The 72089-nt window shown below is 40.9% G+C and overlaps 3 protein-coding genes and 2 pseudogenes across 3 annotated transcripts; 3 read left to right on the forward strand and 2 right to left on the reverse strand.

Annotated features, from left to right (window-relative positions):
* Positions 1 to 15496: 15496 nt before the first annotated feature.
* Positions 15497 to 16977, reverse strand: LOC117073548 (annotated as a pseudogene).
* A 7240-nt stretch (positions 16978 to 24217) lies between these two features.
* Positions 24218 to 25428, forward strand: LOC117073536 (annotated as a pseudogene).
* A 437-nt stretch (positions 25429 to 25865) lies between these two features.
* On the forward strand, positions 25866 to 26872 carry LOC117073544 (uracil-DNA glycosylase-like). The gene has a single exon (XM_033194582.1). It carries the CDS (start codon positions 25958 to 25960, stop codon positions 26222 to 26224), a length of 267 nt encoding a protein of 88 aa, XP_033050473.1. The 5' UTR covers positions 25866 to 25957; the 3' UTR covers positions 26225 to 26872.
* On the forward strand, positions 26251 to 27073 carry LOC117073539 (uracil-DNA glycosylase-like). The gene has a single exon (XM_033194579.1). The coding sequence runs from the start codon at positions 26273 to 26275 to the stop codon at positions 26870 to 26872; it is 600 nt and encodes a 199-aa protein (XP_033050470.1). The 5' UTR covers positions 26251 to 26272; the 3' UTR covers positions 26873 to 27073.
* Positions 27074 to 41281: 14208 nt separating this feature from the next.
* Positions 41282 to 43091, reverse strand: LOC117073530 (zinc finger protein 138-like). Its single transcript, XM_033194561.1, is given in 1 exon segment — positions 41282 to 43091. A coding segment is annotated over 1 exon segment (1368 nt). The 5' UTR covers positions 43013 to 43091; the 3' UTR covers positions 41282 to 41644.
* Positions 43092 to 72089: the final 28998 nt, after the last annotated feature.

Consider the following 72089-nt stretch of genomic DNA (forward strand, 5'->3'; position numbering starts at 1 on the left):
TTTAAGGAGACTTATCCCCACTGCGACTAGGCCTGCTTGAAGCTCCTGAGGATCTTTTTGGATACTTAGAGATTTCGTGATGTATCTCTTGGCCTTACCCTGACTCGTCTTCAGAATGGCCTGCCTCTATTGTATCCTGGATTGTGGGTGTGTCCCATGGATACCCAAAGTAGACACTTGAAATCGCAATGTGGACGCATGTCACAGAGTTTCCCTCTTCGCCAAGTGGCAGACACTTGTCGCCAAGCAACTAAAGCTTTCACTGTGACTCCAGCCGGGGCTCACTACTCGCTCCTGGTGGCCTCCCTCTGGCACGTGCGTGAAGCACGTTCAGTCTCCAGGCTGTCCGGGTTATCAGCCTACCTAAGCAAGGAAAATGGTGCAGGCAGAGCCTGCCTGGTCTCAGGAAATAGGCTGCCTGCCACAAGCACTGTGGGACCTTAGAGTTCCTCACTGTAGGGCTTCCTCCTTTTGTCTCCGTGGTCATGTTCTGCTGGAGGAGGACAGGCTTTGAGACTGTGAGTTGGGCCATGGAACCTGTGCTTCTGATTCCATTCCCGAAAGAGGCTGTGTGTAGGAATCGGGTCCCATTGGGCTGGGGATACAGTCTTGTGAGTTTTTAAGGGGTCTCTTTGAGGTAGAATTTTTAGTTAAAACTCTGGAGGATAGTGTTAGCAGAAGATTGCTGTGTCCTTAAGCTCACTGTCTTCCTTCATCCTGGGACTCGCAGGGGCTCCTGCTTCTTAGCACAGTCATCTGGGAAAGGCAGGAACCACGACAAAGTCAAGTCCAAGGTGGAGTAGAGGTCTGACACCTGGAGCTGGCATCCCACCGGGGCAAGTGAGGTTGAGAGAATGTCTCAGAGGCTGTCTAAGGGCAATTTCAAGCCTGAAAAAGGTGTCCAGGAGTGGTGTTGAAGAGCACTGTGAACTCTCCATGGAAGCAAAGGAAAATCAAGTATCACCTGGGAGAACAAGGAGGGCCCATGTTAGAGTCCAAGCCACTTTGAGGGATTCCTGTTAGTGCACTCAAGAACCTCCTGCAAAATGCAAACCACCTCAGTCCCCACAATGAGATCACTACCCACAGTCTGACCTGCAGCCAGCTGAACTGCAGTCTCTTTTGACTCTGAAATCCCTGGCAGCCAACCCTATCCATGGCGAGAGGAAGTACCACTCAGCAACAGCCCAATGAAAGACCCTCTCCACAATGACGAAGGTTGTGCAGATGAAATGAAACACAGCCTAGATTACCAGGCAAAAGCCAGACACGGCTGCCTGCTTCTTATACTATAGGAATAATGCAGCCTTTTGATGGAATAGAGAAAATAAGAGTTTCCATGTTGGTGGAAATAACTGGAATCCACAGTTCCAGCAGTATCACAGCTGCCCAGTCATTAAAATAGGACAGGGCTCAGAAGGAATGAGTTATGCAATGGATTTCAATGATGGTCATCCTCTGTGACCTGGAAATGTTTACTTGGAAGACTTTGAGCCAGAGCATGGAAACCCTAGGCCCAGGAGAAGCATAGAAGTCAGGAAAAGAGAAGGTCAGAGTGGAAGCTAAAGTTCATGCAGCATCAGTCATCCACCCCACTGCCATGTGGCTCCAGGAATGAAAGTCCAAAGAAAGAGCTGGCCAGAAAGGCCACAGTTTGGGCTTGAATGGTTTCCTGAACATTGGATTCCTCCTTCCTTGGAATTTGGCTATGGTGTGCAAAGCTTCTGCAATGAAGGGAATGCAGTACTAGGGTTGGAAGCATCTTCTGTGACATTTGTCTGCACCTCTCCTGAAGGGGAAAGTTCAGGATCCCATCCACACCTCACCAGATTGTATTCTCAACCGTATCCGACCTTATTGCTGATCACACTCTCCGACGGGGAATGAAATACCAAGACGATGGAGGAGTGCTCGCCTCACCACCTGAAGCTCCTGCTCTGCTGGGAACCCATTTCAAAGTCAATTCAATAGGCCCTGCGGACAGGACTCCTATGCTTTGGCCCAGGGTTGTCCTCAGTACAATGAGGCCTTGGGAGGTGTTCCTTCTTGGGTGTAGTGTTTCTAGAGGAATGGCTCCATTGCAGGGAAAGGTGATTTGAACCCCTGCATGTCTCAGCCAGTCCCCCCACTTCACCGCAGTTTCAAGAAACACAGGAAAAACAAACACACCGCCCCGCAGCCCAAGCAGAGCCACACAGAGAGGCGCACCAAAGGTCAGTGGACTCAAAAGAACAAGTGTTCCAGTGCATGAGCCACGTGAGCCACATCCTTTCAGCAGACGCCACTTAAACGCACACACATAAACACACAAACACCCACACTGACACACGCACATGCAGACATCCAACACTCACAACACTCCCACAGAAACACACTGCCCAGCAACTTCTGCGGCTGGGCGGTTCTGCTCCACCGGAAAGCCCCTCCGGGGAGAGAACAGCGCAGGAGAACACAAGCAAGCTGTACCTGTAAATCCCAGGGAGGCAAGTTTCAATGAGACTCACCCCAACACAGTCTAGGCAGGCCTGAAGCATCCTGCAGATCCTTTGGGATCCTTAGGAATTTCGTGCTGTATCCCTGGGGCTCCTCTTGACGTTTCTTCAGGCTGGGTCGCCCCTGCCCACTTCTAGGATCGTGGGACTATCCCATGGATCCTTCAGAGAAGGCAGGCGAGAGTCCACGGCGACGCATGTCCACGGAGGTCCCCTTCTCCGCCATGACGCAGGGACCCGTCGCCAGGCAACAGTGGAATTCACTGTGACTCAAGACATAGCTCACCTCTCACGCCTGGCGCCACGCTACTGGTGCATGCGCATTCGCGAGGCGCACTCTGGTGACTGATTGTCAGGGCTGTCAGCCTACCTAAGCAGAGGAAAACGGTGCAGGCAGAGCCGACCTGATCTCGGGATAAAGGCTGCCTGCGACAAACACTGCGGGACCCTAAAAATCTTGACCATAGGGCCTCTTCTGGCCATCTCTCTGGTAGTGTCTTGCTGGAGGAGGAGGTGATTTGAGACTGTGAGATGGGTGCTGGAAACTCCTCTTCTGATTCCGTTGCCAAAACAGGCTGTGAGCAAGAATTGGGTCTCATGGGGCTGGGAATACAGTCTTGTGAGTTGTTTGAGGAGTCTCGGGGAGATAGAATCCTAGTTAAAACTACGAGAGGATGGTGTCAGCAGAAGATTGCCGGGCCCTTGAGCTTACTGCCTCCCTGCATCATGGGCCTCTCTGGGGCTCCCAGAACCATGTCAAAGGCAAGTCCAAGGTGGAGCAGAGGTCTCACACCTGGAACTGGTATCCCGCAGGGGAATATGAAGTTGAATGTCTCAGAGGCTGTCTGGGGGCGATTGCAAGCCTGAAAAAGTTGTCCAGGAGTGCTGTTGAGAAGCACTGTGGACCCTCATGAAAGCAAAGAAAAATCAAGGCTTGCCTGGGAGTACGAGAGAACCCATGCTGGAGTCCAAGCCACCCTGATGGATTCCTGCCAGTGGACCAAAGAGCCTCCTGCAAAATGCAAACTTCCCCAGTCGTCACATCTAGATCACTACCCATAACTGGGCCTGTAGCCAGCCGAACCACAGTCCCTTTTCTTTCCTGAAATCTCTGGAAGCCAAGAAGATCCATGGCAAGAGGAAGTACCCAGTGAAATGAAAGACCCTCTCCACAATGACAAAGAATGTTCAGATGAAATGAAACGCAACCTCGATTACCGGGCAAAAGCCAGACATGGCTGGCTACTTCTCAGCCTATAAGAATCATGCAGCCCTCTGATGAAATAGGGAGAACAAGAGTTTTTTGTTGGTGGTGGTGGTGGAAATAACGGGAATCATGGACCCAAAAGTATCACAGCTGCCCAGTCCTTAAAACGTGACAGTGTTTAGAAGGAAACATTCATGCAATGGATTTCCATGAGGGTTGTCCTCCGTGAACTGGGAAACATTTACTGTGGAAGACTTTGAGCCAGCCCATGGAAACCCCAGGCCCAGGAGAAGCATGGAAATCAGGAAAAGAGAAGCCCAGAGTGGAAGCTAAAGCCCACGCAGCATCAATCATCCATCCCACTGCCATGTGACTCCAGGAATGCAAGTCCAAAGGGAGAGCGGGCCAGAAAGGCCACAGTTTGGGTTCCAACCATTCCCCAAACGTTGGATTCCTCCTTCCTCTGAAATGGGCTATCATATGCAAAGCTTCTGCAATGAAGAGAATGCGAAGATGGAGTTGGAAGCAACTTCGGTGACATCTGTCTGCACCTCTCCTGAAGGGGAAGGTTCTGGACTCTATCCACACCTCACCAGGTCGGCTCTGCCTCACCAGATTTTATCCTCACCCATATCTGACTTTATTGCTGCTCACACTCTCCGACCCAGAATGAAATACCAAGACGATGGCAGAGTGCCGGCCTCAGGACCTGAAGCTCCTGCTCTTTTGGGAATCGAATTCGAATTGGACTCAAGGGGCCCTGCAGACAGGACTCCTGTGCTTTGGCCCAGGCTTGGCCTCAGGTAAATGAGGTCCTAGGACTTGTCTGTTCTTGGGTGTGGTGTGCTTCTCTTATTTCTAGAAGAGTGGCTCCATTGCAGGGAAAGGTGATTTGGATTCCTGTGTGTCTCACCCAGCCCCCTCTTCACCGTGGTTTCAGGAACTGCGGAGACAACAAAAGACAGGCAGCCTTGCAGCCCAAGTGGTGCAACACAGAGGCCACAAAAGGTCGACCAACTCAAAAGAACAAGCGTCCCAGTGCGTGAGCCACCTCCTTTCAGCAGGTGACACTTACACACAAACACACACACAGAGACACACACATGCAGACATCTAACACTCGCAGCACTCCCACAGAAACACACAGTTCAGCAACTTCTGAGGCTGCACGGTTCTGCTCTGCCAGAAAGCCCCTCCAGAGAGAGAGCAGCCCTGGGGGGTTGCTACAGGCAGGCTGTACCTAGCAATCACAGCGGGGCAGCTTTCAAGGAGACTCACCACTGCACCGTTTAGGCAGGCCTGAAGCATCCTGCGGATACTTTGGGATCCTTAGGAATTTCGGGCTGTATACCTGGGGCTCTGCTTGACATTTCTTCAGGCTGGATAGGCCATGCCCACATCTAGAATCGCAGGACTATCCCATGGATCCCTCAGAGAAGACAGGTGAGAGTCCAACGCCAACTCACCTCCACAGAGGTTTCCTGTTCTGCCAAGCCGCAGAGACCCATCACCAGGGAACCGTGGCCTTCACTGTGATGCGAGAGACAGCTCATCTCTTGCGCCTGGTGCCTGGCGACTGGCTCTTGAGCATTTGCGAGGCAGGCTGGGGCACCTGAGTGTCAGGGCTGTCAGCCTGCCTAAGCAGAGGAAAATAGTACAGGCAGAGCCAGCCTGGTCTCGGGAAAAAGGCTGCCTGTGACAACCACTGCGGGACACTAAAAGTCTCTGCCATAGGGCCTCCTCGGGTCATCTCCGTGGTCGGTCCCACTGGAGGAAGAAGTACATCCAGACTGTGAGGTGGGCACTGGAAACTGCTCTTCTGATTCCATTCCTGAAAGAGGCATTGTGCTGGATTCGAGTCCCGCGGGGCCGGGAATACAGTCTGGTTAGTTATTGAAGGGTCTCTGAGTGATGTAGTCCTAGCTAAAATGCCTGAGGGAAGTGTCAGCGGGAAACTGCCAGACCCTTGAGGTCACTGTCTCCCTACACTCTGGGCCTCTCAGTGGCTCCTGCTTTTCAGCACAGCTCTCTGAGAAAGGCAGGAACCACGTCAAAGGCAAGTCCAATGTGGAGCAGAGGTCTCACACCTGAAGCTGGAAAACTATGGCGGCAGATGAGGTTTAGAGGCCATCTGGGGATGATTGCAAGCCTGAAAATGGTGTCTGGGAGTGCTGTTGAGGGGCACTGTAGATCCCCCATGAAAGCAAAGAAAAATTAAGTCTCACCTGGGAGCACAATCATCCCATGCTGGAGTCCAAGCCACGTTGAAGGATTGCTGCCAGTGGACTGAGGAGCCTCCTGCCAAGTGCAAACCACCCCAGTCCCCACAACGAAATCACTACCCACAACCTGGCCTGCAGCCAGCCGAAAGGTCTCTTTTGATCCCTGAAAACCTGGCAGCCAAGAAGATCTGGGGTGACAGGAAGTCCCACCCAGCAATGGCCCAATGAAAGACCCTTTTCTCAATGAAAAGGACATGCAGGTGAAATGAAACACAGCCTAGATTACCAGGCAAAATCCAGAAATGACTGGCTGCTTCTGATCCTATAGGAATCATGCAGCACTCTGCTGGAATAGAGAGAACAAGTTTTCTTGTTGGCGGAAATAAGAGAAATCCACAGTTCCAGCACTATCACAGCTGCCCAGTCTTTAAAATGTGACAGCATTTAGAAGAAAACACTCATGCAATGGACTCCCATGAGGGTTGTCCTCCATGAACTGGGAAACATTTTCTGTGGAAGACCTTGAGCAAGACCCAGGAAACCCCAGATCCACAAGGAGCATGGAAGTCAGGAAAAGACAAGGCCAGAGTGGAAGCCAATGCCCAGGCAGCATCAATCATCTATCCTACTGTCATGTGGCTCTAGGAATGAAAGTCCAAGGGTGGACCCAACCAGAAAGGCCACAGTTTGTGCTCCAACAGTTCAGGGCACATTGGAGTCCTCCTTCCTCTGAAGCTAGAGATGGTGTGGACAGCTTCTGCAATGAAGGGAATGCGGGGATGGAGTTAGAAGCACCTTCCATAACATCTGTCTGCACGTCTCCTGAAGGCGAAAGTTCAGGATCTCATCCAGTCGGATACACTAGATTGTATCCGCAAGCGCTCCAGTGGGTGAGACCCATCCTTTCACCAGACCCCACTTATGCGCCCACTCAGAAACACACACACACAGACACACTCACACGCAGACATTCAACGCTCACAACAGTCCCACAGAAACACACAGTCCAGCAACCGCTGAGGCTGCACGGTTCTGTTCCACCAAGACCCTCCCCGGAGAGAGCAGCCCCGGGAAACACAGGCAGGCTGTACCTAGAAATGACGGAAGGGAAACTTTGGAAGAGACTCACCCCCACGCCGTCTAGGCAGGCCTGTGGCAATCTGCGAATCCTTTGAAATCCATAGTGATTTCGCATTTCACGCTGCATCCCCCGGCTCCACTTGACATTTCTTTGGCTGGGGTTGGCCCTGACCACTTCGGGGAACGCGGAACTATCCTGTAGATTCCCCAATGAAGACAGGCTTGAGTCCAACACCAAGGCATGTTCACAGAGGTCTCCTGCTCCGCCAAGCCGCAGGGACTCATCACCAGGCAACGGTGGCGTTCACTGTGACGCGAGCCAGGGCTCACCGCTCCTGCCAGGTGCCCCGTGTCTGGTGCATGCGCTTTGGTGAGGCAGGCTCCATCGCCAGGCTGTCAGGGCTGTCAGCCTGCCTAAGCAGAGGAAAATGGTACAAGCAGAACCAGCCTGGTCTCGGGGAAAAGGCTGCCTGCAACAAACACTGAGGGACCCTAAAAGTCTAGACCATACAGCCTCTTTGGGGTGTCACTGTGGTCAATCTCGCTGGAGGAGGAGGCACTTTGAGACTGTAAGATGGGCCCTGGAAACTACTCTTCTGATTGAATTCCTGAAAGAGGCTGTGTGCTGGAATTGGATCCCATGGGGCTGGGGATACAGTCTGGTGAGTGGTTGAGAGGTCTCTGAGAGATGAAATTTTAGCTAAAATGCCAGAGGAGGGTGTCAGCAGAAAATTGGCAGGCCCTTAAGCTCACTGCCTCCCTTCATCCTGGGCCTCCCAGGAGCCCCTGCTTCTCAGCATGGCTGTCTGAGAAGGGCAGGTACCATGTCCAAGGCAAGTCCAAGGTGGAGCAGGGGCCTCAGGCCAGGAACTGGCATCCCACAGGGGCAAATGAGGTCAAGAGAGTGTCTCAGAAGCCGTCTGGGGGGGGCGATTGCAAGTCTGATAAGTGTATCCAGGAGTGCTGATGAGAGGCACTGCGGAACGTCCATGAAAGCAAATGAAAATCAAGGCTCACCTGGGAGCATGAGAGGGCCCATGCTGGAGTCCAACTCACATTGAGGGATTGCTGCCTGTGGAACTGAAAGCCACCTGCAAAGTGCAAACCAACTCAGCCCCCACAACTAGATCACTACCCACAACCTGGCCTGCAGCCAGCCAAACCGCAGGCCCTTTTGATCCCTGAAAACCATGGCTGCCAAGAAGATCCCTGAGAAGAGGAAGGCCCACGCAGCAACTGCCCAGGGAAAGATCCTGTCCACAATATAAAAGGACATGCAGATGAAATAAAACAGAGCCTCCATTACCAGGTAAAAGCCAGACACAGCTGGCTACTTCTCATCCTATAGGAATCATGCAGCCCTCCGATGGAATAGGGAGAGTAGAAGTTTCCTTGTTGGTGGATGTAATGGGAATTCACGGTTCCAAAACTATCACAGCTGCCCAGTCCTTAAAACCTGACAGTGTTTAGAAGGAAACATTCATGCAATGGATCCCCATAAGGGTCATCCTCCGTCAAGTGGGAAACGTTTACTGTGGAAGACTTTGAGCCAGAACCAGGAAACTGTAGGCCCACGAGGAGCATGGAAGTCAGGAAAAGAGAAGGCCAGAGTCGAATCGAAAGCCCAGGTAGCATCAGTCATCCATCCTACTGCCATGTGGCTCTGAGAACGAAGGTCCAAGGGAGGAGCTGGCCAGAAAAGCCACATTTTGGGCTCCAAGGGTTTCCCGCACTTTGGAGTCCTCCTTATTTGGAACTGGGCTATGTTACGGATAGGTTGTGCAATGAAGAGAATGTGGAGATGGAGTTGGAAACAGCTTTTATGCCATCTGTCTGCTTCCTTTCTGAAGGTGAAGGTTGAGGACCCCATCCATACCTCACCAGACTACATCCTCACCCCTATCCGACCTTATTGAGGCTCACACTCTCCCACCCAAAATGAAATACCAAGACGATGGAGGAATGTCCGTCTTAAGACCTGAAGCTCTTTCTCTGCTGGAAACCAAATTCGATTGGATTCAAGAAGCCTTGAAACAGGACTCCTATGGTCTGGCCCAGGGTTGGCCTCGGGACAATGAGTACCTGGGAGGTGTCTTTTCTCCGGTGTAGTATGCTTCTTTTATTTCTAGAAGAGTGGCTCCTTTGCAGGGAAAAGTGATTTGTACTCCTGCGAGTCTCAGTTAGCTCCCCACTTCACCGCGGTTTCAGGAACCAGGGGGAAAAGAAGAAACACAAAGCCCCACAGCCAAAGCGGAGGCACACAGAGAGGAGCACAAGAGGACTGACCGACTCAAAAGAACAAGCGCTCCAGTGCGTAAGTCACATCCTTTAACCAACCCCACTTCCAGGCACACACAGAAACACGCACACACAGACACACACACAGACATCAAACACTCGCAACACTCCCACAGAAATACACAACCCAGCACATTCTGAGGCTACCCGGTTCTACTCCACCAGGAAGTCGCTCCGGGGAGACAGCAACCCTGGGGAACACAGGCAGGGTTTACCTATAAATCACCAAGGGGCAACTACCAAACAGACTCACCCACACACCGCCTAGGCGTGCCTGACACATCCTGCAGATCCCCTGGGATCCTTAGGGATTTTTGATCTGCATCCCAGGGAGTCCGCTTGAAGTTTCTTCAGGCTGGGTCGGCCCTGCCTAATTCTAGGATTATGGGACTATCCCGTGGATCCTTCAGCGAAGACAGGTGAGAGTCCAATGGCAACGCACATCCACAGAGTTCTACTGGTTCGCCAAGCAGCAGGGATCCGTGGCCAGGCAACCATGGCGTTCACTGTGAAGAGAGCCGCAGCTCACCACTAGCGCCTGGTGCCCCGCGACTGGCCTATGTGCATTCGCTAGGCAGGCTCGGGTGTCCGGCTGTCAGGACTCTCAGCCTGCCTAAGCAGGGGAAAATAGTACAGGCATAGCCAGTCTGATCTCAAGAAAAAGGCTGCCTGCGACAACCCACTGTGGGGCCCTAAAAGTCTTGACCCTACGGCCTCTTTGGGGGCGTCTGCGTGGTTGATTCCGCTGGAGGAGGCATTTGGAGACTAAGGTGGGCGCTGGAAACTGCTCTTCTGACTTCTTTCTCCAAAGAGTCTGTGTGAGGAATAAGGTCCCAGAAGGATGGGTATACAGTCTGGTGAGGTGTTGAGGGGTATCCGGGTGATGGAATCATACCAGAGATCCCAGAGGAGGGTGTCAGCAGAACATTGCCAGGCCCTTGAGCTCACTGCCTCCCTTCATCCTGGGTCTCCCAGGGGCTTCTGCTTCTCAGCACTGCTTTCTGGAAAAGGCAGGAACCACAACAAAGGCAAATCCAAAGTGGAGCAGAGGTCTCACACCTGGAACTGGCATCCCATGGGGGCAGATGAGGTTGAGAGAGTGTCTCAGAGGCCATCTGGGGCGACTGCAATCCTCAAAACGGTGTCCAGGAATGCTGTTGAGGGGCATTGAGGACCCCCCATGAAAGCTAAGGAAAATCAAGGCTAGCCTGGGAGGACAAGAGGGACTGTGCTAGAGCCCAAGCCTTGTTCAAGGATTCCTGCCAGAAAACCAGAGAGCCTCCTCAAAGTGCAAACAACCCCAGCCCCCACAATGAGACCACTATCCACAACCTAGAGGGCGGCCAGCCTACTCCAAGTCCCTGTTGCTTCCTGAAATACCTGGCAGCCAAATACTGTATACAGAGGCTGTCTCACCCAGCAACAGCCCAATGAAAGACCTTCTCCACAGTTAGAAAGGACCTGCAGATGAAATGAAACAGGGCCTAGATTACCAGTCAAAAGCCAGACACAGCTGCCTGCTTCTCATCCTACAGGAATCATGCAGCCCTCTGATAGAAGCAGGAGAACAAGTTTCCTTGTTGGTAGATATAACAGGAATTTACAGCTCCAAAAGTATCACAGCTGCCCAGTCATTAAAACATGACAGTGTTTAGAAGGAAACACTCATGCAATGGATCCCCATGAGGGTCATCCTCCGTGAACCAGGAAACATTTACTGCTGAAGACTTTGAGCCAGATTCAGGAAACCCTAGGCCATGAGGAACATGGAAGTCAGGATAAGAGGATACCAGTGTGGAGACCACATCTCACCCAGCATCAATCTATCCCACTTTCATGTGGCTCTGGGAATGAAAGCCCAAATCATGAGCTGGCCAGAATGGCCCCGGTTTGCGCTCTAACTGTTCCCCAGCACATTGGAGTCCTTCCACCTGGGCACCGGGTCATGGTGTGGACAGCTTGTGCAATGAAGGGAATGTGGGAGTGGAGTTGGAAGTACCTCTTGTGTTATCTGTCTGCATCATTGTTGCAGTTGAAGATGCGGGACCCAATCCACATTTCACCAGACTGTATCCTCACCCCTATCTGACCTTATTGCTGCTCACACTCTCCATCCCGGAATGAAATCCCCAGAAGATGGAAGAGTGCCTGCCTCACGACCTGAAGCACCTACTCAGCTGGGAACCAAATTCGAGGTGGATTCAAGGGGCTCTGGGAATGAAAACCCAAATCGGGAGCTGGCCAGAAAGGCTGCAGTTTGCACTCTGTTTCCAACCGTTCCCCACATGTTGGCATCCTCCCACCTAGGCACCAGGCCATGGTGTGGACAGATTGTGTAATGAAGCAAATGTGAGAATGGAGTTGGAAGCACCTTCTGTGTCATCAGTCTGCACCTTTTTTGCAGGTGAAGGTGTGAGACCCCTTCCTTACGGATTTTGCAGTGTATCCCTGGGCCTCTGCTTGAGGTTTCTTCAGGCTGACTCACCACTGCACTCTACTAGGATCATGGGACTATCCTGTGGCTACCCCAGAGAAGAGAGACTAGAGTCCATCTCCGACATAGCTCCACAGAAGACTCCTTTTCTGCCAAACCACAGGGACTAGTCGCCAGGCAAAGGTGGTGTTCACTGTGATGTGAGCCGCGGCTCACTGCTCTCTCCTGGTGCCCTGAGACTGGTGCATGCACGTTCGCGAGGCAGGCTCAGGTGGCATCTTATGATGGCATTGTCCTAGATTAGGCCCCATAGAAACTGAGGAAGTTGTTATCAGCCATTTATACCCTGAAAACATTAGTTCACCAAACCCTTGGTGGGGGATGGGTAGAAACTCATTAAAGTAGTCCTGGATGGTGCACAGAGTGTGAAGAAAGCAGAGAAACCCAGAAAGGCTAAGCCTGAAGACAGCTCCAGTCCTAGGAGATACTATTATTAAGTCCATCTTACGGAGGAGGAAACTGAAACAAAGGAAGGGAACTTGATCAAGACCACATTGCCCCACAGTAGATGAGCCAAGATCCAAACCCAGGTAACCTGCTTCACCATCAGAGCCTGGACTCATAACCTCTTGCTGCAGTTAAGCAGGTTTGCACTGTGGCTAGATACACAGACTCTGTGTTCACATCTCAACTTCTCTGCTCTTTCCATTTCTGTGACTGTAGGCAAGTTACTTCTGTGTGCTCAGTTTCCTCTATACTGTAAGGACAGTAGCACCTGCCTTGAGGAGGGTATCTTAAATAAGTTAATAGCTGCAACATGTTTAGAACATTGCCATGGGCTGGGCACTGTGGCTCACGCCTGTAATCCCAACACTTTGGGAGGTCAAGGCAGGTGGATCACCTGAGGTCTGGACTTCGAGACCATCCTGACCAACATGGCGAAACTCCGTCTCTACTGAAAATACAAAAATTAGCCGAGTGTGGTGGCATGCACCTGTAATCCCAGCTACTCAGGAGGCTGAGGCAGGAGAACCACTTGAACCTGGGAGGTGGAGGTTGCAGTGACCCAAGATCGCACCATTGCACTCCAGCTTGGGTAACAAGAGTGAAACTCCGTCTCAAGAAAAAAAAAAAAAAAAGTGCCATGTGCATAGTCACCATCTAGTAATAGTATCATCAATTATGCCTGAACCCTGGAAGGTCATATGTCCTTGAAGAGTTTAAAATTCTGGACTTTGAAATGTCAGACTGTGGGATCCTGGAATCTGTGAGCAGCGTGCTAACATCTTCCGGCTGCAGAATTGTATGCTTCTTTGCCGGGTTGGAAGGTGCAGGGTAGTGCATTTACCTAGTTCTGCTTCACTGTAGTGTGATATCAAAGCCTTCCCTTCTCCTTCCCCTGCATGCTCTCTCACTCAGATTCATACAGGCATTCTAGTCCTGCTTGACCCAATGGGAAAACAAGAGGGTGAGGAGTGAAGGTGGGTGGGTGGGTGCACTTGTTCACTTAACCATTCTGCCTCCAACCATGATGAATGTGTGCGCTTAGGGACTGGGTCCAGAACTAAAGTGTTCTTGCTCTTCCTTTACAGTTAAGCCTCAATTTGCAGCAATCTTAGAGCTTCATCTTTCCCTGTGATCCTGTCTGGATATTTTTGCTGGATGGACATGCATTCCCTCTGCCAGGGGTGGATAATCTAAGGCCTGGCCAGGCAGCCATGGCAGATGAGAAGACCGTCCACATCAGCTTCACTGTGTTGGGTTATTTTTCTGCTGGCCCTTGGCACATTCCTAATGAGCGATTATTAGCCTCATATCTACAGCACCTTCTGCAGCAGTGTCATAGTGATCAGGGATGTCATATAGAGCATGTGCCACTGTTACCCAAGGCAGATGGTGGTAGGGCTTGGTGAGGACAAGAGGACTAGAGACTGTGCCTGTATTCCATCAATCCTGATCCTTCAATCATCTTTTCATTCTCGTGTGACTCCCTGTTTTCTTCTTTCTGCTCTTCTGAGCACACGTCCATGCATCCACACACCTGTCCATCCACCCATCTATACCTATTCATTCCCTCTATCACATAGCATTAGGATTGAGCAGAGGACCCCAGAATCTACAGTCATTAACCAGGCACCATGGAGAAGACACAATGAAACACAGCATATTATCCATGTACTTAAACCAAAAGTCAATGAGTACTTTACTCTCTCCAGGCACTCCCGTTTTAGGATGTTGTTTGGCCCTCATCCTGAGCTTTTTGGTGCCTTTTGTAGTGCCATTTTATAGCAGAGAAGGCTGAGGCTCAGAAAGTGTGGTTCTATAGCTGAGTGGCAGCGTTTGTATTGGAGCTCAGATATGCAGATGTAAGCATCACCCTCCACTTTGAATTCTCTACCACAGGGCCCTGGAGTTGCTTAGCATTTTGGGGTGGGTCTGGTCTCACCTTGGTTGAATGTATTAAGCAGTGCTCTATCTTTTGTTGTCTTAATGTATTCCCAGCCCTATGACTGCTTTAGTGATGAGAAGAGCACTACTTTTCAAGTCCTGGTTTCTAGTCCCAGTTCTGTCCCAAACTTTCTGTGTGACATTTGTCTGAGCCTCAGCTTTTTAAATTGCAAAATGGGACACAAGCCCCTATTTTGCAGAGCCTCACGGGATATAAAGATCAGAGAAAAGATAGGTAGAAAAATAGTTTTTAAACTCTAGAGTGTTGTATGAGAGCGAAAGACTGCTGGTTACCTAAAATCCTGAGGAAAGAACATGCTAATTTCCAAATCAATTTTTGTACTTTTTCATTTTCTCTTTAACTTTAGATACAAAAAATATTTTTGGGGTGGGGGGAGGCGGGAGGGGGGAGGGATAGCATTAGGAGATACACCTAATGTAAATAATGAGTTAATGGGTGCAGCACACCAACATGACACATGTATGCATATGCAACAAACCTGCACATTGTGCACATGTACCCTAGAACTTAAAGTATAATAATAATAATAAAAATTTATGAGGTATGCTTTTAAGAGATTCCTATTGAAAACCAAACCAGTGGGGTTTTTTTGAAAATATTTTAATTTACCCATTTGTGTTAAAAATATTGCAATGTAAGCAGGCATTTCTAACTTTAATGATGATTTCTCTCAGCTCCTTTAACATTTATTTCTCTGATTTTTGGTTCTACACAAGGTTTGAAAACTTTACTTTCATTTTTGTAAATTATCTTTATTCCTCTCACAGATTTGTAGTGTTTTTCTTCTCCTTGGTGTTATGCAGCCTGTTTTAAGTAATTTATTTTTTTAAGGAATTAATTTTGTTATTTTTCTCTTTTTGGCACACTGCATGTTTGAATTCAAGCACTTATATCTGGTTTTCACTTGATTTTAGCCAAAAGGCTGAGAAGCAATTATGTCTGCTTTTCAATTTTAGAAACTTATGAGTCACCAACTCCGAATATTGACTTTGATTTTGAAAATATGTTCTATAAAAATAATCGGACTTGTTTACTCCATCTCATTCTCCCTGTCATACATGTATATGTTAGATTTTATTAATATAATTTTTCTCCTTTTATTTGTCTTTACAGTAATTACTGCTTCATGTTCTAGTTCACTAATCTTCTCATCAGCTCAGACTAATTTAATGTTTAACACATATGCTGTATATTAAGTAGACTGATTATATTTTCAATTGTTTCCATCACATTTGGCTGTTTTTTTTTTTCTTTCTTTCTTTCTTTCTTTTTTTTTTTTTTTTTTGCTGGTCTCAGTTTTTAAACATGGCAGGGCCTCAAGCACATGCTCACGTGCGCATACACACACACACTAAGGCTTCAGATGTTTTTCAAAGCTGCAATGTCAACACTCTGCATGTGCTCTTCAAACTTGGTGATCTCCTCCCCCAGCAAGTCTGTCCCCACCTTGTCATCCTCCACCACACACTGAACCTGCAGCTTCTGGTTACCATAGCCCATGGACACCAGCTTAGAGTCCCCCTAGAGCAGCCGGTCCAGCTGGATGGAGCACACACAAGCTTCCGGCTGGGCCATGTTAGTCTCAGCATCCCAAGGCTTGACATCCAGCAGGATGGAGGGCTTGCCACCAGTGCAGGCTTCTTGGCGTTTTTCTCTGTGTACTGCCACAGTCGCTCCTCCCGCAGCAGTACTGCCTCCTTGTCCTCCTCCTCATTGTCACTGGCAAACAGGTCAATGCCAAGACCAGCACAGTCCCTAACCCAGTGGTGCTGGGGGAATTAAAGACACACATATAGAAATATAGCCTGGGGAGTGGGAAATCAGGGGACTCACAGCCTTCAGAGCTGAGAGCCTTGAACAGAGTTTTACCCACATATTTACTAACAGCAAGCCAGTGATAAGCATTGTTTCTACAGATCATAGATTAACTAAAACAAGAAACAAAGGGATGGGCTGAAACAAAGCGTTAGGCTCTGGCTAGTTATCTGCTGCAGGAACATGTCCTTAAGGCACAGATTGCTCATGCTATTGTTTGTGGTTCAGGAACACCTTTTAGCAGATTTCCCACCTTGGGTGGGCCAGGTGTTTCTTGTTCTCATTCCGGTAAACCCACAACCTTCAGGGTTTACCATGGCCATCACTAACGTGTCACAGTGCTGCAGAGATCTTGTTTACGGCCAGTTTGGGGGCCAATTTATGGCCAGATTTGGGGGCCTATCCCCAGGAAGTCAATGTCATCGTCCTCATCATCCTCTGCTGGTTTGGCTGGCTTCTTGGTCGGCGGCTCTACTTGGCTCATGAGAGACACATTCTGGGTCTGCGGGGCTGTGGTGCCCAGGCAAGCTCTTCTCCAGCACGTTCACCTGGGCCTCCAGCTTGGAAATGGCCTGCTGCAGCTCCTGCACCAACCTGCGCAGCTCTGGTTCTCCACTTCCAGACTGGGGATCCGGAAGACGAGCTCATTGTTGTCTCCGCTGGGTCCACTGGAGGCCCCGAGACATGAGCTTGGGGCCTGAGCTTCTGGCCAGGGATTCCTGGAAATTCTCCCTGGCTCTCGCAGTGTCATGGAGGATCATGCTGGTGTTGTTCTCCTGGTGGGAGGCACCGGCCACAGGCTTATTCATCTGCTCGAAGAATCTCCTTTCTGCATTGTCATATTTTAACTTGTCGAACCAGATCTTCTCATGTACTGGGAAGTTTGTAGCCATTTTTCTGATGCCAGCCAAGGATGCAGTGACCAGGAAGGAGGAATCGGAGGATGCGGGACACCTGAGGAAAGGCTGGCTGTTTTTCAAATATGGCTTGTTGCTGGGCACAGTGGCTCACGCCTGTAATCCCAGCACTTTGGGAGGCCAAGGGGGGTGGATCACCTGAGGTTGGGAGTTGGAGACCAGCCTGACCAACATGGAGAAACCCCATCTCTACTAAAAATACAAAATTAGCTGGGCATGGTGGTGGGTGCCTGTAATCCCAGCCACTTGGGAGACTGAGTCAGGAGAATCGCTTGAATCCAGGAGGCAGAGGTTGTGATGAGCCAAGATCATGCCATTGCACTCTAGCCTGGGCAACAAGAGCAAAACTCTGTCTCACAAAACAAAAAACAAAACAAAACAAAAACCCACACACACACAAAACAAACAAATGTGACTTGTCACCCTTATAACTTCTTGTACTTTTCACATTATTAGTATATTTTCTGTTTTCCCCATTGTCTTGGATTAAACATTTTAAACCTAAGTCCTGTAACTGTATAAGTTGTAATTTGGTTCTCACTTGTGAAAGATATCACATTTGCAATGTCTGCAGTTAGTTTATGTTGTTATTATTATTATTATTTTTTGTAGACAAGGACTTTTATTTTATGTTTTAGGGTGTTGTTTTAAATTATACTTTAAGTTCTAGGGTACATGTGCACTACGTTTCTTTATATTCTACTAAGGATTTTTTTTTTTTTTTGAGATGGAGTCTCGCTGTGTCACCCGGGCTGGAGTGCAGTGGCTCGATCTCGGCTCACTGCAAGCTCCACCTCCCGGGTTCCCGCCATTCTCCCGCCTCAGCCTCCGAGTAGCTGGGACTACAGGCACCCGCCACCTCGCCCGGCTAGTTTTTTGTATTTTTTAGTAGAGACGGGGTTTCACCGTGTTAGCCAGGAGGGTCTTGATCTCCTGACCTCGTGATCCACCCGCCTCGGCCTCCCAAAGTGCTGAGATTACAGGCTTGAGCCACCGTGCCCGGCCTCTATTAAGGATTTTTAAAGTTCTTGTAACTTTCTCAGAATTTTAGCATGTAAAATATTTTTATATTTAAAGATTTCAGGATACATAATATCTTTCCAAAATGCACAAATATCAACAGCATATACCTGAGGAAATTATTTTACAATTTTCTTGTGTGGCAGACAATAGCATCTCATGAGAAATCTCAAGTTGCATCAGTTAGAACATATTCTTTCCTCAATATACCATAATTTTTAATACTAAAAAATTGATTTTATATTTTTACAAATATCTGAAGTAAACGTACTTAACTGTAGAGAATAATACCTACATATGGCCAGAATACTGTTTTCCTGTATCAGTAAGACAATGTTGGCAAAATTACTGACCTAAATTCAAGTTTTTGGCTTTGATCACCATGGTTCTTCATTAGCACGTTTCATTTTTCTTTCTTTCTTTCTTTCTTTCTCTTTCTTCTCTCTCTCTCTCTCTCTCTTTCTTTCTTTTTTTTTGAGACACAGTTTCACTCTTGTTGCCCAGGCTGGAGTGCAATGGTGCGATCTTGGCTCACCACAACCTTCACCTCCCAAGTTCAAGTGATTCTCCTGCCTCAGCCTCCCCAGTAGCTGAGATTACAGGCATGTGCCACCATGCCCTGCTAATTTTGTATTTTTAGTAGAGACAGGATTTCTCCATGTTGGTCAGGCTGATCTCAAACTCCTGACCTCAGGTTATCCAGCCACCTTGGTCTCCCAAAGTGCTGGGATTACATTCGTGACCCACTGCGCCCGCCAGCACTGTTCTGAATCAATAAAAATGATCTGTTTAAATCTTCCATTTGATTAAGAACTTAATTTTAAAATTTTATTTTTTGAGGCACCATCTTGCTTTGTCACCCAGGTAAGTGCAGTGTCAGGATCACAGCTCATTGCAGCCTCAGCATCCTAGGCTCAAGTGATCCTTAAATGTCATAATTAATTAATTAATTTTTTTTTGGTAGAGATGAGATCTCACTATATTGCTCAGGCTGGTCTTAAACTTCTGGGTTCAAGTAATTCTTCTGCACTGGCCTCCCACAGTGCAGGAATTACAGGCATGAGCTGGTGCATCCAGTACTTTTAAATTTTTTAATGAGATTTCTATTTGGCTACATATTACTTGAATTCATTTTAGTCAATAATTTTCATTGTTATTTACAATGCTCAGAAAATACTACCTCCTGGGTTTCTGCTTTCATAAATTCAACGACATATATTAGGCCTGAAACCTTTCCATTTAAAATAATTGTCTGGTGTTTGAAAATAATGGGTATTTTTATTTACTGGCCAAAATTGCTGCCCATTTATTTATATGCCTAATTAGTCAAACTTTCTAATAAAGTTATTTAACATTATTTATGTTCATACCATTATTGCATAGCAAAAGATTTAATTTCTTTAATTACATTAATGGCTTTAATGTAACTTAGTATAAGTAAAAATGTGACAGAGGCTGGGGAGGAAGTGGTTGAAGAAAGAAAAAATGTTGATGGACGTGGACCAAGTTTCACTTAGGAGAAATAAGATTCAGTGATTAATTGCACAGAATGTTGACTATAATAAATAATAATGCAGTGTATATTTCAAAATTGGTATAAAAAGATTTTAAATGTTTTTGTCACAAAAGTATAATAAGTATGTGAGGTAATGAATTTGTTACTTAGCTTGATTTAAACATTTTACAGCATAAACATAAAAATATGACAGTGTACCCAACAAATACATACTTAGGATGTTACAATTATATAATTATATTGAGACAGAGTGTTGCTGTGCTACCAGGCTGGAGTGCAGTGGCATGATCTCCGCTCACTGCAACCTCCACCTCCTGGGTTTAAGCAATTCCCCTGCCTCAGCTTCCCGAGTAGCTGGAATTACAGTTGCGTGCCACCAGGCCTGGCTAATTTTTGTATTTTTAGTAGAGATGGGGTTTCACCAAGTTGGTCAGGCTGGTCTCAAACTCCTGACCTCGTGATCCACCCACCTTGGCCTCCCAAAGTGCTGGGATTACAGATATGAGCCACCGCACCCAGCCAATAATCACTATTTTTATAAAGAAAATACAGTTTTTTAAAGAGAGAAGAGATTAATTATAAAAGTCAGAGACAAGTATAATTTATTGTGATTGCAACTAAATGCTATCAGAAGATTTACTATGAACTTCAACTGGTCACAGGAAATCTCATTGTGCTCCTCTTTCTTTTTAAAGACAAAGTCAACTTTACTGCATTGCAATAATTTTTCTTAGGGTAAAACTTGGGATTCACAATTATCTTGGGGTTAATGGTGAATGTATTTTAAAAATTCTCTGATAGTCCTGACTGATCTTAGTAGGTCTAGTTCGGTTCTTATTGAATTGGATCACCTCATAGTCCCTTAATAAGCCAACTTTAAGAGAAATATACTTTCCATTTTTTGAGAATTGTTTGAGTCATTGCCTGATGCAAGTAACAGACATAGACATGAACAGGTTACAAAAGATAAATAATGTCCTTAATGTACCAAATAAACTTTTTAAAACTGAATCTCTTAGGACCCATCCCATGTAGATGAGTCCAAAAAACACAATAATAACTAATAAAATACAATTTTCTGCAATGGAAGATATCTGAGGATCACTGAAAACAACAAAGTTGGCCAGCCACTGTGGCTCATGCCTGTAATCCCAGCACTTTGGGAGGCCAAGGTGGGTGGTTCACAAGGTCAGGAGTTCAAAACCAGCCTGGCCAACATGGTGAAACCCCATCTCTACTGAAAATACAAAAATTAGCCAGGTGTGGTGGTGTGTGCCTGTAATCCCGGCTACTTGGGAAGCTGAGACAGAAGAATCACTTGAACCCAGGCGGTGGAGGTGGCAGTGAACTGAGATCGCACCACTGCACTAGAAATAAAAAAGAAGATATAAAAAATGAAAGAGAAAGAAGAAAGTGGATTACTCACAATAGGCAAGATATGGAATCAACCGAAATGGTCATCAACAGTTGAATGAATAAAGAAAATGTGGTATATTTACACAATGGAAGGCTATTCAGCCCTTAAAAAGAAGAAAGCCTTGTTATTTGCAAAAAACTTAATGAACCTGAAGGACATTATGCTAAGTAAAATAAGCCAGCATTGGAAAAAATTTTTTAAAAGATCTCATTTCTATGCAGAGTGTAAAAGAAAAATCAAACTCATAGAAGCAGAGAGTAGAATAACGACTGCCTGCGACTGTGCGTGGAAAAGATGTTGGCCAAACATAATGGGTCTTTCCTACATCTATTACCTTAACAAATGTTATTTTCCTTGTAGTTTTGATTCACTAGGGAATTGAAACATATCCTGAAGAATCAAAACTGAAGGAATAATATATTTGTTAAAGCAATGCAGGTTGTATACTGACATTTCAGAGGCTTAGCAAAATAATATATTTTCTTCTCACATTATCCCTTATGGTTTTTTCCTTGATAAAAAGACTTCCTTATGATATTTTAGTAATCATTTCTTTTTTCATCTTCTATCTGCATCCTCCTCTTTCTTCTGTGAATAAATTAACAAAGAGATGCAGAAAACATACATTTGCTTTTTACCCACACATCACTTCCACTCACTATTAGTCAACGTAAGTAGAGCTGAGAATAGCAGTTTTCTGGCAGGACACTTCTCAGCAATAAACAAAACCCTGAAAGAAAAGTGTAGATTTTTCATGAAAAGCTAATGTATTTTAAGCAAAATAAGCACATGCATCAATAATAAAATGCTTGTGGCAAAATATAGATCCATTTTATTGATTTCTATGGAGCTCAGGTAATATTTGACCAAAAACTAGGCAATACACAGCAGAAAAAAGAGTATTTTTTGAAATAAGAATATTGTGAAGTTATTCTGTCAAAAGAAGTAAAAATATTATGACCTCATACTAATAGTCTCATCTATAGTTCTACAACATCAAATGCTTTTTATTCAAAATTGTATTTTATATATGCATCCAATTTGTATCACCCTCCTTCGCTATTTCAATGCCTACTCCACTTTATATCAGTGGGAAACAGGCCACCTGGTCCCTGGAAAGCACGTGGTGCTATTGCTACTTTAACAATGATGAAAAAATGCACTTGTTTGGGTGGTACTGATGTGCCCAAAGGACTGTTCTTTTTTATTCTTCTCTAAATGTACTGATAAAATAAAATTTTTAACTAAGAAGACTTTATCTCATTCATGTATATATTATGAAATTTTGTTGACACTTAAGTGTCTCTGACTCACCAGGAATATTGAAATGTTCCATAAATTCAATTGAGCACTGTAAATAAACAGTTGTTTACTAATAGCCTTTGGGAGGCAGAGTAAGATTTGTAGAATTTTTTAATAATATGTTCCTAGTAATCCCTCTGAATACAGCATTCTCAATTTTTAGTATTCACACTGAGTCACTCGGGGAAATTGGTATCTCTGTAAGCAGGCAGAAGAAGGTGCTAGGTGGAGGTGCATCACATTGCACAGAAATGATGTCCACATGCACCTATAAGGGCCTTAATTTAAAATACTGTTAGTTACATGGCTACATACTTACTGAATCTAGTCATACTATCTTTTGTCAGCTAATGGCATTTGTTACCTATTAATTCAATACAATTATTTGCTTGGCTGAAAAATAAATCCTTTGTTAATTTATTCTAAATTGAGAGATTAGATTTGCAATCTTTAATCTTTTAATGTTAAAGCAAATCAGAGAAGAGCAATGTATGTATATAGTATGCATTTTCCTACCTATGAAATTTATCTTTGTATTGCCTTGAAAACCCTAGGTAGCCACCTAAAGAATGCCCTCTTCAAATCCTTTAGCCAGGATTTCAGATTAGATTCCAAAAATAAAAAACTTAATGATAGACCAAAGTCTAAATCTTCTCTTTGCTTCTTGTCAGGAATCTGGGCATTTCCAAAAGCATGTCAATTATGCCAAGCCATTGAAAAGATGTGGTTTTGACTAGTTTTATCCCATTTCATTTTTTTCTAATTGTTACTTTTATCATGTTAATCTAAGAGCAAATATCTACATAAGTGTTCTTGCATTCAAGCAATATTTATATTATGACTAGGTGTGACGGCTCATGCCTGTAATCTCAGCACTTTTGGAGGCCGAGGTGGGCAGATCACTTGAGGTCAGAAGTTCAAGACTAGCCTGGTAAACATGGTGAAACCTCATCTCTACTAAGAATACAAAAGTTAACCAGGTGTGGTGGTGTATGCCTGTAGCAGTTGAACCTGGGAAATGGAGGTTGCAATGATCTGAGATCATGCCACTGCACTTCAGCTGGAGTAATGAAGTGAGACTCTGTCTCCAAAAAAAAGAAAAGAAGTATATATGTGTGTGTGTGTGTGTGTGTGTGTGTGTTTAAAGTTCAATATTGTATTACAGTATAGTAGAATCCTCTAAAAATATTAACTGCTTTCTGGCTTATTCTTTGTGTACCATTTTATACATTCACAAAAACATTAAACAATGAAAATGTACCCAATTATTCAATTTTTGTTAATTTTTATTAAAAGTGAGTGTTAAAAATAATTATTTCTCTTCTGGTTAAAGAGGTTTTTGTTTTGTTTTGTTTTTTTGAGACAGAGCCTCACTCTGTCACCCAGGCTGGAGTGAAGTGGCTCGATCTTGGCTCACTGCAACCTCCACCTCCCAGGTTCAAGCGATTAAAGATGGTTTTTATTGTTATACTCAGGAGTGTTATCTCTGGAGACACATTTGCCTGTGTTTTAATATTGGCTGTTTCTTTCTCTGCAAACTGAGGATAATAACAACACCTATGTTATTCAGTTACTGTGAGAATTAAATTTATTAACACATAATAGTATTATGGTTAATGCTCAGTACAAATTAATTAATAAGATATGTATATGCTGAATTACACTAGTATGTTAAGACGGAAATGCCCTTTTATAGCACGAGTTTTTTGATCAATATATTTAAGTTTTAAAAATAAATGTTGTATAGATACACAATGGAATACTATTCAGCCTTAAAAGGTGGTAAATTTCATCATTTGAAACAATATAGATAAATTTAGAAGACATCATACTACATGGAATAATCCTGACACAGAAAGACAAATACTACATGATCATACACACACACACACACACACACACACACACACACACAGAATGAAGTTTAACTCGGGGTGCAAAGCGAGCCACTAGATCCATAAAGAACCCAGCCAACCTGCAAAGGGAGGGGAGAGGATGAGCTGTGAGGAGGGCGAGGCCCAAGAACCATGTCTACCCGGGAGTCCTTTAACCTGGAAAGTTACAAATTGGACAAAAGCTTCTGGCTAACCAGATTCACTGAACTTAAGGCTGCAAAGTGCCCCAAGATGTCCTGCAAAAATTGCTGGAATCTTTACAGGCGAACCACTTCCAAGAGGATGAGCAATTTTTGGGAGCCGTTATGCCAAGGCCTGGCATTGGAATGGATACTTGTGTCATTCCTTTGAGACACAGTGGGCTTTCCTTGGTTCAAATCACAGATTACATTTTCCTGATCATAGATGACTCTCATAGGATGGGCAGGATGTGCCAATGTTCTCAGTGACCCCTATGCAATGGGGGTCACGGAATGTGGCAATATGCTGATGCTCCTTAGAGTCAATAATAAAATGACTGACAGGGAAAGAGATAAAGTGATGCTTCTGATTATCCAAGGTTTTAAAGATGCAGCTGAATAAACAGGAACATCTGTAACAGGCAGCCAAATAGTACTAAACCCCTGGATTGTCCTGGGAGGAGTCGCTACCACTGTCTGCCAGCCCAGTGAATTTATCATGCCAGACAATGCAGTGCCAGGGGACATGCTGGTGCTGACAAAACCCCTGGGGACACAGGTGGCAGTGACTGTGCACCAGGGGCTGGATATTCCTGAGAAATGGAATAAGATTAAACTAGTGGTCACCCAAGAAGATGTAGAGCTGGCCTACCAGGAGGTGATGATGAACATGGGGAGGCTCAACAGGACAGGCGGCCTTCTGATCTGTTTACCACGTGAGCAGAGATAAAGTCCTCCAAATATGGTGAAGGCCACCAAGCATGATTATTGGGATTGTAGAGAAGGGCAACCACACAGCCAGAATCATAGACAAACCCTGGATCATCAAGATCGCACCACAAGTGGCCACTCAAAATGTGAATCCCACACCTGGGGCCACCTCTTAATCTAGACAGAAATAGCTGTTTGGTTTTGTTTTTAAATAGATCTATTTCCTTTATCGTCACTTCAATTAAAGACTATAAGCAACAAAAATCTCATTGTATCTACACATCGGGTGACCTTAGGTTGGTTTGTAAGTGGATACAATTAATAAAATAAAATCCATTGCCTTTTTTTCCTGTTACATTAACTGAAGATGCACCTAATCTTGAGGCAGCTTCTGAGTTAAGAATTATATTGTTATCCAATACTGATGATTCATTTTGAATCTTTCGACACTTATCTCTTGCCGCATAGGCTCTTTTTAAAGGTGCTTTCACATAGCACAGACATAACCAGTAGTTGTGTCAAATAGCAGTTGGTGTCTTCATTTTATGTACATTTATCATATAAGTTTGATGTTTTTTTAAGCGTCTTGAATGGTTTTCTGGAGAGACAGCATTGGTCAGTGGCACATGATGGCATCCCAGTCATAAGAAGGTTGCATGATTCCTTTGAATGTTTGATTTGAAAAGCCTAGTCTTGTCTCTCAAGAGCATCTCGGACCCAGAACATTCTCCAGTAGTGCATTGGTTCAACACGGCAAGTGCTTCACTCCTTGGAAAACACTTTGAAGACAAAAAAGAAATATTATTTTTTTTTATGTAGCCTTCCTGATATTTACAGTAATACCATTAACTGTTTTCTTTATCGATAGCAAAAAAAGGATACTGCCCACTCCCCGCTCCAGTTTAGAATCTAATTCCCAATTCCCGGACTGGGCCCAGTCCTGGGCTCCTATTGTCCACTTTTGCTGCGACCTGCTCCACTAATGGGCGTCTTCTGCCTTGGGCCATGGGGTTTGGGCCAGAAGCTGCGGACTCCTGGGAAGGGGCCTCTGCAACTCTTGAGCCGCCTCTGCGGGGACCCCTTGCAGGCCAACCCCGCCAAGAAGGCCCCGGCAGCGCAGGAGGAGCCCGGGACGCCGTCATCCTCGCCACTGAGTGCTGAGCAGTTGGACCGGATCCAGAGGAACAAGGCCGCGGCCCTGCTCAGACTTGCGGCCCGCAACGTGCCTGTGGGCTTTGGGGAGAGCTAGAAGAAGCACCTCAGCGGGGAGTTCGGAAAACCGTATTTTATCAAGCTAATGGGATTTTTTGCAGAAGAAAGAAAGCCTTACACTGTTTATCCACCCCCACACCAAGTCCTCACCTGGACCCAGATGTGTGACATAAGAGATGTGAAGGTTGTCATCCTGGGACAGGATCCATATCATGGACCTAATCAAGCTCACGGGCTCTGCTTTAGTGTTCAAAGGCCTGTTCTGCCTCCGCCCAGTTTGGAGAACATTTATAAAGAGCTATCTATAGACATAGAGGATTTTGTTCATCTTGGCCATGGAGATTTATCTGGATGGGCCAAGCAAGGTGTTCTCCTACTCAACGCTGTCCTCACGGTTCGGGCCTATCAAGCCAACTCTCATAAGGAGAGAGGCTGGGAGCAATTCACCGATGCAGTTGTGTCCTGGCTAAATCAGAACTCAAATGGCCTTGTTTTCTTGCTCTGGGGCTCTTATGCTCAGAAGAAGGGCAGTGCCATTGATAGGAAGCGGCACCATGTACTACAGACGGCTCATCCTTCCCCTTTGTCAGTGTATAGAGGGTTCTTTGGATGTAGACACTTTTCAAAGACCAATGAGCTGCTGCAGAAGTCTGGCAAGAAGCCCATCGACTGGAAGGAGCTGTGATCATTGGCTGAGGGTGGCCTTTGAGAAGCTGCTGTTAACGTGTTTGTCAGTTACGAAGTTCCACTGAACATTTTCCTATTAATTCTTAAGTACTCTGCATAAGGGGGAAAATCTTCCAGAAAGCAGCCACAAACCAGGCTGTCCAGGAATGGCAGCTGTATCCAGCCATAAACAGCAAAGGCTACCCTTTGACCAAATGTCTTTCTCTGCAACATGGCTTTGGCCTAAAATACGCAAACTTTTCAGAAGACAGAGGAGGTCAAATACTCAGTTGGCTGTCTCTATCTCCCTTGCCTTTATGGCGAAAGCGGGGAGATGTCCACCTTTCAGGCACAGCCCTAGTTTGGCGCCTGCTGCTCGTTGGTTTTGCCTGGTTAGACTTTCAGTGACAGATGTTGGGGTGTTTTTGCTTAGAAAGGTCCCCTTGTCTCAGCCCTGCAGGGCAGGCATGCCAGTTTCTGCCAGTTCCACTGCCCCCTTGATCTTTGAAGGAGTCCTCAGGCCCCTCGAAGCATAAGGATGTTTTGCAACTTTCCAGAATCTGGCCCAGAAATGAGGGCTCAATTTGCTGATTGTAGTAGAGGTTAAGATTGCTGTGAGCCTTATCAGATAAGGGGCCAAGAGAAGTAAACTGGGTCTTGTTATTCCTTGGGTGTTGGTGGAATAAGCAGTGGAATTTGAACAAGGAAGAGGAGAAAAGGGAATTTTGTCTTTATGGGGTGGGGTGAAAAAAACATAAAAAATAAATAAATAAATAAATTTAAAAAAGGATACTTTTTGCAATGTTCTATAGTGCTATAAGGAATTGCCTTCCAAATGGAGGTTCATGTATAATACTCATTTACAATTCAATATATAATTTTTAAATATAATCAATAATAAAGACTGTTCTGTGGATGGTAGTGTTTAATACATTTTATATTTTGTATAGTGATTTTAGGCCTTTTGTTTTCTTAAAATCAGCAGCTTTTTAGCCTAATTCTTAGCATTATTTTGTCCTTTGCACCAGTATGTTTTTGTGAACGCTTTTTGTGATCTGTATCAAAAACCTGCATTGCCAACATTGCAGCTTGAACTTAAACTTGTCATTCAAATACATATTTATTTTTTAATTGCTCTTGTATTAAAAAACAGAATAAAGTTTAACTCAAAAAAGTAGAAAGTGGAATAATCTTTACCAGAGGCTGGGTATGGTGGGAAGGAAACAGAGAGGGGTTGATCAAAAACTACAGTTTCAAATAGATAGGATAAACAGGTTTTGAGATCTATTGCACAGCAGGGTGACTATAGTAAACAATAATGTATATTTTAGAATAACTAAGAGTAAATTTCGAGTGTCTCACCATAAAAAATGATAGGTAAGCAAGTTGTTATTTAACTCGACATAATCATTTCATACTATATACATATATTCAAATATCTCATTGTACCCCATAATGTACACTACTCTGATTGGTCAGTGAAAATACTATTAATATATATATTTTTAAAAGGATAGTATTTAAAACATTCAACTACTATTATACCCCCAGACTGACTAGAAGAAACACGGGTTACAAACCACTGATGTGGCCACTTTGTTTTTAGGTTTAACATTAATTGTGATCTAAAAGAATCAACAAATAAGAGTGAATAAATTTCCTGTACAGTCACTACGTGCTAGGGACTTATTGGGCACATTTATTTGTATTAACTGCTTTAATTTTACCAAAACCCTAAGATTTAGGCAGTAAAGAGCTGAAGAGTCAAGCACAGAGAGATCAAGAAATTGTATTCATGTCATACAGCCCATATACGGCAAAACTGGAAGGCAACAAGGAACCACCTGATACAGAGTTTCAATCTTAACCATTAGGCCCAACACCCTCTCATCCAATGCTACTTTTTATTTTTGACTTAACATTTTTAGCTTTGAATTTTCTAAATTAGTAGAAATAAAGAGACATTTTAAAAACTCTTTTTTGGGAAAAAAAATAGTGAACAGGAGGCAAGGACTAGATTGCAGCTCCCACTCAGAGCAGTATGTGGAGACTCACATCATTAACTTTTGCTCCAGAAGTACTGCAAGAATAAACCAGGAGAGCTGAGAGAATCCGAAGACCCTCTGAAGGAAGCACGTTGCTCCTGCAGGACCTGGCAGACAGCCCAAATACTGATAGTGTTCAAGATGTGAAAGTGGGAAAAAGGGATAGTTCTACCCTTGAACACATACCCTCACTGGGGAACCTGAAGGTCTAGAACATGGAATAAGAAATCTGACTTTACCTGGAGCTGAGTCAGTTTAGAGAGTTGAGCTACACAGAGGTAGAAGAAGCAGGAAAAGCCCTGTGGGCTCTCTGAGTCTTCTGGGAAGCCATTTTAGACTTGCCTCAAAGGGGTCCCTGGGGAGGGGTGCCAGGGGCACTTGGAAAGGACCACAGGGAGAAGGAAATCTCCAGCTGAACTTTCTAACAATTCTAACCAAACGTGAAGTCTCCTGACCAGAAACTCAGAAAGGGTGTGAATTGGGTGAGCAGACTCCACAGGCAGCAAGGCACAAAAGCCCTGCCTGCTTTTGCAGCTGGGAGACTAGTGGCCAGGGACAATCTCTTAGCTCTGCTCCCTCACTGCCTGGCAGAATACTCGGTGCTCTTGGGGGTGGGGAGCATGGTGGGAATGAGTCTTGGTTTTTGGGTTGCATGAGAGATGGGTGAGGCATGTAACTGCTGGCTTTCCCCCTCTTCACCACACCCCTGACAACCTGCGTGGCACAGTAGAGGCAGCCATAATTCTCTGGGAACATAATTCTATTGACCTGGGAACCACACCTCCATTTCCCACTGCAGCTGCAGCAAGCCCCGCCCAAGGAGAGGCTAAGCTCAAACACACCTACCCATGGCCCCACAGGATCTTCCTTCCCTACCCACCCTGGTAGCTGAAAACAAATATCATATATTCTTGGGAGTCCTAGGACCCCACCCACCACCTGATTCTCCCTATACTACCACAGTTGATGCTCCCTTGAAGGCGCCAGCTCCTGGCAAGTGGCCAACCAGTACAAAAATAGTGTATTAAACAACCAAAACTAAGGACTCTCACAGAGTCCAATTTATCATCTGCTACCTCCACGAAAGCAGGTGTTAATATCCACTGCTGACAGACTTGCGTTCAATTCACATCAGTTCTGTGTGGACAACCCTCAGTACCAGCCTGGAGCCTGATGGACCTGCTGAGTGGCTAGATCCAGAAGAGAGATAACAATCACTACAGCTTGGCTCTCAGGAAGCCACATTGATAGGAAAAAGGGGAGAGTACTACATCAAGAGAATACCCCGTGGGACAAAATAATCTGAACAGTAGCCTTGACACTTAGCCATTCCCTTGGACATAGCCTACCCAAGTGAGATGGAACCAGAAAAACAATTCTGGTAATATGACAAAACAAGGTTCTTTAACATTCCCCCAAAATCACACTCACCAGCAATGGATCTAAACCAAGAGGAAATCCCTGATTTACCTGAAAAAAGAATTCAGAAGGTCAGTTATTAAACTAATCAAGGAGGCACTAGAGAAAGGTGAAGTCCAATTTAGGAAATAGAAAAAAAAATACAAGAAATAAGGGGAGAAATCTTCAGTTAAATAGATAGAATAAATGAAAAACAATTACAACTTCAGAAAATGAAGAACACACTTAGAGAAAAGCAAAATGTTCTGGAAAGTCTCAGCAATAGAATCAAGCAAGCAGAAGAAAGAATTTCAGAGCTCAAAGACAAGGTTTTTGGATTAACCCAATCCAACAACAACAAAGAAAAAAAAGAATGAGAAAAAATGAATAAAGCTTCCAAGAAGTTTAGAATTATTTTAAGTGAACAAAGCTAAGAATAATTGGTGCTGCTGAGGAGAAAGAGAAATCTAAAACTTTGGAAAGAAAAACCTATGAGATTAAGAACAGATTTCTCAGCAGAAACCCTACAAGCTAGAAAAGGTTGGGACATTATCTTTAGTCTCTTTAAATTAAACAATTATTAGCCAAGAATTTTTTATCCAGTAAAACTAAGCTTCATAAATGAAGAAAAGATACTGTCTCTTTCAAACAAACAAATGCTGAGAGCATTTGCCACTACCAAGTCAGCACTAAAAGAACTACTAAAAAGAGCTCAAAATATTGATACACCTCTTTGAAACACATCAAACAGAACCCCTTTATAGCATAAATCTCACAGGACCTATAAAACAAAAATACAATTAAAAAAAAAAAAACCAGTTATCAGGCCACAAACAGCACAATGAATAAAATAGTACCTTACATCTCAATACTAACATTGAAAGTAAATGGCCTGAATGCTCCACTTAAAAAATACAGAATTGAAGAATTGGTAAGAATTCACCAACTAATTATCTGCTGCCTTCGAGAGACTCATCTAACATAAGGATTCACATAAAACTTAAGGTAATGGAGTGGAAGAAAACATTCCATGCAAATAGACACCAAAAGCGAACAGGAGTAGCTATTTTTATATCAGACAAAGCAAACTTTAAAGCAATAGCAGTTAAAGAAGACAAAGAGGGACATTTTATCATAATAAAAGGCCTTGTCCAACAGAAAAATATCACAATCTTAAATATATATATGCATCTAACACTGGAGCTCCCAAATTTATAAAACAATTACTACTAGACCTAAGAAATGAGAGAGAGAGCAACACAATAGTGGAAAATTTTAATACTCCACTGACAGCACTAGACAGTTCATCAAGACAGCAAGTCAACAAAGAAACAATGGACTTAAACTATACCCGAGAACTAATGAGCTTAACAGATACTTACAGAACATTCTAACCAAGAACTGCAGAAAAAAAAAAAAATTTATATATATATATATACACACATATAAAAGTAGAGATGGGGTTTCACCATGTAAGCCATGCTGGTCTCAAACTCCTGACCTCAAGTGATCTGCCCACCTCAGCCTCCCAAAGTGTGAGAATTACAGATGTGAGCCATAAGGCCCAGCCTACAGATGCAAAAGTTCTTAACAAAATACTAGCTAATCAAATCAAACAACATATTAAAAAAAAATCCACCATAATCAAGTAGGTTTTATACCAAAGATTCATGGATGGTTTAACATGTAGAAGTCAATAAATGTGATATATCACATAAACAGAATTAAAACAAAAAAATCACGATTATCTCAATAGATGCAGATAAAGCATCTGACAAAATTCCAGGATCCCTTTATGATTAAAACCCTCAGGAAAATTGGCATACCAGAGACATATTTTAATGTAATAAAAGCCATCTATGACAAATCTACTGCCAACATAATACTGAATGGGGAAAAGTTGAAAGCATTTTTCTCTGAGAACTGGAACAAGACAAAAATGTCCAGTCTCACCATTTGCATTCAACATAGTACTGAAAGTCCTACCCAAAGCAATCAAACAAGAGAAAGAAATAAAGGGCGTACAAATTGGTAAAGAGGAGCTCAAACTGTAATTTTTTCTGATGATATAATTGTATACCTAGAAAGCACTAAAGACTCCTCCAAAAATCTCCTAAAACTGATAAATTCAACAAAGTTTCAGAATACAAAATCAATGTACACAAATCAGTAGCTCTGCTATACACCAACAGCAACCAAGCTGAAAATCAAATTAAGAACTCAACCCCTTTTATAACAGTTGCACAAAAAAAAAAAAAAATTACTTAGGAATATACCTAACCACAAAGGTGAACTATCTCTACAAGAAAAACTACAAAACACTGCTGAAAGAAATTACAGATGACACAAGCAAATAAAAATACATGCCTGCTCATGGATGGGTAGAATCAATATTGTGAAAATGACCATAATGCCAAAAGCAATCTACAAATTAAACACAATTGCCACCAAAATGCTATCATTATTCTTCACAGAACTATAAAAAACAATCCTACAATTCATATGGAACCAAAAAAGAGCTTGCATAGCCAAAGCAAGACTAACCAAAACCAACAAATCTGAAGGCATCACATGATGCCTTCAAAATACACTATAACTTCAAAATACACTAACTTCAAAATACACTATAAGGCCACAGTCACCAAAACAGCATGGTACCAGTATAAAAAACAGGCACGTAAGCCAATGGAACAGCATAGAGAACCCAGAAATACACTCAAATACTTATAGCAAACTGACCTTTCACAAAGCAAACAAAAACATAAAGTGGGAAAAGGACACCCTATTCAACAAATGATGCTGGGGTAATTGGCAAGCCACATGTAGAAGAATACAACTGGGTTCTCATCTCTCACCTTATATAAAAATCAACTCAAGATGGATCTAAGACTTAAATCTAAGATCTAAGACCTAAAACTATAAACAAAAACCCACAGAGTGGGAGGAAATTTTCAAAATTTATACATCTGACGAAGGACTAAGATCCAGAATCTACAATAAATTCAAACAAATTAGCATGGAAAAAACAATCTCATTGAAAAGTGTGCTAAAAACACGAAGAGACAATTCTCAAAAGAAGATATAAAAACGGCCAGCAAACCTATGAAAAAAATGCTCAACATCACTAATAATCAGGGAAATGCAAATCTAAACTACAATGTGATACCACCTTACTCCCACAAATTTGACATAATCAAATAATCAAAAAATAATAAATGTTCGTGTGGATGCAGTGAAAAGGGAACACTTCAACACTGCTGGTGGGAATATAAAGTAGCACAACCACTATGGAAAAGAGTGTGGAGATGCCTTAAAGAACTAAAGGTAGAACTACCATTTGATCTACCAATCCCACTACTGGATGTCTACCCAGAGCAAAAAAAGGTATCATACAAAAAAGATACTTGCACATGCATGTTTATAGCAGAATGATTTGCAATTGCAAAAATGTGAAACAAACCTAAATGACCATCAATCAATGAGCAAACAAAGGAACTGTAGTATATATATGATGGAATACTACTCAGCTATAAAAAGGAATGAATTAATGTAATTCACAGCAGCCTGGATAGGACTGAAGACTATTATTCTAAGTGAACTAACTCAGGAAAGGAAAACCAAACATCGTATGTTCTCACTCACAAGCTGAAACTAAGTTACGAGGATGTAAAGGCATGAAAATGACACAATGGATGGTGGACACTCAGAGGGGAATGTTGGGAAGGAGGTGAGCGATAAAAGACTACAAATTGGGTTAAGTGTACACTGCTCGGGTGATGGGTTTACGAAAATCTCACAAATCACACTAACAAACTTACTCAGCCAGGCACGGTGGCTCACGCCTCTAATCCCAACATTTTGGGAGGCCGAGGTAGGCAGATCACGAGGTCAGGAGTTCGAGACCAGCCTGACCAACATAGTGAAACTCTGTCTCTACTAAAAATACAAAAATTAGCCGGGCATGATAGCTTGCACCTGTAATCTCAGCTGCTCAGGAGGCTGAGGCAGGAGAATCGCTTGAACCCGGGAGGCAGAGGTTGCAGTGAGCCAAGATTGAGCCACTGTACTCCAGCCTTGGTGACACAGCAAGACTCCTCAAAAAAACAAAAAACAAAACAAAAAACACATAAAACTTACTCATGTAACCAAATACCACCTGTTCCCCAAAACCTATGAAAAAAAAAAAGACTGAAACGGACGTCAGGGCTCATCCAGACTCACCTTTCTCATTTTGCAGAAGAGAGGTTGGAGACAGTGTGAATCTCACATAGCCTTTAAGAGATCAACTCCAGACCTAAAATCAGACCCTCTGACCCCAAGCCCAAGTTCTCTTTAGCTATCACTCTGTCTCTTCAAAGAACAAGAAAGAATCAAATTGAGAAAGGGAGTGGTAACACCCACACCCAGATTCTATTCTCCTGGGCACTGTCTTCCCTGTAGGACCTTTTTCATTCCCAGTGCTCATGTTATGTCTAAACCCTGGGAAAATGTGCCCTTTAAATCTCTGTGCACCCCTGGAACTAGCACACATTAAAAGTAATAACAACAGCTTGGGCACACAGGCTTGTACCTGTGGTCCCAGCTAGTTGGGAGAGTGAGGAAGGAGGACATCTTAAGCCCCAGAGTTCTAGGCTGCAGTGACTTAAAAAAATTTAACCTTGGCTGGCGTGGTGGCTCATGCCTGTAATCCCAGCACTTTGGGAGGTCGAGGCGGGCGGATCACGAGGTCAAGCGATTGAGACCAGCCTGGACAACATGGTGAAACTGTCTCTACTAAAAATACAAAAATTAGCTGGGCATGGTGGCACGCGCCTGTAGTCCCAGCTACTCAGTAGACTGAAGCAGAACAATCTTTTGGACTGGGGAGGTGAAGGAGGCAGTGAGCCGAGATCACACCACTGCACTCCAGCCTGGTGACAGAGCAAGACTCCGTCTCAAAAAATAAAAAATTTAAAAAATAAATTCACCTCAAAATCCCAGGAAATCAAAAGAGAAATAGATTAGTTCAAATTAAAAAGCTGCTGCATGGAATCTGATACAATCAACAAAATGAGATAACTAAAAAAATAGAGAAAATATTTGCAGATCATACATGTGACAAGTGGTTAATATCAAAAATACATAAGAAACTCAAATGACTATATGACAAAAGACGATTAAAATGAGTGAAAGTCTTAAATATTTTTCAAGACATACATATGGTCAAGAAATACATTAAAATGCTCAATATCAGTTATTATCAGGGAAAGCAAAACAAAAAATACTGTATAAACTCATTTCTGTTAGAATTACTCATTTTTAAAAATGTGTTAGTCAAGGTGTGAAAAAAATGGCAATGTTTGCACACTGTTGGTTTGAATGTGAATGAGGACAGTCATTATGAAAAACAAAATAAAGCTTTCTCAAAAAAATTAAAATTAAACCACCATATAATTTTATTATTGGTTACATAACCAAAACAAACGAAATCAGAATGAAGAAACATTTGTGCTTGTTTTTTTTTTTTTTTTTTGAGACGGAGTCTTGCTCTGTTGCCCAGGCTGGAGTGCAGTGGCCGGATCTCAGCTCACCGTAAGCTCCGCCTCCTGGGTTTATGCCATTCTCCTGCCTCAGCCTCCCGAGTAGCTGGGACTACAGGCGCCCGCCACCTTGCCCAGCTAGTTTTTTATATTTTTTTTTTAGTAGAGACGCAGTTTCACCACAATAGCCAGGATGGTCTCGATCTCCTGACCTCGTGATCCGCCCGTCTCGGCCTCCCAAAGTGCAGGGATTACAGGCTTGAGCCACTGTACCCGGCCTGTGCTTGTTTTTGCAACACTCTTCATAATTACCAAAATACAGAATCAGTGGTTTCAATATTTAATGAGTAAACAAAGACAATGTGGCATATACAAACAATGGAATACTACTCATCTTTAAAGAAGGAAATTTTATTATTTTCAATCACATGAATTAACCTGGAGGAACACATTATATTTGTTGAAATAAGCCAGGCACAAAGATTATTATTTCATGATTTCACTTACAAAAGGATTCTAAGAAATTTAATCTTATTGAAGTAAAGTGGTGACCACCAGACACCAAGTTATTTAGGAGAAAGGCGGGTTTGAAAAGATGTTGATCAAAAAATACATAATTATAGCTAATAGAGTAAGTTTAAGAGATTTTTTTTTGTACAGCATAGTGACTATAGATCAAAATAAAGTATTTGTAGTTTTGAAAGATGCTGACAATGTCATGTGCTCGTCACAAAAATGTTAACTATGTGAGGTAACTACCTAGAATTAAGCATTTGACGATGTATATATACTTCCAAATATTATGTTTTACAAAATAAATACACATTTCTTTATTACAGATAGTAACAGTATGAAAGGCACTAAAAGGGCAGGTGTTGCTTATAGACTTCTGACTGGCCACTCTGGGAAAACAATAAACAAGTTTGCATAAAAAATAACACAAAATAGTTTAAAAGTTGCCATAATCTCCAAAATTTTTCCAGAGAAAATGACCAAGAAATTGATGACAGGTGAGTAAGAATATAAACTGTACACTGATCTTCACTCACTAAAAAAACACGTAAGAGTGAAATTCCTCTGAGTTGTAATGTCAATATGGACAAGAAATATTCTGAATTTCAAATCCACAGATGTCATTTTATTACTTTGCAACCTTTAACATTCACACTTAAAAATAAAAGATTCAGCAGGGCACAGTGGTTCACGCCTGTGATCCCAGCTCTTTGGGAAGTTAAGGAGGGCGGATCACGAGGTCAGGAGTTCAAGACCAGTCTGGCCAATATGGTGAAACCGCATCTCTACTAAAAATAATTAGCTGGGTGTGGTGACAGGCGCCTGCAGTCCTAGCTACTCGGGAGGCCAAGGCAGGAGAATTGCTTGAACCCAAGAGGCGGAGGTTGCAGTGAGCCGAGATCACACCACTGCACTCCAGCCTGGGTGACAGAGCAAGGTTCCATCTCATAAATAAATAAATAAATAAAGAATTAATTCTGTGTTGTGCTATATCATAGAACATTAAATTTAAAATTCCTCACTTACCACTAATTCTTAATAGTTTAATTTCTAAGATGTATTTTCCAGCAAATATTACATGTGTCACACTTCATGTAAGAATTTAATAAGATTTTCTTTTACAGACAGAGAAAAAATAATGCTAAGTTATTTAATTCTCTCATCTGTGGACAGTGTATGCCTTTTATCTTAATTGATCTGAAAGTTATATTGATAAGCAACCTTTCTAATTAAAACAAATTTTGAGTGCATTAAAAATACCAACTTTCTCATCAAAACCTACAAAGTACCATGTAAAATGACATGGCATGAAGACAACAATGAGAAAACTGTAGCAATCACATAGAAAAAGAAGGAGAAGAGCTGTGATGAATACACAGAAGACACATAATAAGACAAACAAAACTAAAGATAATTAGAGAATAAGAGAAACAGAATTTCTTTAGCTTCACAGCATGGAAAAAATATGTTATCTCCACATGAAGAATCAATCTTATTTCTTCACTATTGATATTTTCCCTCTCCGACTTGAACTTACAAACTATCTCTAGTAGGAATATTTATGGCTTATCATGGAGCATCTGCTACACAGCAAGCCCTGTCATGTTTGTTTGCTGCATTTATATATATATAAAAAATCATGACTTATGAAGCATCCCTAGTTCTTACCTGAACAAATTGGCTCAATAAATATACTTATGTCAATTATAATGAGAACAAAATAAGTTAAAAAATATAGGCTTATGTAGAATTCTCCAATTAAAAGAACAATGTCCTAATTAAATAAAATATAATACACAATTTTGGAAATATATCTAAAAATTGTTTTGTGTGCACTACTAATTTTATAAAAATCGTTATTAGTCAACAGCTCACATAATGAATACCTCATAAACTATAAAAGAAAAAATTATAAGAGACAAGAAAATTATAGGTCTAACATGAGTACTAGGCAAGGAAAACCAGAACATTTTCATGGACAGATTCTGAACCATAAGTCAGAAGATTTTACAGTAATGAATTTTTAAAAAAGCAGAGTATAGATTTACTTTCAGCATTTTTAAGGTTTTCAATTTCAGTTAATAAGTCACCTTATTAAAATTTTGTTTTGTTACAATATTGCTTTGTTCTTGTGAAAATACGTACCAACTCATACTCACACAAACATACTTAACCTGCAATTTTCTTTCACCTAAGGTTTATTTTTAGAGTAACATATGTGCAGAGCTAACTCTATGTAAATCAAAAGTAAAATTCTGTATGTTTGCAGGCAGAGAGAGACCACATGTTCAAAGAAAAATACATAATAAATATTTAAAAATGTATAAACAGAACTCAGAATTTTAAGACTCAGGATTTTATTTATACTTGTAAATAATTTTTATTATATTCATAAAAATGACCCTGTAGTCAATAGCAATTTAATTGTACATTTTAAAGTAAGTAAAAGTGTAGAATGGGTTAGTAATCCAAAAGATAAATGCTAGAGTTGATGGAAACTTCATTTGCCCTGATCTGATTAATAAATTATATGACTGTATCAAAAAATGCCATATATGACATAAATATAAACAGATACTATGTACCCACAAAAATTGAGAAAACTAAGTTTAAATTATCAATAAAAATAAAAATTTAACCAATGGGAACAATATTCATTAATTTATTTGCTGTTTGAAGCAACTGGCAAAAGAAATTATTGGAGATGTTAGTCCATGATGTTATCAAATAGTCTATCATTACTATCTTTGATCTACACCCTTGAGTAAGGTGGGATAGGTTAAAGTTAGTAGCATAATAACACTTCATTGAATGCACAATGGTCTTATCATGTTAAAAATTTTAATTAAAAAATTAACTTTACAATAATCTAAAATTTTAAAGCTCTACTGCATTTTATTACATAAAAGTACGATTAGTAAAATTATATACTAATTTTAACTAAAATTATTTTGTTTGGAGTATAATGCAGAAGTATACCACTCTGAACACTTATCTCATACATCACTCAATATTATAAACACAAAGAGCCTCTCCACTTGGATTTTTATCATGCATCTTACATTGTGATGTCTTTACTCTTCCATAGACAAATTCAAAAATAATATCCACCTAACAAAAAAGAATCTCTCATACCTTTGATGCAGCAATAATTGATCACATGCTTTCACTAGTGAATGCAATAGGAATGAAGAGCATGAAGTTATTTAATTACATCATTACTCACTTTTCATAAATTCTGCAATTTTTTTCAAGGAAAAAAGTATACTTTGAATGTAATTGCAACTCTGCAAAAATATTTCTACTTCTTTTAAAGTTATATACAAATAATTTATCCACCTACTTTAGTTTTAGGTTATTTTGTATACTCAGCACATTTACTTAGTGCAGTGTTTGAAGTGTCAGTGCCTTAGATATTTCTGTGAATTCTTTGATACTTACATACTTATTTTTGAGTTGTTTTTTATATTTACTGCATCTGGAAAAATATAGTTTAGTATGCATCCCCTGGTGTTTTCTAAGCTGTAGTTTTTGAAAAATTTTTGAAATGTATTACATTTGTAGTTTTTCTCCGATATAAATTCCCTGATGTTGAACAAAGTTTGAGCAACTGCTTCTGATACAAAATGTGTACAATAAGATCTGTGATACAAGTAAGGCAGGCACTACAACCCTCTTTATGTTTGTAATGTTTGTCTTCAAAATAAAAACTTTTTTTTTTTACTTTAAAAGCTTATATTGGCTGGGCACAGTGGCTCACACCTGTTATTCCAGCCCTTTGGAGGCAGAGGTGTGTGGATCATTTCAAGTCAGGAGTTCAAGATGAGCCTGGCCAACACAGTAAAACCCTGTCGCTACTACAAAATACAAAAATTAGCCAGGTGTGATGGCACATGCCTATAGTCCCAGCTACTCTGGAGGCCCAAGCAGGAGAATTGCTTGAACCCAGAAGGCAGAGGTTACAGTAAGCCAAGATTGCACCACTGCACTCCAGCCTGGGTGACAGACTATTACATAGTCTCATTTAAAAAAAAAAAGACAAAACACAAAAACAAAAACCTTATACTTTGAGTTTTTGACAGTAATTGCATTTATAATGCTTTTATTAAGCACTAACTCTCTAATGTTGAATAAGATGTAAGCACATATTAACGGCTTTTCCACATTCTTTATATCAGTACAATTTTTTCTGAAGTATAAATGCTTTCCTGTGCAATAAGGTGTAGGAATTAAGGTTTTGCCATATTCTTCACACTTCTGGGAGTTTCCTCCAGTATGGATTATCTTACCTACAATCAAGTGTGACAACCATTTAAAGGCTTTGTCACATTCTTCACATTTTTAGAATTTCTTACCAGTATGATTTCCTTTATGTTTAGAAAAGTTGGAAGGTTTTGTTAAAATCATTATCACATCTCTCTGATTCGTAACATTTTCAGTATCAATTTTCTTATGTTTAGTAAGGTTTGAGAATTGGTTAAAAGTATTTCCACATTCTTCATATTTGTGGGGTTTCTCTCTGATTTGTTTTTCTAAGACAACCAGAGGGGGCACAAAAGAACCAGTGAGTAGGCAAGGGTAGGAGCAAAACTGCAAATGTATTTTTGGTCACCTAGCTTCAGGGAAGAAGGTGGGTAGGGAGAGGTCTGTCGGCCTCCGGCAAAGGAGGCCAAGAGAGTCGCCCGGTGGGGCTCTCGGGCGGGGTTCCTAATGCAGTCCCGACAGGAGTGGGGGGGCTGGGAAGTCTGCGCCGTGTGTCTGCCGGGAGTGGCTTTTCTAGGAGTGAGAGGGCAATAGGCGGGGCATGGGCGTGTCGGGGGGTGTTCCGCAGGTGCCACCAGGTAAATCTTGGTCTCTTCAGATTGACGTCACCTGGTGCATGCCCGGTTGGTCTGCACCTTCCCGGGCACCGGCTGCATTTTCGCGCGTGCGGGAAAAGTTGGTGATGAAGAACCCGGAAGTGCGCCATCCTGCCTCCGTTCGTCCAAACACTCTCCAGTATGAATTTTGTGTAAAAAGGGTTGAAGACTGGTTATTTACCAAATTTTTCACATTTGTGGGGTTTCTCTCCTGCATGAATTTTCTTATGTGTAGGAAGTTTTGAGGATTATAAGTTTTGCCACATTCTTTGAATTTCCAAGGTTTTGCTCCAGTATAAATTCTCTTACATATAGTAAGTGTTGAAACTTGGTTAAAAGCTTTGCCATATTCTTCACATTTGTAGGGTTTCTCTCCAGTTTGAATTTTCTTACGCATAGTAAAGTTTGAGAACTGTTTAAAAGATCTGCCACACTGTTCACATTTTTAGGGTTTCATTCAAGTATGAATGATCTTATGTATAGCAAGTTGTGAGAACTGGTTAAAAGATTTGCCACATTCTTCACATTTGTAGGGTTTCTCTCTAGTATGAATCTTATGTTGAGTAAGGTTTGAGAGTTGGCTAAAATCTTTGCCACATTCCTCACATTTGTAAGGTTTCTCTCCAGTATAAATGATCTTATGAGCAGTAAGCGCTGGGGACTTCTTAAAGACCTTGCCACACTGTTCACATTTGCAGGGTTTCTCTTTACTATGAATTTTCTTATGTCTTGTAAAGTGTGAGGACTGGTTAAAGGCTTTTCCACATTCTTCACATTTGTAGGGTTTCTCTCCAGTATGAATTTTCTTATGTGTACTAAAGATTGAAGATCGGTGAAAAGCTTTTCCACATTCTTGACATTTGTAGAGTTTTTCTCCAGTATGAATTAACTTACGTTCAGTAAGATTTGCGGACAGGTTAAAAGATTTGCCACATTCTTCACATTTGTGGGGTTTCTCTCTGCTATGAATTATCTTATGTGTACTAAGGGTTGAAAACTGGTTAAAGGCTTTGCCACATTCTTCACATTTGTAGGGTTTCTCTCTAGTGTAATTTTTCTTATGTTCAGTAAGTTATGAAGATAGGTTAAAAGTTTTGCCACATTCCTCACATTTGTATGGTTTCTCTCCAGTATGAATTACCTGATATTTAGTAAGGGTTGGGGACTTCTTAAAGACTTTGCCACATTGTTCACATTTGTAGGGTTTCTCTTCAGTGTGAATTATCTTGTGTCTAGTAAGGTGTGAGGACTGGTTAAAGGCTTTGCCACAGTGTGCACATTTATAGGGTTTTTTTCCAGTATGAATAATCTTATGTTTAGTAAGGATTGAGGATTGGTGAAAGGCTTTTCCACATTCTTCACATTTGTAGGGTTTTTCTCCAGTATGAATTTTCTTATGTTTAGAAAGGTTTGTGGACCAGTTAAAGGTTTTTCCACATTCTTCATATTTGTAGAAATTCTCTCTAGTATGAATTCTTTTATGTTGAGTTAGAAGTGAACGCATGCAAAATGATTTGTCACATTCTTTACATCTGAAATGTTTATTTTCAGTACGTCTTATCTTGTGTCTATTTGAATTTGAAAATTTATGAATGACTTTTACATATTTATTACACCGAAATATTTTGCTCGAGGTAGTTTTCAAACATTGGTCAAGTCCATTATAACTTACTTGGTGTCCCTTACACTCATCCAAACTTTTACAGCTTTTTCTTAACTGTAAATTCTTATGTCCATACTCTCCATATCTGCTCAGTGTCACCTTCTGGAAAGAATCCTTTATGTTCTGCTCTAGCCAAAGGTCTTGGGCAAAACAAGAACACATAGCTGAAAGAAACAAAAATAACAAATTACTCTACCTGCTAGACTCAGATGAATATACTTTACAAATTTAACCTATAAAATCATACCAACTACATAAGCAAGACGGCATAGCAAAATACCACAGGTTCTGATTCCTTCATAGATATATAAACGTAACAAAAACATACTGATGAAAACCTATCTGTGCAGAATTAATAAAAGAGTTAAGTGTGTGCAGTGCCCCAGGTTTGCACAATGCAAAGAGCTACACAAAGGGGAGAGAAAAGTCTCTCACATTTACCCAACACAGCTCTTTCTGTTCCCCGATATAACATAGTACCTTTAGAAGTAAACTGCCAACTCGGTTTATTTTTCAAAAGGCAAAAGAAATAATAATATACATATATTTATTTCTGGCTTCTAGGTGCTTTTGCAGACACTGGTTTGTTTCCCGTGATAAAAAGTACTAAAACAAATGGCAGTATACTTTGGAATGACAAAATTTTGAGTCCACTAAGGTCAAAGGTAAATGCTATAGCTACTAAGAGACAGTGAACAGTTGTGGCAAGTGACTACTGACTATTAAGAAGAAACAAGAATGAACTAAAAAAACCCTAAAAAATTTCAGACATGACATATCCTAAGAACAAGTCTGAAAGACTCTCAGAATCTTTAGTCAGACAAATGGTCTTAGACTTTGCCAGGATAAAGTTACATTATAAACACTGACAGGTAGCTTTTTTTAATGTTCAAATTTCAAATAAAGATTACAATGTATACAAACTATTAGGGCAACGTAGCCCTATCAATTATAAAATTTTCACAAAGCAAGCATTAAAAAATAAAGATATGGGCTTGGCATGGTGGCTCATGCCTGTAATTCCAGCACTTTGGGAGGATGAGGCAGATATATGACCTTATGTCAGGAGTTCGAGACCAGCCTGGCCAACACAGAGCGAGATTCTGTCTCAAAAACAAAAACAAAACAAGATGCACAAATATGTTTTAAAATTTTTAAATAAATTGAATAATACTCCATTAGTGTAACAAGAACACAGACAACTATTAAAAATCAGAAAAATGGGAATAACAACAAAACAATGAAAGATATTAAAAAACAGAAATTGTGGAGGCAAAAAATACAAAAAATAACTGAAATACTATAAGATAAAATGATGTAAAAGTGAAAAGGCTCAACAAACTAGAATACATACAAAGATATTTATATAACAAGCACATATATAAGCATAATTTAAAAAGTCACAGACAAGAATCTTGGGAGCTGCAAGATGAAAATAATGTGTCATTTATAAGCATAATCTTATGAGATAACCAGTTAATTTTTCATGAAAGTTTTGCAGGTTAGAAGGAAACTGTGTGATATAATCAAAATCCTGAAGAAAACAGCTGTCAAGTGAGAATAATACCAGCAGCAAAACTGTCCTGCCAAATAAAAACACCTTCCAAAACAACCAAATCCTGAAAAAGTATATTGGCACTGCATTTGCCCTACGTATCGAAGATGTTGAAAGGAGTTTCTTCCACTAAAAATGACACAATGCAAGAAAGCAACACATAATCATATGAAAATACATAACTTTCTGGGAGACATGCACATACACAAAAATGGAATACCTTAGCATTATAATAATAGTGCAGAAAACATTTCTATTTATTCTCTAAAATGTGAACGATAAAAGCATAAAAATTTTTATAAACATCTGCTAACATACCACATAAAAATATGTAATTGGCAACATCACCAACAAAATTGAGAACAAATGTAATGAGAGAACTGTTGAATCCACCTGAAGTTTATTTTTTACCAGGTTAAAATATATTGTTTTATCTTTTAGAGGTTTTATGTAATCTCCAAGGTACAAGAAGAAAAATACCTGTATAGATACACAAAATAAAATAAGACAGAAATGAAAGCATATCAGTAAAAAAATCAAAAAGACACAAAGACAGAAAAAAAGAAAATGAGAACGATATAATGAATTAAACAATAAAATAACATTAGTAAGTCTCAGAAAATTATTTAAATATATATAAAATTAACTTTTGGATCAATGGATACACTTTTTTTTTTTTTTTGAGATGGAGTTTTACTTTTGTCACCCCTTTAGAGAGCAATGGCATGATTTCGACCCACTGCAAACTCAACCTCCCGGTTCAAGCAATTCTCTTGTTTTAGCCTCCCAAGTAGCTGGGATTATAGGCACCCATTACAGGCACTCGATACGTAGGGCAAATGCAGTGCCAATATACTTTTTCAGGATTTGGTTGTTTTGGAAGGTGTTTTTATTTGGCAGGACAGTTTTGCTGCTGGTATTATTCTCACTTGACAGCTGTTTTCTTCAGGATTTTGATTATATCACACAGTTTCCTTCTAACCTGCAAAACTTTTATGAAAAATTAACTGGTTATCTCATAAGATTATGCTTATAAATGACACATTATTTTCATCTTGCCCAGCTAAGTTTTGTATTTTTGGTAGAGATAGATTTTCACCATATTGGCCAGGCTGGTCTCAAACTTCTGACCTCAAGTGGTTCACCTGCCACCAAAGTGCGAGGATTCCACTTGTGAGCTACCATGCCTGGCCTCAATAGACATACTTTCCATCAATAAATCCATAGAAAAAAATTTAAAAACGAACATCCAACTTTTTTTACAAGTCAGTTGAAGTGTCATGATAACAAAAGAATAAAAATGGCAAGATGGATGTAGACACTCCATGCGAATAATAACAAAACAATGGCAGAAGAGGTCAAAATAGTATGACACAAGCTGCATCTTAAGTTAAAGACTATCATGTTATAAAATATACTTTAAAGTCAAAACTCCAAAGAGATTTTTAAAAAAGTATAAAATAATAGATTCATTCACTGGGAACCTATGACAAATTTCTACATATGTGTGTGTGTTTGTGTATCTCACATTAAGGTTCCAAATATATAAAGTATTGAAAGAATGGAGGAAACATATAGAGAGCAATATAATTATAGTAGAGTATTTTAATACCCACTTGCTCTAATAAAAATAAGACAAAATATTAGTAAGGAAAGAGAGGGCTTAAAGGCACTATAAAACAATTAGATTTAACAAAGAGGTATAGAGAATACTCCTTAACAACATTAATGTTACACACTCTTCTCAATAGCTCCTACAACATTCTCCCCAATAGGACACTTGGTAGGCCAAAAAAGAAGTCTTAACAAATTTTTTACAACTGAATTTGTATAGATTACTTTCTATAACAAACACGAAATAAGAGTATACAACAATAGAAAAAAACAAAAAATTCACAAATATATAGATATTAAACAACACACTCTTTAGCATACTCCTGTTCAAAGGTTGAAATAATAAATGTTGTAAATATGTCCATACTGCTCAATGTAATACACAGATTTAATGCAATGTTTTCCAAATTTCTCACTGCATTTTTGAAGAAATAGAAACAGCAACCCCAAAGGTATATATTTGTCAAGAGACAATAAAGTACCAAACAAACTTCAAAAAAAAAAGGAACAATGTTGGAGGCAGAACAGTTCCTGATTTCAAAACATATTACAAAGCTACAGAATTAAAACAATTTGGTATGAGTACAGATGTTAAAAAGTAGACTAATAAAATAGAATGCAACATATATGTAAACTTTCAGATATATGGTCATATGAAGAGTCATATTTATACTCATAATTATCACAGCATTGTTAGTGAAAGCCAATGGGTAAAAGCAATGCAAATTTCTGTCAACAAATCATTCAGTAAACATAATTTATCACTCATTTTTCAAAAACCAGGAAATATTCTAACAACTATAAGGATAGGTCTTGATAACATTATGCAAAATAAAATGAGCCAGCCACACAAAAGATTGTATAAGATATATGAAGCACTTACACTCTTAGAATCAGGAAACAAAACAGTGTTTGAAAACTGCCATGAAATGGAAAAAAATGGGAGTTGTTTAATGTGTAGTGAGATGTAGCTTTGCAAGATAAAAACATCCTAGGGATATGTTGCATAACATTGTCAATATAATTAAGATGACTAAGCTGAATATTTTAAAATACTTGATTGTAAATTTTGTTATGTGTTTTCGACAGGTAAAAATAAACAATATCTAAAAAAAATGTTATGATAGTTTTTAAATTACCTTCAAATCCAAAAGTTTTTTTCTCTCAAACAAACATAATATCGATTCACAAATAAACGGATGTTGAAATTAGGAGAAATTTTTTGACTTCTCACCTAGACAAGATTAAACAACCATTCACAACAAACCAACACCACAAATAAACGAGTTATAAAAAATACAAGGATAATATTCATAGAGGCAAACAGATAATTATATTGGCAGCAGACATACGGCTGATTCATATTTGACTTTGCTCCACACTGTCTTAAATTGTACAGACATAAATACTGTCACACACAATATAACATCAAAATACAATTGATTGGTTTGAGGTGGCACATATCCTAAAATTATCTAACTCAAAGCTATAAAATTGCAGAAGAAAATTAAAACATGGAAGGTAAAACTTATTAGACACCATCAAGTACATCAATATATTCATGAAAGAAATCTTAGAAGAATATTGAAAAATAAAACTAATCCAGAGCTTTCTTGAAGACAAAAATGTCTGAAAACTTTCCAAGTTTTGATGTAATAAAAAAAACTCTAACAAATAATACTTGATTCACAATTATTTGACTTCAAAAACAAGATAAAAATAAAGACTTTCCAAGATAAAAGGTGAGGATGTTTATCACCACTGGAATACTTCTACAAAAAATGTTACATGGTAGCCAAGCACAGTGGCTCATGCCTGTAATTCTACAGCTTTAGGAGGCCATGACAGTCAGATCACTTCAAAGCAGGAGTTGAAGATCAGCCTAAGCAACATAGTAAGACACTGCATATAAAAAAAAGTATGCTAAAATGAGTCCCTTATGTTGAAAAATGAACACCATTATAAAAATATTTGTAAATATAAAGCTCTTTATTAAATGCAAATATATAGACACACATTCTTTACTATAATAATGAATGTGTATAAAACCCTTAAACTCCTTCTATAGAATATGAAAAATGAGGCCAGGCACAGTGACTCACGCCTGTAATCCCAGCACTTTGGGAGGCGGAGACAGGTGGATTGCTTGAGGCCAGAAGTTTGAGACTAGCCTGGCCAACGTGGCAAAACCTTGTCTATACTAAAAACATAAAAATTAGCTGGCCGTTACAGTGTGTGCCTTTAATCCCAGCTACCTGGGAGGCTAAGGCACAAGAATTGTTTGAACCTGGGAGGCAGAAGTTACAGTGAACTGAGGTCGCACCATTGCACTCCAGCCTCAGGTGCAATGAAACTCTGTGAAGACAGTGAAACACTTATCTCAAAAAAAAAAAAAAAAAGGCAAAATGAAATATTAATATATTAATAAATACACATACTAAAAAAAATTAAGTCCTGGCTCGGTGGCTCACACCTATAATCCCAGCACTTTGGGAGTCCGAGGTGGGCAGATCACCTGAGGTCAGGAGTTCGAGACCCACCTGACCAACATGGAGAAACCCTGTCTCTACTAAAAATATAAAAAATTAGCCGGGCATAGTAGTGCGTGCCTGTAATCCCAGCTACTGGGGAGGCAGAGGCAGAAGAATGGCTTGAGCCCAGGAGGCAGAAGTTGTGTGAGACAAGATCGCACCATTGCACTCCAGCCTGGGCAACAAGAGCAAAACTCTGTCTCAATAAATAAATAAATAAATAAATAATCAAAGCATGTCACTACACAATTAAAATAAACAAAAATTAAGGCAGTAAAACTGGAAAAAACACATAAAACAATAACAAACTAGTAACTAACTTCCTTTCTTTAAACAATCAATTTAAATATAAATTAATTAAACTACTTAATAAAAAGAAATTAATCCTAGGGCTTTGGGAGGCCAAGGTGGGCTATTTACTTGATCCCGGAAGTTCAAGACAAGCCTGGGTAACATGGCAAAACCCTATCTCTACAAAAAATACATAAATAACTAGCTGGGTATAATGGTACTTACTTGTAATCCAGCTACTTGACAGGCTGAAATAAAAGGATCATCTGAGTTTGGGAGTTTGAGGCTGCAATGAGCCATGATCACACTCCTGCAAACCAGCCTATTGACAAAGTGTAACTGTATCTTAAAAATAAACGAATGATGGCCAGGCGTGGGGGCTCATGCCTGTAATCCCAACACTTTGGGAGGCCAAGGTGGGCCATTTTAGGCCTGGCACAGTGGCTCACACTTGAAATTCCAGCACTTTGGGAGGCTGAAACCAGCCTGGCCAAAATGGTAAAACCCTCTCTCTACTAAAAAAATTAAAATACAAAAGTTAGCCAGATGAGGTGGTGCATGCCTGTAATCCCAGCTACTCGGGAAACTGAGGCAGGAGAATTGCTTGAACCCAGGAGACGGAGGTTGCATTGAGCCAGCCTGGGTGACAGAGCGAGACTGTATCTCCAAAAAAAAGAGATTCATTAGCATTGAGTCAAATAGGCTGAAAGTATCAGAATGGAAAATATCTATATTCTATGCAAATAGTAACCACAATTGCGTGAGGAAGTCATAATTATATTAAACATAATATGCTTTAAGTCAAGTACTAGCATGAGACAAAAACTGATATCATATAATACTAAAATGGGTAAATTTATCAAGAATTTATGACTATTACATTTTTCTATCTATATGTATGTGCATGTACAACATCCAGGCTCCAAAATGTATAAAGCAAATATTAACAAAAGTCAAGTAAAAAATACATAGCAACATAATAATTGCAGAAATTAAGATCCCATTTTCAATAATAAATAGAAGGTTCAGATTAAAAAATCAACAGAAAACTTAGACAACATTATAGATTATATTAATTATTTTGCATATACAGGAATACCTGAGAGTGGATAATCTGTAAAGAAAAAAGGTTTATTTGTTCAGTTTGGCAGACTGTACAAGAAGTGTGTGTCAGCATCTGCTTCTGGTGAGAGCCTCAGGAAGCTTACAATCACGGTGGAAGGCAAAGAGTAACTGGACCTGTCACATGGTAAAGGACAAGAATTGTGAGGTAAAGAAGCTAGGTTCTTTCAATGAACCAGCTCTCATTTGAATTAAGTGTAAATTTTCTGATTACCAAGAGGATGGTGTCACACCATTCATGAAAAATTTGCCCCCATGACCCAAACACTTTCCACTAGGTCCCACATTCAACATTGAGGATTATATTGCAGCATGAGGTTTGGAGAACATGGACATCCAAACCATATTACAGACCAACTAGGCTTAACAGTTATGTGCAAAACTTTCCAGTCAAAATCAAGAGAATACAAAATATTCTTATCTGCATCTGGTGTATTCTGTTATTAATCATACCAAGCCTTATTAAATTTATTTATTTATTTATTTATTTTTTTGAGGTGGAGTCTCAATCTATCACCCAGGCTGGAGCGCAGTGGCCCGATCTCGGCTCACTGCAAACTCTGCCTCCAGCAGTGATTCTTCTGCCTCAGCCTCTGGAGTAGTTGGGACTACAGGCGCATGCCACCACGCCCAGCTAATTTTGTATTTTTACTAGAGACGGGGTTTCACCATATTGGCCAAGCTGGTCTCAAACTCCTGACCTCGTGATCCACCCGTCTTGGCCTCTCAAAATGCTGGGATTATAGGCATGAGCCACTGCCCCCAGCCACCTTATTAAATTTAAGAATACCAGCTGGGTGCAGTGGTTCATGCCTATAATCACAATACTCTGGGGGACCAAGTTGGGAGGATCATTGAAGTCAGAAGTTGGAGACCAGCCTGGGCAACATAGTGAGGTCCTGTCCCTACAAATAATCAAAAAATTAGTTGAACATGGTAGTGCAGGTCTGTAGTCACAGCTACTCAGGAGGCTGAGGTGGAAGGATCACTTGAACCTGGGAGGAGGAGGCTGCAGTGAGCCAAGATCATGCCATTGTGCTCCAGCCTGGGCAACAAGAGCAAAACTTTGTCTCAAAAAAAAAAATAAAAAATAAAAAAATATGTTTCAAAGATGTCAATACAACATACAGTGGTAAACAAATTCAATATAATCTCTAACAAAATTCTAATAGCACAACTTTTTTACAGAAATATTGCTAAAATTTAAATTGATTATAAACTATAGCAAAACATCCATTAAAAAGAAAGAAGACTTACCTTCTGATTTCAAAGCATAATAAAAGCCACAGTAACAAAAACAATGTGGTATTGACACAAAAACAGATAAACAGATGAAAGAACAAGACAGCCCAGAAATGAACCATTCTATATATGATCAAATGATCTTCCACAAAGTTGCCATGAGCACACAACAGAGAAAAGATAATCTCTTTGAAAAGTAATGTTGAAAATTGGATAACAATGATAAATTAAGTTGGATCATTTTCTTGACAAAAAATATTTAAAAAAAATACTTTAGACATAAAAAAGAACTGTAATCTCTTGGAAAATGAATATAGAAAATACTGATATTGGTTCTTTGGCATATTTTCTTTTTTTTTTTTTTTTATATATTATATATTTTTTATTATACTTTAAGTTCTAGGGTACATGTGCATGACGTTTATATCATGTATAACTCCCCAATGCAATCCCTCCCTCCTCCCCCCTCCCCATGATAGGCCCCAGTGTGTGATGTTCCCCTTCCCGAGTCCAAGTGATCTCATTGTTCAGTTCCCACCTATGAGTGAGAACATGCGGTGTTTGGTTTTCTCTTCTTGTGATAGTTTGCTAAGAATGATGGTTTCCAGCTGCATCCATGTCCCTACAAAGGACGCAAACTCATCCTTTTTTATGGCTGCATAGTATTCCATGGTGTATATGTGCCACATTTTCTAATCCAGTCTGTCACAGATGGACATTTGGGTTGATTCCAAGTCTTTGCTATTGTGAATAGTGCCGCAATAAACATACGTGTGCATGTGTCTTTGTAGTAGAGTAATTTATAATCCTTTGGGTATATACCCAGTAGTGGGATGGCTGGGTCATATGGTACATCTAGTTCTAGATCCTTGAGGAATCGCCATACTGTTTTCCATAATGGTTGAACTAGTTTACAATCCCACCAACAGTGTAAAAGTGTTCCTATTTCTCCACATCCTCTCCAACACCTGTTGTTTCCTGACTTCTTAATGATTGCCATTCTAACTGGTGTGAGATGGTATCTCATTGTGGTTTTGATTTGCATTTCTCTGATGGCGAGTGATGATGAGCATTTTTTCATGTGTCTGTTGGCTGTATGGATGTCTTCTTTTGAGAAATGTCTGTTCATATCCTTTCCCCACTTTTTGATGGGGTTGTTTGTTTTTTTCTTGTATATTTGTTTGAGTTCTTTGTAGATTCTGGATATTAGCCCTTTGTCAGATGAGTAGGTTGCAAAATTTTTTCCCATTCTGTAGGTTGCCTGTTCACTCTGATGGTAGTTTCTTTAGCTGTGCAAAAGCTCTTTAGTTTAATTAGATCCCATGTGTCAATTTTGCTTTTGCTGCCGTTGCTTTTGGTGTTTTAGACATGAAGTCCTTGCCCATGCCTATGTCCTGAATGGTACTACCTAGATTTTCTTCTAGGGTTTTTATGGTATTAGGTCTAACATTTAAGTCTCTAATCCATCTTGAATTAATTTTCGTATAAGGGTAAGGAAGGATCCAGTTTCAGCTTTCTACTTATGGCTAGCCAATTTTCCCAGCACCATTTATTAAATAGGGAATCCTTTCCCCATTTCTTGTTTCTCTCAGGTTTGTCAAAGATCAGATGGCTGTAGATGTGTGGTATTATTTCTGAGGACTCTGTTCTGTTCCATTGGTCTATATCTCTGTTGTGGTACCAGTACCATGCTGTTTTGGTTACTGTAGCCTTGTAGTAGTAGTTTGAAGTCAGGTAGCGTGACGCCTCCAGCTTTGTCCTTTTGACTTAGGATTGTCTTGGCAATGCGGGCTCTTTTTGGTTCCATATGAACTTTAAAGCAGTTTTTTCCAATTCTGTGAAGAAAGTCATTGGTAGCTTGATGGGGATGGCATTGAATCTATAAATCACCTTGGGCAGTATGGCCATTTTCACGATTGATTCTTCCTATCCATGAGCATGGTATGTTCTTCCATTTGTTTGTGTCCTCTTTGATTTCACTGAGCAGTGGTTTGTAGTTCTCCTTGAAGAGGTCCTTTACATCCCTTGTAAGCTGGATTCCTAGGTATTTTATTCTCTTTGAAGCAATTGTGAATGGAAGTTCATTCCTGATTTGGCTCTCTGCTTGTCTGTTACTGGTGTATAAGAATGCTTGTGATTTTTGCACATTAATTTTGTATCCTGAGACTTTGCTGAAGTTGCTTATCAGCTTAAGGAGATTTTGGGCTGAGACGATGGGGTTTTCTAAATATACAATCATGTCATCTGCAAACAGGGACAATTTGACTTCTTCTTTTCCTAACTGGATACCCTTGATTTCTTTCTCTTGCCTGATTGCCCTAGCCAGAACTTCCAACACTATGTTGAATAGGAGTGGTGAGAGAGGGCATCCCTGTCTTGTGCCAGTTTTCAAAGGAATTTTTCCAGTTTTTGCCCATTCAGTATGATATTAGCTGTGGTTTGTCATAAATAGCTCTTATTATTTTGAGGTACGTTCCATCAATACCGAATTTATTGAGCGTTTTTAGCATAAAGGGCTGTTGAATTTTGTCAAAAGCCTTTTCTGCATCTATTGAGATAATCATGTGGTTCTTGTCTTTGGTTCTGTTTATATGCTGGATTACGTTTATTGATTTGCGAATGTTGAACCAGCCTTGCATCCCAGGGATGAAGCCCACTTGATCATGGTGGATAAGCTTTTTGATGTGCTGCTGAATCCGGTTTGCCAGTATTTTATTGAGGATTTTTGCATCGATGTTCATCAGGGATATTGGTCTAAAATTCTCTTTTTTTGTTGTGTCTCTGCCAGGCTTTGGTATCAGGATGATGTTGGCCTCATAAAATGAGTTAGGGAGGATTCCCTCTTTTTCTATTGATTGAATAGTTTCAGAAGGAATGGTACCAGCTCCTCCTTGTACCTCTGGTAGAATTCAGCTGTGAATCCATCTGGTCCTGGACTTTTTTTGGTGGGTAGGCTATTAATTGTTGCCTCAATTTCAGAGCCTGCTATTGGTCTATTCAGGGATTCAACTTCTTCCTGGTTTAGTCTTGGAGAGTGTAAGTGTCCAGGAAATTATCCATTTCTTCTAGATTTTCTAGTTGATTTGCGTAGAGGCATTTATAGTATTCTCTGATGGTTGTTTGTATTTCTGTGGGGTCGGTGGTGATATCCCCTTTATCATTTTTTATTGCGTCTATTTGATTCTTCTCTCTTTTCTTCTTTATTAGTCTTGCTAGCGGTCTGTCAATTTTGTTGATCTTTTCAAAAAAACTCCTGGATTCATTTTTTGGAGGGTTTTTTGTGTCTCTATCTCCTTCAGTTCTGCTCTGATCTTAGTTATTTCTTGCCTTCTGCTAGCTTTTGAATGTGTTTGCTCTTGCCTCTCTAGTTCTTTTAATTGTGATGTTAGAGTGTCAATTTTAGATCTTTCCTGCTTTCTCTTGTGGGCATTTAGTGCTATAAATTTCCCTCTACACACTGCTTTAAATGTGTCCCAGAGATTCTGGTATGTTGTATCTTTGTTCTCATTGGTTTCAAAGAACATCTTTATTTCTGCTTTCATTTCGTTATGTACCCAGTAGTCATTCAGGAGCAGGTTGTTCAGTTTCCATGTAGTTGAGCGGTTTTGATTGAGTTTCTTAGTCCTGAGTTCTAGTTTGATTGCACTGTGGTCTGAGAGACAGTTTGTTATAATTTCTGTTCTTGTACATTTGCTGAGGAGTGCTTTACTTCCAATTATGTGGTCAATTTTGGAATAAGTGCGATGTGGTGCTGAGAAGAATGTATATTCTGTTGATTTGGGGTGGAGAGTTCTATAGATGTCTATTAGGTCCGCTTGGTGCAGAGATGAGTTCAATTCCTGGATATCCTTGTTAACTTTCTGTCTCGTTGATCTGTCTAATGTTGACAGTGGAGTGTTGAAGTCTCCCATTATTATTGTATGGGAGTCTAAGTCTCTTTGTAGGTCTCTAAGGACTTGCTTTATGAATCTGGGTGCTCCTGTATTGGGTGCATATATATTTAGGAGAGTTAGCTCTTCCTGTTGAATTGATCCCTTTACCATTATGTAATGGCCTTCTTTGTCTCTTTTGATCTTTGATGGTTAAAGTCTGTTTTATCAGAGACTAGGATTGCAACCCCTGCTTTTTTTTGTTCTCCATTTGCTTGGTAGATCTTCCTCCATCCCTTTATTTTGAGCCTATGTATGTCTCTGCATGTGAGATGGGTCTCCTGAATACAGCAGACTGATGGGTCTTGACTCTTGATCCAGTTTGCCAGTCTGTGTCTTTTAATTGGAGCATTTAGTCCATTACATTTAAGGTTAATATTGTTATGTGTGAACTTGATCCTGTCATTATGATATTAACTGGTTATTTTGCTCGTTAGTTGATGCAGTTTCTTCCTAGCCTCGATGGTCTTTACATTTTGGCATGTTTTTGCAATGGCTGGTACCGGTTGTTCCTTTCCATGTTTAGGGCTTCCTTCAGGGTCTCTTGTAAGGCAGGCCTGGTGGTGACAAAATCTCTAAGCATTTGCTTATCTGTAAAGGATTTTATTTCTCTTCACTGATGAAACTTAGTTTGGCTGGATATGAAATTCTGGGTTGAAAATTCTTTTCTTTAAGAACGTTGAATATTGCCCCCACTCTCTTCTGGCTTGTAGAGTTTCTGCCGAGAGGTCTGCTGTTTTCTGATGGGCTTCCCTTTGTGGGTAACCCGACCTTTCTCTCTGGCTGCCCTTAAGATTTTTTCCTTCATTTCAACTTTGGTGAATCTGGCAATTATGTGTCTTGGAGTTGCTCTTCTGGAGGAGTATCTTTGTGGCGTTCTCTGTATTTCCTGAATTTGAATGTTGGCCTGCCCTACTAGGTTGGGGAAGTTCTCCTGGATGATATCCTGAAGAGTGTTTTCCAACTTGGTTCCATTTTCCCCCTCACTTTCAGGCACCCCAATCAGACGTAGATTTGGTCTTTTTACATAATCCCATACTTCTTGCAGGCTTTGTTCATTTCTTTTTCTTCTTTTTTCTTTTGGTTTCTCTTCTCGCTTCATTTCATTCATTTGATCCTCAATCGCTGATACTCTTTCTTCCAGTTGATCGAGTCGGTTACTGAAGCTTGTGCATTTGTCACGTATTTCTCGTGTCATGGTTTTCATCTCTGTCATTTCGTTTATGATCTTCTCTGCATTAATTAGTCTAGCTGTCAATTCTTCCACTTTTTTTTCAAGATTTTTAGTTTCTTTGCGCTGGGTACGTAATTCCTCCTTTAGCTCTGAGAGTTTGATGGACTGAAGCCTTCTTCTCTCATCTCGTCAAAGTCATTCTCTGACCAGCTTTGATCCGTTGCTGGCGATGGGCTGCGCTCCTTTGCAGGGGGAGATGCGCTCTTATTTTGAATTTCCAGCTTTTCTGCCCTGCTTCTTCCCCATCTTTGTGGTTTTATCTGTCTCTGGTCTTTGATGATGGTGACGTACTGATGGGGTTTGGTATAGGTGTCCTTCCTGTTTGATAGTTTTCCGTCTGACAGTCAGAAGGACTGTCTGTTGGTCTGTTGGAGATTGCTTGAGGTCCACTCCAGACCCTGTTTGCCTGGGTATCAGCAGCAGAGGTTGCCGAAGATAGAATATTGCTGAACAGCGAGTGTACCTGTCTGATTCTTTCTTTGGAAGTTTCCTCTCAGGGGTGACGCCACCCTGTGAGGTGTGGGGTGTCAGACTGCCCCTAGTGGGGGATGTCTCCCAGCTAGGCTACTCAGGGGTCAGGGACCCACCTGAGCAGGCAGTCTGTCCGTTCTCAGATCTCAACCTCCGCGTTAGGAGATCCACGCTCTCCCCAAAGCTGTCAGACAGAGTCGTTCGTCTGCAGCGCCCCTCTTTCCCCTAATGGACTGCAGCTGTGCGCTGTCCGCAGAGGTAGAGTCTACAGAGACAGGCAGGCTTCCTTGAGCTGCTGTGAGCTCCACCCAGTTCGAGCTTCCCAGCGGCTTTGTTTACCTACTTAAGCCTCAGCAATGGCGGGCCCCCTCCCCCAGCCTCGCTGCTGCCTTGCGGATAGATCGCCGCAGACGGCTGTGTTAGCAGTGAGGGAGGCTCCGTGTGTGTGGGACCCTCCCGGCCAGGTGTGGGATATATTCTCCTGGTGTGCCTGTTTCCTTAAAGCGCAGTATTGGGGTGGGAGTTACCCGATTTTCCAGGTTGTGTGTCTCAGTTCCCCTGGCTAGGAAAGGGATTTCCTTCCCCTTGCGCTTCCAGGTGAGGCGATGCCTCGCCCTGCTTCAGCTCACGCTGGTCAGCTGCAGCAGCTGACCAGCACCGATTGTCCGGCACTCCCTAGAGAGATGACCCCAGTACCTCAGTTGAAAATGCAGAAATCACCGGTCTTCTGTGTCGCTCGCGCTGGGAGTTGGAGACTGGAGCTGTTCCTATTCGGCCATCTTGCTCCGCCCCCCCTGCATTATTTTTCCTAGACAACGACCATTACTGGCATGTCAACAAAAGAACAGAAAAATTGAGTACACTATACTTCAATTCTCTGCACGTTATACCAATGCATTCAATGAGTGACAAGGTCTCCTATAAAATGGGTGAAAGTCTTTACAATCACATGTGCTAGGAGTTATTCAGATACATAAACCACTCTTAAACCCCAAATAAAGAGCACATGGTTGACTCATGCCTGTACATCCCAACACTTTGGAGGCAAGACGACATATCACGAATCAGTAGTTTTGAGACAGCCTGGCCAACATGAATGAAAAACTCCGTCTGTAACTAAACATACAAAAATTAAACCGGGCGTGGTGGCGCCTGCCTGTAATCCCAGCTACTCTGGGGCTGAGGCATGATATTGGCTGAACCTGGGAGGCAGAGGTTGCAGTGAGCTGAGATCATGCCACTGCCCTCCAGCCTGGGCAATAGAGTGAGATTGCATCTCGGAAAAAAATAAAGAATAAAGAATAAAGTTAAATAACTTGATTTAGAAATGAACAATTAATTGAAGTAAATTTTCATTAAAAATAATACACAAATGGGAAAAGCATTTGAAAAAACACACTAAATGACTATTTGTAGATTAATGTAATAATTACAATAAAAAACAATCACTTGGGCCTTGTGCGGTGGCTCACACCTGTAATCCCAGCACTTTGGGAGGCCAAAGTGGGTGGGTCACGAACTCAGGAGATCGAGACCATCCTGGCCAACACGGTGAAACCCTTTCTCTACTAAAAATACAAAAAATTAGCCGGGCGTGGTGGCACGCACCTGTAGTCCCAGCTACTCAGGAGACTGAGACAGGAGAATGGCGTGAACCTGGGAGGCAGAGGTTGCAGTGAGCCGAGATTGTGCCACTGCACTCCAGCCTGGGCGACAAGAGTAAGACTCTGTCAAAAAAAAAAAAAAAAAAAGGAACAAAAAACAATCAGTCATACCAATTAGAATGACCATAATCAATTTTTTAAAAAAAAACCAAATCTGTTGATAATGCAATAAAAATAAACCCCATGTTGATTGGCGGAAAACAAGAATGCAGCCATTATTTTAAAATTCTATAAATGTTTCTCAAGTAATTATAAATAAAATTATGGGCTGGGTGCAGTGGCTCATGCCTGTAATCCCAGCACTTTTGGAGGCCAAGGCAAGCAGATCACTTGAGATCAGGACTTCGAGAGCAGCCTGGCCAAAATGGTGAAACCTTGTCTCTACTAAAAATACAAAACTTAGCCAGGCATGGTGGTGAGCGCCTGTAATTCCAGCTACTCAGATGGCTGAGGCACAAGAATCATTTGAATCCAGGGGGCAGAGGTTGCAGTGACCTGGTATCATGTCACAGCACTCTAGCCTGGGTGACAGAACGAGACTCCATCTCAAAAATAAAATAAAACTATCATCAACTACAGCAACCCCATTTATGAATCTATATCCAAACTATGCAACCCAGGACCCAAAAAACATATTTGAACATCTATGTTTATTGTACCAGTATTCACAAAAGCTGGAAGGCTGAAGCAACTTAGATGCCCCTTGACTTACAAACACATCAAAAAATGTAACATATACACAAAATGGAATTTTATTCAGCCTTAAAATAGAAAATCTTGTGACATTTTAAGATAACTTTGAGAATATTGTATCACCTGAAATAATCAGTAACAAAATGATAGAGACTATAATTCCACTTATGAGATATCTTAAGTAGTCACACTCAAAATCCAAAGTGGAAGGGTGTCTGTCAAGGGATAAAGAGAAGGTAAAATGGGCAGTTGTTACTTAATGGGTATTAAGTTTTAGTTTCACAAGATGTAAAATTTCTGAAAGTCTTTTGCATAACAATGTGAATATACCTAACATGCCTGAAATGAACAGCTTTTTTGGGGGCACAGAGTCTTGCTCTGTCACCTGAGCTGGAGTGTAGTGGCACAATTATCACTCAGTATAGCCTCAAACTCCTAGGCTCAAGTAATTCTCCTCTCTAAATCTCCCAGAAAGCTGGGACCACAGGTGGACAAGACCATGCCTGGCTATAAAAGAAAAAAAAAATTTGTAGTTGAATCTCCATATGTTTCCCAGACTGGTCTCAAATTTTCACGCTCAAGCAATTGTCTCTGTCTTGGCCTCCCAAAATCCTGAGATTACACATGGAGCCACCACCATGCCTGGCCCTGAAATGTATACTCAAGTAGATTTAAGATGATAAGATGCAGTGGCTCCCACTTGTAATCCTAGCACTTTGGGAGGATGAGGCGGGCAGATTGCCTGAGCTGAGGAGTTGAGATCACCCTGGGCAACATGGTGAAACCCCATCTCTACTAAAAATACAACAAAATAGCCAGGCATGGTGGCGGCCACCTGTAATCCTAGCCACTCAGGAGACTGAGGCAGGAGAATCGCTTGAGCCTAAAAGGTGGAGGTTGCAGTGAATCAAGATCACTGCACTCAAACCTGGGCAAAAGAGTAAGACTCTACCTCCAAAAATGGAAAAAAAAAAAAATTACCCTGAAACCACAAAAGTGTTTTTCTCACACAAGGAAATATATATTCATTATAAAACACATGGTAAAAAGAAGACTATTTCCATGATTACTCACTTACACAAAATAAAACCACCATTGAAAATCAGCTAAGAATGAATATAAACAAGATAAGCTATAACCAAAATAGGGGTCATATTTATAAATAAAAACACCCACATATATAATCTGATTGTGACAGACATGTGCCTGATTTATCTATTAAACCCCACATTGACTTAAAGTGTACAAACAATTGCAAAATGTCTTAAATTATAATATGTAAGTAAAACAAAAAATTATAATAAACTAATATTAAGGAACCTACACTGAAAAAAAACACTAATATAGAACTACAAAACAATAATAAGAGACATGTTTACTCATAAAATCTGGTTTGCAATATTGGTGTAACATTAAGAAAGAATTTCTTATGACATTCTTAAACATTAAGAAAGAATTTACTGCCATCCACTGTATGGCAGTAAAATTTCAGAGGAAATGCAGTATAACTATAAATAGAAGACTGTAATAAGAAATTTTCAACAAGCATTTTTTATTTTTTTAGACGGAGTCTCGCTGTCACCCAGGCTAAAGTGCAGAGGCGGGATCTTGGTTCACCGCAATCTCTGCCTCCCATGTTCAAGTGATTCACCTACCTCAGCTCCTGAGTAGCTGGGATTACAGGCATGCGTCACCATGCCCAGCTAATTTTTGTATTTTTAGTAGAGACAGGGTTTCACCATGTTGGCCAAGCTGGTCTCGAACTCCTGGTCTTGTGATCTGCCCACCTCAGCCTCCCAAAGTGCTGGGATTTAGAATTAGTTAGACAAAGGAGACACCGCAGAGTCCCTTACACTTCGCACTCTTGTCACAATACAAATTCTAGGACAAATGAAGACAATCAATTTTCATATTTTTTGCTGGCTCTTTTAAGTTTACAGAACAAACAGAAGGCAGCTATGTCTGAATAAATCTGCATTTGAAAAACAGGCTGGATACTTTGGGAGGTCGAAACAGGTGGATCACCTGAGGTCAGGAGTTCAAGACCAGCCTGACCAACATGGTGAAACCCCTTCTTTAATAAAAATAGAAAAATTACCTGGGTATGGTGGTGGGTGCCTGTAATCCCAGCTACTCAGGAGGCTGAGGCAGGAGAATCACTTGAACCCAGGAGGAAGAGGCTGCAGTAAGTCGAGATCCAGCACTGCACTCCAGCCTAGGCAACAAGAGCGACACTCTGTCTCAAAAAAAAAAAAAAAAGAAACAGAAAAAAGAAAAGAAAAACAACATTTTCACATATAATAATACAATGTTTATTAAGCAGGCACTATGTGCTGAAGGGAATGTTACAGAGCACTTTGCTGGGAATAACACATTACATGATTTAATCCTCAAAGCACCTTGGGAGCTGGTATTAAGTGTTTAATAATTCAAAGGATTTAGAAAAAGGGCCAAGCATTTTTATTTCTTTTGTTTTTCTGTCATTGATTTTTAAAAAAATGTATAGAATAAAAGCTAAATATAAACATAGGAGAGGGATACAGAAAGAAAAACTTTAACGTAGCTTAGAAAAATTTGTATTGTGTTTATATTTACTTTTTTGTGACTTGCAGAGCAACTACAGCATCTGCAAGAATAGAAAACAGGTTGGTAAATGGAATGTCTGCAAGCACTGATTTTAATTAAACAATTACAAATTAAGACCCTAAAATACATACTTTATTTTTTCCACTTATCTGCTTTTAGGTTTCAGAATATTGTGAGCATTGGCTCTAGAAAGGCTGCAGGATTCACCACCTAGTACTCTCATCTCTTCTAATCAGTTCTGTGAGGCAAGACTCCAGGGTGGGGCCAGACCTAAATAAGGCCTCCAAAAACAGTAAACTTGCACAAGGCTGGGGCAGGGAGTGCACCCTATGTAGAACTCTGCTCTCTATGCCACTGGGGTATTTCCTATTCTTTTTTTGCTAAGCTTACCTAAAAGAAAATTAAATCCCAGTTTGTGAAATTTTAATCTTTTTTAGTCACTGCCCTGTCAATTTTATAACATATACTAATAAGCAATTTAAACCAATCTCTTAGGGTTTTCTAGGGTAATTTTATTAGAAGGCAAATATGTATTCTTAGCAAGGCAAAAGAAATAGAAATACTAATAACAACTATTGTGTCCATAAATATCCATTGAAATGACCTTGTAAGTTACAAAAATATGAAGTGGCCCAAATAAAGTACACTTTTTTGCCCACATCATTTATTGTGCCAACTATATGATGCTTAATTCAACCACGTATTCAGTTGCTAGTCAAGACTAACAGTTCCTAGATGGTAGGGACGATGATTGCTTCATCTATTTTCTAATGGCCATATGAAATGCAAGCAATTAGTTTATCCATTGGGTCTCCAGACCACCTCCTTGTTTTTCATCCAAGTACAAGGAAACTGAAGAAATTCTCCTCTGGGTATCAACCAAGACATCTCTCGTATGGGGGGGGGGTACAAACACAGGATGACTCATTTCTCTTATACTGAGACAGAGGCAGAATTAACCACTCTTTTCAGCCTGACACAGTTCCTCCCTGGTCATCCTCAAATGTCTCAGAGATGCCTACGTGATTGTGAGAGGATTCCCAGTGACCCTAGGCTGACTGCTTAAGGATAAGCCAAGCAGGAGAGGGACAGGCTGATTCTAAATAAAAATGAAACTGTCCTAGTGGAGCTCCAGAACCTGGATCACCTGTCTTGATTGGCTAGCTCTTGTATAAAAGGAAGACAAGAATACTCTACTCCAGTATCACATTTTATGGGTAGGTATAGTTGTGGTCATGGCTGTGGATACCTTGTGACCTTGATCTGTCACTCCTAAGATGCTTGTTTACACTTACAGATTCTGCCATCAGATTCTATTTACACAAGAGCATCTTATATTACTGTAGCAGATCACTGAACAAGATCTGAAAAGCTCAAAGAACCACACTTCCAAAGGGGGCTTTAAGATGTCTACGATGACATCTCACAAGGCAGAAAATGCCTCCTGTTGGTTTTCTGTACATTCTCAATTCAAAGTCTGGCCCTGCTTTCTAAATCTAAGGCAGAACCTTCCAGCGTGGGTGTTATGGCCGTCATGAACATGTCACAGTGCTGCAGAGATTTTGTTTATGGCCAGATTTTGGGGAGCCTGTTCCCAACAACAGAGAGTGGGCTGATACAAGGTTGTCAGAAATTCTTATTTACAACAAATAACATTACTAATTGGATATACATGGTTAAGCTATAGGGTGTGGGTTATAGTGTCCAGTGTGTCACTATTAGTTTAATTTACAGCTACTTGAAGAAATAGCAAGCAGTTTCAAGAAATACATAGCTCAAAGAAGGGAGAAAGACATAATTGTGGTCTCATTTTAATGTCTCTTTGAGCCTTATAACTAAAATAATTTGCATTTCTCAAATAAATGCTCCCACCCATCCAAATCTCAATACCTAGATTCAGAGTTTGGAGCTGTAAATTTAGGTCCTGGATGGGTGGAATGGCAGCAGGTGTCATTTGCACATTGTGGGCATTTTAAGAAGAGAAGGAAAGGGAAAGTGGAGATTCTTATGCTGCATGTCTACTTAGTACACATGCTACTCTGGGTTTCTGGCCCCATGGTCTCTGAATCAGTTCTGGTCTAAAGAGTCATTGAAAGATGTAAAATGGTTGATTGCTGTCCTATGAAGTATTTAGAAATCAGGTCTAGCCCCTCTAAATGTTGACTATAGAGGACTATAGATACAAAATAGGCAGAGACACAATTCCGCCTGCATATTTAGGGGACACCATGCACTTTGCAGCACAATTGTGAGTTGACTGGAAGCCTGAGAGAAAAAGGCCCCTCTAGATTAAAGCTTGGTTGGCACCTTGTATGTTTATATTACGTTTGGTTATTCTAGACAGTGACTGGAAAACATAGTTAAAAGAAAAATGTTCTCAAGCACCAGGATAACTCCACAATGACAGAACAGAAATAAAGCTGTTTTATTACACAATTAAACCAGAATGTGACATGCATCACAGTCAATCTGTTTAAGAGATTGCAAAGACAGAAAGACGGTCACAATAATTAGTCCATAAGTAGAATTTACAGCCCCATATCAATATAGTTCATCCTGAATTCACCTGGTAATTGGGGGGGCCATCTATGTGTGTTAATTGGTTATAATCATAACAAAATAAACTTTTCACATCTTCATGACAAGAGGTAATTTTGCAACTTGAAGCCAGGTGCCTGCTGAAGGTAGGCTCTCACTCTCCTATAGAAATGGTTGAAGAGCACGCTATGTTTATGGCTATTTACTTTATGGCTATGCTACTCCCTGAGCACTGGGCTACAGCACTCCTGCTTGCCCTTCCTGGTGGCTGGTGTCCTCTCTTACTTTTACCATCTTCCCTTGAGACACAGCCCATAGCACAGGGCTCACAGCTGGCAGATTACATCTTATGTGAAAACCATTTGCCACAGCAGCACTTCAGTGCCACATCGGAGTGAGGCCTGAACTGCAGGAGGAGAGCCTGCAGGACTCCTGGGTAGAATTGCACCTTCACAATAATGGAAATAGGAGCACTGTTTCAGCCTCAGTTTCTATTTATAGTGGTGACATGGAAAAAATACTGCTGGATTTTCAGCATGAGTCCAGATAGGGATAGCTCCAAGAGTACTCCTGTGACAGCCCACCTCATTCACAGACACCATGGGATACTAATAGGGCCTCAAATAATTTTTTTAAACATCCAAATGCACCACTACTCTCGACATGAGAAACATGAGTGTTATGAAGAAAGGGGGCAGATTCTTAGCAGAATTTAATAGGTTTCTTTTCCATCTCTGCTGCTCTCTCATCTCCTAGCCATTAAATGAGAGATCTATACTGGAAAATCTCTGACAGTTTTACCAGAACATTTCTTTTTGAGACAGAGTCTCACTCTCTACATATAATTTAAATGCTTTAAGGAAAAAGAAATTAACAAAATATCCTCCCTTATTTTCACATAGGACAATAAACCCTCTTATTTCTAATTTACATTTTCTCCTACAACAGCCAGGTCTCTGGACATGTTTTTGAACTCTTGGACATCTTAATTTTGCACACTGTGTGCACTTGAAAGAATGTTTATAGGAGAAAAAGCAGAAGAGAGAAAGGTGTTATAAAAAAAATTCATGGGTGTGTCAATCAAGAAAAAACGACAAGACATGTCTCAATCATTTTAGGAAGTTTATTTGCCAAAGATAAGGATGTGGGCCCAAGAGACAGATCTGTGTCCTCTTCCAAGATAATTTTGAGGGCTCCAATGTAAAAGGAAGCGGTGAGATATTGAGAAGTACACAATTGTTAGGTAAGAGCAGGGTAGGGAAAAATAGTCACTCACGCCATTGTCTGGCTCAGTGAATCTGCATTTCCTTTTTTTTTTTTTTTTAGATAAGACAAAATGAGGTAGAGGAACAATCATATATGCATTTGTGTCTATTGGGCAGGGGGGTGACTGTATCTGTAAAGATAAGCTATCAGTTTACATTTTAACAGAAACACCTTAGGGTAAAGATCTTGCAGCTCACTAGAAACTTTCCTGTGGGCAAAATATAGGGGAGGTATGTAGCTTTTCTTCTTGTAGCCATCTTGTTCAGGAACTAAGGACTAAGCTCTGAATTTATCTTGCCCAAATTTCTACCTAATGGTTTGTAGGAGGTCATGCCCTACAAACCACAAATTCTCAACAGATGGGTTTTATTTGACCCTATAGATCGTGACTTACTTTCCAATCTGACTCTGGCATAACATTATGAGACAAGGAAAAAAAAAATCAAAATATTTAACACCAAAATATATTTTCTTGCCATACCTTGAAATTGCCCTGCAAAGTCTCTTATGGGAAAAATTTACATTTGATAGACAATCTCCTTTCCCCTTTTGTTTTCCTTCCTTACATTCCAGATCCAGAAGATAATCAACTAAGAGCCAGGCACCTTTTTAAGTTCAATAAGAAACATTTTACAACCTGCTATCTCTGAAGTCTGCTATCTGAGACCTTCCTCTGTACAATAAAACTTGGTCTCCACAATCCTTTATCTTAACCTGAACATTTTCTTTCTGTTGATCCCAGGTCTTCAGATACACTCAACCAACTGTCAACCGGAAAATGTGTAAATTTGCCTATAGTCCGGAAGCTGCCGCTTTGAGTTGTCCTGCCTTTTGGAACCAAATCAATGTATTTCTTAAATGTATTTGATTGATGTCTTATGTATCCCTAAAATATATAAAACCAAGCTGTACCCCGACCACCTTGGCCTGATCACAGGACCTCCCGAGGGCTGTGTCACAGGCCATGGTCACTCATATTTGGCTCAGAATAAATCTCTTAAAACATTTTACAGAGTTTGACTATTTTTGTCAACAGAGTCAAAAGAGGAAAGCAGGTTTGTGTGACCCCGTTCCCAGCTTAACTTTTCTGTTTGGCTTAATGAGTTTTGGGTCCCAAGATTTAATTTCCTTTCACAGATGCACATGAATAAAGCAAGTTCTTTTTTTTTTTTTTTTTTTTTGAGACTGAGTCTCGCTCTGTCACCCAAGCTGGAGTGCACTGGCCAGATCTCAGCTTACTACAAGCTCTGCCTCCCGGGTTCACGCCATTCTCCTGCCTCAGCCTCCCGAGTAGCTGGGACTACAGGCACCCGCCACCTCGCCCGGCTAGTTTTTTGTATTTTTTAGTAGAAACGGGGTTTCACCGTGTTAGCCAGGATGGTCTCGATCTCCTGACCTTGTGATCCGCCCGATAAGGCAAGTTCTTAGAGATTTATGAAGAGACTTAGATTCTGATACAATAGTGGGAGACTACAACACCCCACAGACACTATTAGACACATTAAACTCTCCATCTAAAAACGACATAATATACATTCTTCTCAGCACCACATGGCACATAACTCTAAAATTGACCACACAATCCAAAATAAAACAATCCTCAGCAAATTCAAACATTCCAAAATTATACCAACCACATACTCAGACCGCAGATTGATTAAAATATAATTCAGTACAAGGAAAACCACTTGAAACCATACAATTACATGGAAATTAAACAACCTGTACCTGAATAACTTTTGGGTATATAATAATATTAAGGCAAAAATCAAAAGTTCTTTGAAACAAATGAGAACAAAGTACAACCTATCAGAATCTGTGCAACACAGCTAAGGCAGTGTTAACAGAAAACTTTATAGCACTAAATGCTCCCATAAAAAAGTTAAAAAGATCTCAATTTAACAACCTAACCTCATGAATAAAATAAGCAGAGAAGCAAGGGGAAACAAACCCCTAAGTTAGCAGAAGGCAAAAAATAACAAGAGCTGTACTGAAGGAGATTTAGACATAAAAAACTATGCAATAGATCAAGAAATCCAGGAGTTAAATCTATAAAAAAAAATTAATAAGCTAAACCACTAGGTAGATTAATGAAGATTCAAATAAACACAATCAGAAATGACAAAAGGGACATTACCACTGACTCCAGAAAAATACAAATAACTGTTGAAGTCTGCTATGAACACTTCTATGCACACAAACTAGAAAATCTAAAGAAATAGTAAATTCCTGAAAAATACATCCTCCAAGGACTGAACAAAAAAGAAATTGAATCTCTGAATAGACCAGTAACAAACTACAGAATTGAATTAGTAACAAATAGCCTAGCAACCAAAAAAAGCCCAGAACCAGAGACATCCACAGCTAAATTCTATAAGATGTACAAAAGAAAGAGCTGGTACCATTCTTTCTAAAATTATTCCAGAAAATTGAGAAAAAGACACTCCCCTTCAACTCATAAGAACAGCATCATTCAGACACCAAAACTGACACATATATAACAAAAAAGAAAATTTTATGCAAATATCCTTAGGACCATTGATATGCAAAAATCTTCAACAAAATACTGGCAAATTAAATTCAGCAGCACACCAAAAAGTTAATCAGTTATGATCAAGTAGGCTTTTTCTCTGGGATAGGTTGGTTCAACATACACAAATTAATAAATGTGATTCATTACATTAACAAAAATAAAGATAAAAACCACAAGATTATCTTAATAGATGCAGGAGCTTTCAAAAAATTTTTAACATCTTTCATGTTAAAAATCTTGAATAAAGTAGGCATTGAAGGTACATATTTCAAAATAATGAGTTATCTATGACAAACCCATAACCAACATACTGAATGGACACAAACTGCAAGCATTTCTCCATGAAAACTGGCACAAGACAAGGATGACTTCTCTCACCACTCCTATTCAACACAGAATTGGTAGTCCACACCAAAGTAATCAGGCAAGATATGAAAATAGAGGGTATTCAATAGAAAGAGAAAAAGTCAAATTATCCCTGTTTGAGGACAACATAATTCTATATCTAGAAAACCTACAGAAAAGTTCTTCTCTTTTCTGTCTCCATAGAAAAGTTCTTTAAACTGAAAAACTGAAGCAACATTTCAGAATACAAAATAAATGTACAAAAATTAGTAGGATACCTGTACATCAACAGCATCCAAGCCGAAAGCCAAAACAAAAACACAATCCCAGGCCGGGTGTGGTGGCTCACGCCTGTAATCCCAGCACTTTGGAAGGCCGAGGTGGGTGGATCACTTGAGGCAGGAGTTCAAGACCAGGCTGACCAACATGGTGAAACCCTGTCCCTACTAAATACAAAAAATTAGTCAGGCGTGGTGGCACTTGCCTGAAATCCCAGCTACTCAGCTACTTGGCAGGCTGAGGCAGGAGAATCGATTGAACTTGGGAGGCGGAGGTTGCAGTGAGCCAAGATTGCACCATTGCACTCCAGCCTGGGCAACAAGAGTGAAACTCCGTCTCAAAAAAAAAAAAGAAAAACACAATCCCGTTCACAATTGCCACAAGAATAATAAAACATCCAGGAATACAACTAACCAGGGAAGTGAAAGATCTCTACAACAAGAATTACAAAACACTGCTTAAATAAGTCAGATATGACACAGATACATTGAATATTATTTTATGCTCATGGATAGAAAAGATCAATATCGGCTGGGTGGGGTGGCTCAAGACTGTAATCCCAGCACATAGGGAGGCCGAGGCGGGCAGATCACCTGAGGTTGGGAATTCAAGACCAGCCTGACCAACATGAAGAAACCCTGTCTTTACTAAAAATACAAAATTAGCTGGGCGTGGTGGCACATGTCTGTAATCCCAGCTACTCAAGGAGGCTGAGGCAGGAGAATTGCTTGAATCCAGAGGCAGAGGTTGCGGTGAGCCAAGATCGTGCTATTGCACTCCAGCCTGGACAACAACAGCAAAACTCTGTCTCACAAAAAAAAGAAAAGAAAAGATCAATATCATTAAAATGGCCATACTGCCCAAAGAAATTTACAGATCTAATGTCATTCTTATCAAGCTACCAAAAACATTCTTAACAGAAATTTAAAAACTATTTTAAAATTCATATAGAACCAACAAAGAGCCTGAATAGCCAAGGCAATTCTAAGCAAAAAGAACAAAGCTGGACATTACATTACCTGACTTGAAACTATTCTATAAGGTTGTAACCAAAGCAGCATGGTAGTGATTAAAAAAAAAAAAAAAAAAAAAGAAGGCTCATAGAACAATGTAACAGAATAGAGAGCCAAGAAATAATGCCACACATCTACAACCATCTTATCTTCAACAAAGCTGCCAAGAGCAATGTGGGAAGAATTTTTTTTTTTTTGAGACGGAATTTTGCTCTTGTTCCCCAGGCTGGAGTGCAATGGCTTCATCTCGGCTCACCGCAACCTCCACTCCAGGCTCAAGCATTTCTCCTGTCTCAGCCTCCTGAGTAGCTGGGATTACAGGCATGGGCCACCATGTCTGGGTATTTTTTTTTGTATTTTTAGTAGATACGGGGTTTCTCCATGTTGGTCAGGTTGGTCTCAAACTCCCAACCTCAGGTGATCCACCCACCTTGGCCTCCCAAAGCGCTGGGATTACAGGCGTGAGCCATCATGCCCAGCCAGAATTCCCTAGTTAATAAAATGGTACTGAAATAACTAGCCAGCACTATGTATAAGATTTTCTTTTTTGTAGTTAAAAAAAAGCGGAATTTTTCTTAGTGGTCAAATAAAATACTTCTTAATCAAAATATAGTTAAGTTTATCTCCTTCCCACAGGCTCCTGAACTTTGAGCTACTCTCAGTCTGAGCCAATATACAATCCCATTTTATATTTCTCCTAAAAACTTGCTGACTTCAGGGTAAAACATTTTCTAATCTAAAATCTGATTTGGGCTGAGCGTGGTGGCTCACGCCTGTAATCCCAGCATTTTGAGAGGCTGAGAATGAAAGAAATCAGGCACATTCCTCAGTCCTGGGCCCAGTACAAACACCATATATCTCTCAATTTCTTGGGCCCAGTACAAACACCATATATCTCTCAATTTCCTGGGCCCAGTACAAACACCATATATCTCTCATATCTCTCAACTTCCTGAGCCCAGTACAAACACCACCTGGAAAAATCCCTGATAACGACACAGCCATTTGTAGTTTTACTGAAAGCACAGGAACCAATAGATCACCGCTAAATGTATAACTTAATATGTTAACCAATTGTAATGCTGTAACCTAAAGAATTCCCTTGTTCCTCTGTAACCTTACAAGTCCTATTTACATCGGGCTATAAAAAGTGAGCGCACGCATTGTTCGGGGCCCTCTTGTATGTTGTGGAACAGAGGGACCAAGTTCGAACTTGCAGTAAAGATCCTTGCCGCTTGGCTTTGACTCTGGACTCTGGTGGTCTTCTTCGGGGAATAATGGTCTGGGCATAACAAGAAGAGCAGATCACCTGAGGTCAGGAGTTCGAGACCAGCCTGGCCAATATGGCGAAACCCTGTTTCTACTAAAAATACAAAAATTAGCCTAGCATGGTGGCAGGCGGCTGTAATCCCAGCTTCTCAGGAGGCTGTGGCATGAGAGTCACTTGAACCCAGGAGGCGGAGGTTGCAGTGAGGTGATATTCAGCCACTGCACTCCAGCCTGGGCAACAAAGTAAGACTACGTCTCAAAAAAATTTTTTAATTAAATTAAAAATTAAAAATTAAATCTGATTTATACACCTCCATTTGCCATTCCCCTCTGACCTTCTAATCTTTTTTGCTTCTCCCTAAGAAAGCCTTTATCCGCCTAAACTTTGCAATCCTTAAAGATGTTATAGTTGGTACTTCCTTCTGTTGCAATATTTTAGAAATTTTTTTTTTTTTTTTTTTTTTTTGAGGCGGAGTCTCACTCTGTCGCCGGGACTGGAGTGCAGTGGCCTGATCTCAGCTCACTGCAAGCTCCGCCTCCCGGGTTTACGCCATTCTCCTGCCTCAGCCTCCCGAGTAGCTGGGACTACAGGCACCCGCCACCTCACCCGGCTAGTTTTTGTATTTTTAGTAGAGACGGGGTTTCACCGTGTTAGCCAGGATGGTCTCAATCTCCTGACCTCGTGATCCGCCCGTCTCGGCCTCCCAAAGTGCTGGGATTACAGGCTTGAGCCACCGCGCCCGGCCTAGAAATTTTTTTTAAAAAAACCTAATTTTGTTTTATTTTACAAAGTCTAGAAACTGCTACAAAACAATAACAACTTCATCCTGAGTACGGCCCTCCCAATCCCCTTCCATCTTAATGTATACTGCATCTGCCTGTGGGTCCCCAGCTTTCCAGGGCTCTGTAGCTTCTCTCAGTATAAAGGTTCTCCCATGGCTGGGGTGAGCAGGCTCTGACAACTGCAGGGGAGGCTTCCTAGAAAGAACTGGGCCTTTAATAACCTCCCTTCCCTTTGCAGGCTCAGTAATAGCCTTAGCTTGGAGTCATTGGCGCAAGCTTTA

This window comes from Trachypithecus francoisi, unplaced genomic scaffold, assembly GCF_009764315.1.
Source record: "Trachypithecus francoisi isolate TF-2019V2 unplaced genomic scaffold, Tfra_2.0 Lachesis_group4, whole genome shotgun sequence".
Classification (NCBI taxonomy): Eukaryota; Metazoa; Chordata; class Mammalia; order Primates; family Cercopithecidae; genus Trachypithecus; species Trachypithecus francoisi.

What these genes read in the sequence shown, in the direction of transcription:
- LOC117073539 (XM_033194579.1), top strand. Translation starts at nt 26,273, where the DNA reads ATGGGATTTTTTGCAGAAGAAAGAAAGCCTTACACTGTTTATCCACCC.
- LOC117073544 (XM_033194582.1), top strand. Translation starts at nt 25,958, where the DNA reads ATGGGCGTCTTCTGCCTTGGGCCATGGGGTTTGGGCCAGAAGCTGCGG.